Raw genomic sequence first — 55581 nt, 5'->3', positions numbered from 1 at the left:
CTTGAGGTCACCCCAGAACCTCTCACAGAAGGGAATCTCACAGATTCCCACAGAGGAAGTCACCTCTTCTATCATGTGTCCATAGTCTGCGTATATGACACCTCAAAACCTGCCCCCACAGTCACACACTTCCCCCAACTTGGCCATACCTACTCCAACGAAGTCACACCTCCTAATAGTGCCACTCCCTATGAGCTTATGGGGCCAATTACATTCAAACCACCACATGGAGACTCATGCTAGTGATCTCCCGACTAGGGAGGCTGAGAAAGGAGGATTGTGAGTTCAAGACTAGGCTGGGCTATAGAACAAGACCTTGTTTCTAAACAAAACAATGAAAACACAAAAATGTGTCCTAACCAGATGGAACAAATTGGAACTGAGTAAAACTTTATTTTGAAGTGTAACTTAATTCAAATCAGCTTTTTGTTGTCTAGGTATTGATAGATATTTAAAGAACTTCAGTTGGTGTGTGTGTGTGAGAGAGACAGTCTTACTATGTAGCTCTGCCTAGCCTGGAACCTGTTACACATACCAAGCTGAACTCACAGTGATCTGCCCACTGGCCTCTTGAGTACCGGGATTAAAGGTGTGAGCCACCACACCTGGAAAATTCCATTAAAAAAAAAAAAAAAAAAACAGAAAGTCACTCTAGTCATAAATGTTGGGCCCAGTACTGTGACTTTTTATGACATCACAAAGCAGTCACTCTCCTACTGGATGTCTGCTGCCGTTGGTGACTCTTCCCATTGCTGAACACTTTTCCTGCATTTTTTTCTCTTTATGTGCTGTTTCTGTTCATTACAGATCTTGCCAAAGGGAAGATTCATTATAGGAGGATTCAAATGACTTCTCCTAGAATTACAATACATTATACTTCACATGAACTTGGGGCTGGAGAGATGGTTCACCTGTTAAGAGCACACCGGTTGCTCTTCCAGAAGACCCAGTTCCAGGGATCCAGTGCCCTCTTCTGGCCTCCGAAGGCACCAGAATCACAGGTGGTGCCCTGATGTCCAGGCAGGCAAAACACCCACACATATAAAATAAAATCGTCTTGTAATAAAACAAAAAACTGAAAAAATAATGAATATGAATTTGTGAAATCTATTTCCATTAAAAATATTTTGCTACCTACCTTGTACAAGTCCTATTTGAGAGAGGGGGTATGGTAGTTACCTTTCTTTTTGCTGTTACTGAAAGGTTTTTGCACCCCAATAGGCCTCTCTGGCGATGCAGCAATCCAAATCAAACCAAATCAGACTGAATTAGAAAAAGCCCGGTTTAATGGGTAAAGGGTTCCTGGGTGATTTCCCCATCCCTGCAGAGAGGAGACCGGAAGCAGAGACCAGAAAACCACGTGTCTGTTTTCTGGGATGAAGCTTAAATACCCTGTGGGAGTGGCCTTGAGCATCTCTGGGGGAGGAGCCCTGTTTGGGGAAAGAGATGAGAGAGGGGAGTTGAGGTGGATCTTCCACCAGAACATCCCATACTCTTTGGGTATACGGATGCCAGGATGCCAGGGGCTGAGGTGGAGCACCAGAGCAGTTACCAAATACCCAACAACAAGCAACCTAAGGAAGAAGGGTTTATTTGTGCTTACATTTGGAGGGGACACAGTCCATCCTAGGGCGAAGGCTTGATGCTCACTCTATGTCCATAGTCACAAAACAGAAACAAGTCCTAGCACTCGGTGTACTGTCTCCCTCTTACTCGGTCTTGGACACTGAGCGTGCCCTTCCTATCTAGTTAAACCTTCCTAGAAAGACCTCATAGCCACACCCGGAGGTGTGTTTCTGTCCCCACTGCTCAGGTGTGCAGTTCCCTCCCCATAGTGTGCTGCTGGCTGGCCCAGCGTGTCCCGCATCCAGCAAAGCACAATGTGAGCAAAGCCCCTGGAAGTGACTGCCGTGGGGTTCCGCAGCCCCCTCGCCTTTCTTGTGACTCAGTTCCCAGGCCTGTTCATAGTCAAATATAGTCAAGTTGACAAGGAAGATTCGCAGTCACAAGGGACAAATTCTTTCTCAAGAGAAGATAATGGGGTTGAATGGGTGGTTCAGTGGTGCAGCTTTTCAGTGTCCAGAGGGCTGCTCACAACCATCTATAACTCCAGTCCTAGAGGATCTGATGCCCGCTTTGGATTCTTCTGGCACCACACACTTGTGCTGCACAGATACATGCAAGCAAAGCATCCATACACTTCAAATAGGAAAATATTTAACTTTAAAAAAAATTAAGAGAGAGATGAGCTGGGGACATAGCTCAGTGGCAGAGCACTCACCTCCAATGTCCAAGGTCTTGAGTTCCAGACCCAGCTCCATAAGAGAGAGATGAGTAACAGGACTCACCACATTGTAAATGTAGGGGTACAGCATTGTCTCTGAACCCTAAGGGATGTGGAGTCTGGATGTCCACCTACTCAGATGTTTTATATTGGAGCTTGAGGCATGTCCAGTGAGCTCAAGGCATGTCCAGTACACCTTGAGGCAAGGGAGTGGGCATGGAGGCCTGAGGGCACCCCAGAACCTCTCACACAGAAGTTCTCACTCGAGGAAGCACCTCTTCTGCCATTTCTTCATAACCTCTTTAATTAAGCCAAAGTGCAAGCTCTGTTCACCAACTTCCCTTGGGCAGCAGGTTTGCAGAGCTTCCAGGGCCATTGTTTGCTCTGAGTTCAGGCTTCTACGCACCTACATTGTCTCTGGATTGCTGGGTCCTGGCCGGCAGCCAAGCTATTGTTTTCTTCCATAGCCTGCAGGGACTGCCTACAGACTTGTCTGTCTCAAGGACCCCATCTTTGGATAATGACTGTACCCTCCTCACACTAATAGAGGCAGGGCAGTTTACATATTCTCCATCACTCTGAGTATGTGGTTCCCACATCCTTAAGGACACACACACACACACACACACACACACACACACGCACGCACACACACACACCACTGCCACCCAGTTTCAAGCAGCAAGCATTCATTCATGTGCCAGGCACTGGTAGATACAAAGGAGGGAAGGTGGATCAAGTTCAGTTCTCGCCAGGGAAGCTCCCAGGCTGTCAAGAAGCCAAGCTGCAGCACACACAGGTGAGGAGTCACCCTGTTTCAGAGGGAGTCTAAGGGGCTGCCAGAGATGGAGAGGCCACCACAGGGAGGAACATGAACAGGCCTGGGAACTGAGTCACAAGAAAGGCGAGGGGGCTGCAGGACCCCACGGCAGTCACTTCCAGGGGTTTTGCTCACATTGTGCTTTGCTGGATGTGGGACACACTGGGCCAGCCAGCAGCACACTATGGGGAAGGAACTGCACACCTGAGCAGTGGGGACTTTAGAGATAGGATTTACTTCCATACAGAACTGACCTAGAAAACATTTTATTCCCAGAGCCAAAATGCAGCAGCATTAAAGAATGATTCAGTGGGTGGAGAGATGCTCAGTGGTTAAGAGCACTCGCTGCTCTTACAGAGGATCCAGGTTTGGTTTTTGATTTTTTTTTTTTCTTTTTTCTTTTTTTTTTTTTTTTGTGACAGGATAGCTCTGGCTGTCCTGGAACTTGCTCTGTAGAACAGGCTGGCCTTGAACTCACAGAGATCTGCCTGCTGACACAAGCAAGCATTTTTACTGAGCTGCTCTCCATGCATCATCCCTCTTCTGATCATACCTGTCAACCATCCACAGAGAATTCTGCTTTGCTTTTTCTCTTTTTAAGTTCATTTGATGAGGTTCCTCCATTTCATAACCAAGTTGAGTGATAGCACATGAGTATACCCTTGTGTGCTACCTCACAAACAAAGCCTCCCTCCTTACACGGCGCTCACTCCCCTTGAGCACTGCCCCCATGCCTACAATCAGGCTGAGCCCGGCAGGAAGCCTTTTCATCCCCGCTGGGCACTTGCTGGGCTGCTGGTGCAGGCGCCAGGGACTCACTGGACCTGAAAAAATCAAGGTGCCTTGGCTTTAGAACTCCTTAGCTTTGGGTCACACCTAAGGAAAGCATTTGACATGAGAGAGAAGTCCAGCTGTTCTGTTCTCCTGTCTCCTTGATGCCTTCCCAACCCAAGAGCGGTGAAGAAAGTCTAGAGTGAAGTTCCAGAATTTAGGAGCCCTCGCCTGGCTCATTCAGCTTGTTAAAATAGCAGAGACTCCCGAGCTCCTAGGTGACTCAAGTCCCCTGAGGTATTTTGTCATAGTGGCTAAGCTCTAGCCAACACCCTGCTATTGCCGACTCTCAGTGTGTACCTCTAGTCTGCTCCTGCCTCCCAAATCTCAAACTCACAGAGCAATTATGTTTCCACCTGAGTGTTTGACAGCCTCTCCAACAGCAAGCTACATACCTGGAGTCCTCTCCCTCTAATTATCCACGCAAGTCCTGCATGCCCCTTCAAAAGGATGTCTCAACTGATGCAAGATGTAGTGTGGAGGAAACACTAAAGCATGCTTACGTAAGGGCTGGTGAGATGATTCAGCCAGTAACGACCCCCACTGCCACCCTGACGATATGAATTCGATCACTAAAGCCCCCACAAAAATGTAATGAAACATTCTTAGTTATGTGCTTTTTAAACCCTGTACAGTTGTGTGTATGTGGTGGTGGTGGGGGGGGCAGAGAGGGATGGTGGCCTCTTCTCGGTCTCTCGGCCACCAGGGCAAGAGGCAGTAATGGCGACAGAAAGCTTTGTACATGGCCGATGAGCATGAACAGAGACAACTCTCCAGCAGACAGACTTTGGGGAATCAGTTCAACTTAATTCCAGAGTATAAGGAATATATAGGATTGGGGAGCCTGGGGACAAACCCTAATTTGCTTTAAGTGGCAAGCTCCTATCACAAGGCTTTGTATGTGGCAGTAGGGTCCTATCAAAATGGCTAGGGCACTTGCCTAATTACCATGTGGGTCACCAAGGGAAGAACATTTGCAGGTAACTGTGTCAGGGTTACCCTTGAGATAAGTCAGGCATCCTGGACCTAGAGACATCCTCCAGACAAGGGCAGGTAGAGAGCAGGAAGCTTTGCTGGGGAGTTTCCATATTGCCGAGCTTAGAGAAAGCTGCCAGGCTATGGTAGACTGCGACCTCCACCAGCCATCAATGTCTTCTAGTGTGTGTGTGTGTGTGTGTGTGTGTGTGTGTGTGTGTGTGTGTGTACCACAGCACTCATGTGGAGATCACAGGACAACTTGGACAACTTGTGGGAGTTAGTTCTCCCTTCCTCCATGTGTTCTCTGGAGCTTGAACTCTGGTTGTCAGGGTTGGTGGCCTTTGCCTGCTGAACCTCTCCAGGGCCTGAGTTATGCACTTTAAAAGGGCAACTATTAGGAATAAGGGGTAAGAAGGCAGAGAGGAAAAGTATAAGTGACTATGGGCTGGGGAGATAGGTCTCAGTCTAGAGACAGTTTGCCTGGCAGACATGAGGACCTGATGTAAAAGGTTGGAACCTAGAGCCCATGTAAAAAGCTGGAACCTAGAACCCATGTAAAAAGCTAGAACCTAGAACCCATGTAAAAAGCTGGAACCTAGAACCCATGTAAAAAGCTAGAACCTAGAACCCATGTAAAAAGCTGGAACCTAGAACCCATGTAAAAAGCTGGAACCTAGAGTCCATATAAAAAGCTGGAACCTAGAGCCCATGTAAAAAGCTGGAACCTAGAGTCCATGTAAAAAGCTGGAACCTAGAGCCCATGTAAAAAGCTGGAACCTAGAACCCATGTAAAAAGCTGGAACCTAGAACCCATGTAAAAAGCTGGAACCTAGAGCCCATGTAAAAAGCTGGCTGCGGTGGTTCGCACCTGTAATGTCAGCGTTGGGAAGGCAGAGATTGATGCCCGGGGCCCATGTAAAAAGCTGGAACCTAGAGCCCATGTAAAAAGCTGGAACCTAGAGCCCATGTAGAAAGCTGGAACCTAGAGCCCATGTGAAAAGCTGGAACCTAGAACCCATGTAAAAAGCTGGAACCTAGAGCCCATGTAAAAAGCTAGAACCTAGAGCCCATGTAAAAAGCTGGCTGCGGTGGTTCGCACCTGTAATGTCAGCGTTGGGAAGGCAGAGATTGATGCCCGGGGCCCACTGGCCAGCCAGCCTGGCCTACTTGACTACTCCAGGCCAGTGACTCTACCTCAAAAAAATGGGGTGAATGGCATCTAAGAATGATACTCAACCCCACACAGGAACACATAGACACTTGCACATATATGCCTGCATGTATACACACACACAAAGAAAAGTGTGAGTAACCCATCAGCATTCCTAGCCACTCCTCCAGCTACATAACCTCGAACGCGCTGTCCAGTAGCCAGACAAGATGCTTAGTCATCCTAGGTAGGGCCTTCTGTCCTACGTAATCCGTGTGCTTCGTGATCACGTAATTTATGCACAAGCTTGGCGTAGCTATGTAAGCCCACATGCACATGTGTGGGAGGCGGGGGGAGTTACCTCTAAAAGCAGGTTCCACCTATTCATTCCCTCCCCTTCTGCACGGTCATTCTATAGGCTTATGCACACCCCCTCTCTATTCCCTTAATAAACTCCTATATGGGTTTCGTTGTACCTCTTGGCTTTTCTCGAACGGTAAACAGCACGCTTAATAAATATCCCCCCTCCCGCCCCCCAAACAAGAGTACAGGTAATTATTTCAAGAAGTTACCCTGGCTCTGTAGCAAGAATCTTATTATTTGATGCCAAAGAAAATAACAAGAGGGTACCTGAAAAAAAAATAGTCTAGGCCTGAGGACAAAACTACAGCTTCACTCTGCACAGGGAAGGGGCAGTCAGCAAACGTTCATTGACAACGGCTTTGCCCGGCACCCAATACGGAGAGGATCTGCAGCCAGGACAAGATGCTGTGGCCAGCTCGGGAACTCGGAGCTTTCATCCCACCTCACACCACTCTGCTCACTGTCTCTCACCCCCAGGAGGCGGCTGGCTCTGTGAAGGCCCCCTGCTGCTCCCCGGCCAACGTCTGGAGCAGAGGCTCCACAGGTTTCCCGTTGTTATTTCTGAGGCAGCATGTCCTCCATGGGCAGAGACAAAGGGGTTGTAGCATTCTTCATCCTCATGACTGATGACACAGACAGCTTCCTCCCCTTTTTCATTGCTTCCTCCCTCTCCTTCCCGCTGTTTTCATTCCTAGCCACTTCCCAGCTCCCTGACCATGCATGCCCTGTCCAGCAGTCAGGCCAAAGCTTAGTCACTTCAGGGCCCTAGGTCCTATGGTCACGTAATCTCTGCGCATGCGTGGCATAGCTACCTGAGTCCATATATGCGTGCGCGAGGTGACCAATAAAAGCAGGCTCCACTCCACGTTTGCTCCCTTTTTTCCCTCCCTAATAAAACGCTTAGAGTGGGTTCTGTTGTACCTCGCGTTTTCTCTCACCTGGTAAATAGCGCCGCAAATAAATAACACCCGCCCCTCTGATTATATTTCATGTAGCCAATGCTGGCCTTCAACTCCCTGTGTAGTCCAGGATGACTCTCCACTACTAATCCTGGTCCTCCTGCCTCGTCTCGCAAGTGCTGGGGTTTCAGGAATGGGCCACCACACTGCCTGAGAATTGCTCCCTGTGTGTACTGTGTATTAGTCTGCCAGCAGTGATGTAATAGGATACCATAGACTGGATGGCTTACAAGACAGAACTAATGTGCTCACAGTTCTGGAGGCTGGAAACCCAGGATCGAGGTGGTGGCAAGCTGGCTTCTGACAGGGTCATCTACTTCACTTGCAAAGGACCACCTTCTCACTGTGTTCTCACCTGCTCCTTCCTCTCTGCTCACTGCCCCCTGGAAACACTTCCTCTTCTTGTAAGGACATTAGCCATCAGGCTCTGCCCTTATGAGACTTTATTTAATCTTAATTAACTCCTTAAACAGCTTCAACATTTAAATTAGTGGTGGGTTGGGACACATAATTCAGTAGTTATCTTTGTTGGATTCTCCTTGCTTTATGATGAAGTATACCCCAAATAAATGAAATATAAATAAAATTATAAATTGTAAATTGAACATATGGTAAGTAAAAATGGGATGGGTTCAATACTCCTTATCTACCCAACATCCTAGCTAAACACGTGCACCACAGAGGACTGGTTTTTCCTCAGGATTGTCAGCCGACTGGGAAAGTCTATGGCCACTACCCAGAACCAGGGAAAATATTATATACCACATATTTCTATCCTGATGGGGGGAAAATCAAAATTCAAAATCTGAGTTCCAGTTTCTACTGAATGTGTATTATATTCAGCCCATTGGGATATGAACCATCCATTATAGCTGAGGACCACCTGCCTAGTTCTTCTTGAAAATGCCTAGAAATCCCTTTCCTCTTTTTAAAAACTTATTGATTTGGGGCTGGAGAGATGACTCTGTGGTTAAGAGCACTTGTTCTTGCTAAGGACCAAGGTTCAATTCCCAGCACCTACATGGTGGCTAACAACTGTCTGTAACTCCAGTTCCAGGGAATCTGATGCCCTCTTCTGGCCTCTAAAAGCACTTCATGCATGTGATGGTACACAGACATACCTGCAGATAGAATACCCACACATACTAATTTTTTTTTAAATGTTGATTTGTATAGGAGTTCTCTGTATGTTATGATAATTCTGCATGTTATATGTTCTAAAGGTTTATTTTCACCTTTTCCAAGTTTGTTGTATGATGTTTCATGTTTTTTATTAGGTCTTTTAATGATTTAACATTTTTTATTTCTTTTGAGACAGGGTATCACTATGTAGACCAGTGGGCCCCAAGCCCTCAATCTTCCTGCCTCAGCTTCCCAGGCTAAGTAGAGAACATTTTATTTACTAAAGTTGGTTTTTTTCTTTTCACTTGAATGTTTATGGTCTTGTTTAGTAGATTCTATTGTCCTGAAGCCACAAAAATATTCTGTATATTCTTGTAAATTTTAAAGTTGATCTGTGTCTTATCCAGTGTTCTATTGCTGTGAGGGACATCATCACCATGGCAACTCCTATAAAGGAAATATTTAATAGGACTGGCTTACTGTGCAGAGGTTTAGTGCACTGTCATCACGGTGGGGAGCATGGAGGCTTGCAGGCAGACATGGTGCTGGAGAAGTAGCTGAGAGTTCTAAATCTGGATCTGCAGGCAGCAGGAAGAGAGAGCCAAGCCCACCCCCAATGGCGCACTTCTTCCAATAAGGCCACACCTCCCAATGCTTTCAAACAGTGCCCCTCCCCAGTGACCAAGTATTCAAATCTAAGAGCTTATGGGGGCCATTCTTATTCAAACCACCATATCTGCTACATTTGAGTCCTTGATTCTGTCCGAAACTGTTTTGTGCATGCTGCGTGGTCAGGATCCTTCCCTCTGCTGAGACTTGGGCACTGTCTGTTGAATGGCTCTTCTTACTGCCCTACAGGGTCACTGCTGTCAGAATCATACTCATGGACCTCTGTCTCAGTCTCTTCGGGCTTTTCTCTCCCTTTCCCACTACCACACAGTCTGGGAATTCCTTGTGTGTATTTTCCAGCTCATTGGTTCTCTCTCTAGCTGTGGCCAGTGTGCTGCTAAACCCTGGTGAAACACTAAAACAAATTATGCAAAAAGTAACTAACATACAAAATCTGAGAACTGGATGTTTTGGTAGAAAAAAAAATGACTGCTAATTACTTTATATGTGATGAGATAATTGTATTGCGTGTTTTCTTAAAAGGTCTTATTTTTGTAAATAATGCGTCTCATCTGGGCATGGCGGCGTGGACTCAGCCCAAGGAGCTGAGGCAGGAGGATCACTTGAGCTCAGGAGTTCTCAGGTCAGGGCCAAATAGACTGAAATATGTTTGAGTAAAATGATGTAACTTCTGGGATTTTTTTTAGAAATTAAAGTGGTTGGCTCGGTAGGTAAATGTACTCTCCAAGCAAGCCTGGCAACCTAGGGTTGATTTCTGGAACTAAAGGAAGAAGAACAGAACCAATCCATGACATTGCCTCTGACCTCCACACATGCGCCATATTGCATGTGTGCCCTCCAGTCTCACACACACACACACACACACAATAAATTTAATAAAATAAATCAAAATGACTGAAGAGATCAATTAGATAAGGTTGACCATGAATTGAATAATGATTTGAAGCTACACTGTGTTAACATTGTGAGGGGTTTTTTTTTTGTTTGTTTGTTTTGTTTTTGGTTTGTAATTTTAAATCTTCCAGTGTAAAACTAAAATTCAAACACAAATTAAAATAAAACCAAAACAGCAGCCACAGAAAACTGATTACTGTTTCTAACCTTTAGTATCATGGTTTTGGTCTCAGAAAGCTTCTAGGTGGAAGGTCCATTAAGACAAAGTTGGTTCTCTTGTATTGCTTTAGCGATCTGTCAGCTTCCTCTTCCGAAATGTATGAGACAGGCTCAACTTTTTCAAATTCTAATGCTTGCTATATTACCCAGGCTGGCCCTGACCTGAGAACTCCTGAGCTCAAGTGATCCTCCTGCCTCAGCTCCTTGGGCTGAGTCCACGCCGCCATGCCCAGATGAGACGCATTTACTTATGTTTAGTATCTGCAGTAGTTGCCAATCTGTTTCTCTTGGCTCATTCAGACAGGATTATTTGTACATGTGTTCAGTGAGTTGCTTTTAATTGCGATTCCATGTTCTTGAGGTTTTATCTGTGGCTTGGCATTCCTGCAGAGAAAGTTCACACAGTTTCTGCCAGGCAGACAGAAGCATCCAGAACCACTTTTAAACATGTTTAGCTTTTACTTTTTGTGTTAACTTGAGTTCTTTAAAAAAGATTTATTTGTATTTCCATGTCTGTATAAATGTCTGACACGTATGTGTGGGTCCCCTGGAGCTGGAGTTACAGGCGATTGTGAACTGCCTGACATGGGAACTGAACTTGGGTCCCCTGGAGGGACAGTCAGAACTCGACGCCTGCACCCCCTCTCTAGGCCCTGTAAACTCTTGTTCTGAGCATACACACAGAGGCTCCTGGTTAGGAATTTTGATCTCTTCAGCCTCCAGGGACAGCACACGAACCCCCATCCGCTTTAGGTCTGTGCTCTTTGTCAGTGTTCGGTTTCACTCCAGGTTGCTACTAAGTATCCAGCTCTGTGCAGGAGAGTCATACATGGCAGTGGGGTGGAGGATGTGTCTTCCACTCTGTCCAGGCTTCCTCAGTTGCTGATCTTCAACCCAAAGACTGTCTTTTTTTTTGAGATTTTTATTTTTATGTGTGTGTTTGTTTTGCCTGATTGTACATCTGTGCACCATGTGTGCTGTTCCCACAGAGGCCAGAAGAGGATATTGGCCCCCTCTGGGACTGGAGTTACAGACAGTTGTGAGCTGCCATGTGGGTGCTGGGAATTGAACCCGGTTCCTCTGGGAGAGCAGTCAGTGCTCCTAACCACTATGCCATCTCTGCAGCCCCAAAGACTGAGTCCTGATGCCCACACTTTAGGCTTCTGAACTCTGCCTCCCGCTGGTTTTCTCCTGTTGGGTAGCGTTGTCTTTTGGGGGTGGGGGGGGGGGTCTCTTGTCAACTCAATCATGTGTTAAAAGACGGTGTGACTCCCTATTCCAGTCTCCGGACAGGATCCTCAGGTGCTGTTTCTTGTCGAAGGCCTGTATGACATCCCGACACAACAATTCACCAGCAAGGTAGTCCAGTTTTCCCCAGACAGCACAGCATATCATCATCATTCAGATTCGTGTGACAGATTGCTCAGGAACTAATGATTAAGAAAATGGCATCTTGGGGGCTGGAGTGGTGACTGCTCTTGCAGAAGAACCAGTTTGGTTCCCAGCACCCATGTCAGGCAGTTGACGCTGCCTGTAACTCTAGCTCTCTAGGGAGCTGATGCCCTCTTCTGGTCTCTGAGGGTCCCCCTCTTACACAGGTATAAATAAAAATAAATCTAAAAACGAGAAAAAAATGACATGTACTTGAAATTCTCTGGATAGTTCTTGTTTTCCTAACACAGTTCAGATCTGAGAACCACCCTAGGTCACAGAGGGGCAAGCTCTCTGTAAAGGGTCAGACAGTGAATATCCTTAGGTGTTGAAGGCCCTCTCATCTGCCCTCAGAACCACACAGCTGTGCTGCTGAAGGAGAAGCAGCAGCAGATGAGCACCGAGGCATACCTATTTGGAGGTGTAGGGAGGCAGATAGGAAAAGATCTCAGATCCCCTGAGCCCATGAGTTTAAGGCTAGCCCAGGTAACACAGTGAGGTCTTATCTGGAGGAGGAGGGAGAGAAAAAGGAGAGGGAAGGGGAGAAGGAAGAAGGGGAGGAGGGAGGGGAAGAAGAAGAGAAGAAAGGGGAGGAGGGGAGGAGGAGAGAGAGAATAGTAAATCTTTACTATGGTTACTGAACTCTGCATTTCACATAATTGTTCTCCATCATCCTGACACTCTGTTTCCTCTCCTTGCCTCCTCTGCCTCCTTTTTCTTTCTGTGCTGGGAAGGAACCACACAGCCGACCTCGACTCTCCATTTTCTCCCCTAACCATTTACAAGTATAAAAACTATACTTTGCTTATGGGCAGGAGGGTGGCTTTGGCAGGGAAACTGGAATCTGCCTGATGTAGAAGAGCCTCTTGGAGTCCCTGTGGAGAAAGTTAACTGTCTTCACTTTCCACAATAGAGCATCAGAACCTAGGTGGCCTCCTCCGCCTCCGCCTCCTCCTCCTCCTCCTCTACCTCCTCCTCCTCCTCCTCCTCCTCCTCCTCCTCCTCTACCTCCTCCTCTACCTCCTCCTCCTCCTCTCCTCCATTTGATAGATGGGGGCAGAGATGGAGGGACAGACTTCTGTGTCCCTTGCTAGTGACAATATGAAGTCAGGCTGGAGCACAGGCCTCTCCATGCCAGCCCTATCTACTTTCTGGCTCTCATTCAATTCCAAGCCAGATTTTACAATTATCTCCACAGCCACAGAACCCTCCTGCACATGCTCATCAACAGATCCTCTCTTTTAAGGAGAGCAGAATTTATTTCATACAAACATTCAATGTAAGGACTCATTCAGCTCAAGTTCTGATGTTCGTGCTGTTCACATCTGTGCAGCTGTACTGAACAGTGCCGACGCACTGTGAGTGTAAGATTAGTCCAGTGATGGGAGACGCTCAGGGAAGTTAGGCACGGACCAAGAGTTGACTAAGTACTAAAACCACGTAAGTTCCAAAGGGCCTGTCTTAGTTACTGTTCTACTGCTGTGAAGAGACACCATGACCATGGCATCTCTCATAAAAGAAAGCATTTAATTGGAGCCTTGATTGCAGTTTCAGAGGGTTAGTTCATGATCACCATGGCAGGAAGCATGGCAGCGGGGAAGCATGGGGCCGAGAGCTTACATCTGATCCACAGGCAGACAGGCAAAAAGAGTGAGGTTGGGCCTGGCATTGACCCCTCCCCCATGACACACCTCCTCCAAGGCCACACCTCCTCCAAGGCCACACCTCTCCAAGGCCACACCTCCTCCAAGGCCACACCTCCTCCAAGGCCACACCTCCTCCAAGGCCACACCTCCTATTCTTTTCCAAACAGTTCCACCAACTGGGGACCAAGCATTTAGATATATGAGCCTATGAGGACCATTCTCATTCAAGCTACCACAGGCCCATGGAAGAGCTCTAAGGCAATTTTCATTCTAGAATCTTGAGAATAAAGGGATGGCTACTGGTGTATAAACAGAAGTTGCCCTTGCAGGTGAAGCAAAGGCCAGTAAATCTGGCCAGGCCCCAGGTCAGTGAAGTCAGATTGCCTGCCCAGTGACATACTATGCTGCCCAGTGACATTCTATACTGGTCTGGATCTAAGCTCCACAAACTCAGTCCCTGTATCTCTTATCATTTCTTTCTTCTCTCCTTGACACAAAGTCACCCTAGCATTTAATAAAAGATGATTAAGTGATCAAAATCAGTCTTTAAGGGGTGATCCTTAACAACAACAATAAAACCCTTCAAAAGATTACCCTCCCCTCCCCGCAACCAGGGTCCAACCCCAAGGAGGTCACCTTCATCCTCTGGATGACTGTCCATTCATCTGCTCTTGGTCACTTGAGGTTAAGAGTTTTGTGCATTCTGGATTTGACGAGTACTTTGAATGCACCCTGCAAACATCATGGAAATTGAACCCCAGGAAACCAATATTTATGAATGACTCAGAGGTGATCAGGATGTAGACATTTATAAAAGCCCTAGGAATAAGAGATTCCTGGAATAATTTGCTACCTACACACTCACTTTCCTCAGGAAGTTCCAATTCTCAGCCAACATCAATTATGCCATCCCACTGTCTCTTAGGCTGTTTTCTCCATCTGGCAGAGGATGCCCTTAGAAGTTAAATGACTTCTCGTCAGGATCACTTGGAAGACAGAAAGTGACGCAATCTACAGTTCCAGACCTCTTTCCTGCTATTCGTTAGATTAAAATTTGGTTAAATGGAGCTAGATAAAGGCGCAGACCTGTGGCCTTGGTGACGGTTATGAATTTGCTGTTCTCTGCTGCCCCCTGTTGATGGAGAAAGAGAGAGCAGATCCAAGCCTAATCTTGATTGCGTCCCAGAACCAGCAGGGTAAAGATCCTCAGCTGACTTCTTAGAAATCCAAATCATAGGGTCCCACCTTCACAAGACTGCCTTAGAAGTCCTGGGGCGTGTGGAGGGTGGCTCGGCAGTGTATCGATTCTGCCGCAACCTGAAATTGCTGTTCTGTTTTAGCTACTAATGATCCTGGCTCTTTAGTCATTTAAAAAAAAAAAAAAAAAAAAAAAGCCTCTCCCCACTGCTTCTGTCCTCGGGCTCAACATGCAGTAGGTAACATTAGGCTGTATCAAGAGTGCCTTTACCTTCATATTTTTTCCGTTGGTGGGAGTTAAGCCTAGGGCCACCTGCATGCTAGGCAACTGCCCCACAACCACCCACGCCTCTCACCTGCTCTGTCTGCATTCATTCTTGTCGATGGCTCTGTAGCAGCCCTGGGAGGTAAGTTCGAGAGGGACAGCATACCCATTCGACAGCTGAGACAGGGGTGGGGAAGGCTCCTAGAGTGTCATGGCACTAGGTCACTTGGCTTTAAGTGCCAGGGTTGGGTTCAGAGCCAAGGCTTCTGCATGGATGTCCATGCCCAGGGCTTCTTCAAGTGCTCTGCAGCAAGGTTCCTTTGTTGTGGGGCTGTCCTGCAGGTTTCAGGGTGTCCAGCAGCATCTCTGGGCTCTCCCCACTAGATGCCAGTAGCACCCCACCCTAGTTGTGACAACCACAAATCTCTCCAAACACTGCCAAGCACTCCCCGGCTGAGAGTCCCCGCCTTACAGCCATCACATAACTGGGTGGCCAGCAGTCTTTGCATTCTTTGGAGGCAATTTCCAAACAAAATGCTGCTTTTTGCTTCTAAGCCATCTAGGGTCCAAAATACCAGACTGAATGTTGGTTCCCTACAATGTCTCAAAATTAACGGTTATTCTATAATACCATCTAGTATTTGGCGGTGTATCCAGATTTATCCAGTTGTCCCTAAACTATTGTTCGTGGCCATTTCCCACCCCCATTAAGGTAGATCCAATCTGGACTCTTGGATCGTACTTCTTGCTGTTAAGTCTCTGCTGGTGTAGCAGAGACAATGTCTCGTGGGTCAAATGTGGCCCATCATGTGCTTTTGAAACAGGCTTCTGCTGGAAGATAGCTGTGCTCATTCAATGGTGCACCATCCCTGGTTCCTTTTTTTAAAAAAAGATTTATTATATATGTATGCCTGCAGGCCAGAAAAGGGCACCAGATCTCATTACAAATGGTTGTGAGCCACCATGTGGTTGCTGGGAATTGAACTCAGATCCTCTGGAAGAGCAGCCAGTGCTCTTAACCTCTGAGCCATCTCTCTAGTCCCCCATCCCTGGTTCTTATGCTACTGGTAACTTCTCATGCTAGCTGAGTAACTTTGAAAGAAACTAAAGCTCCACAAAGGCTAAAATATTTACAAACTTCATAGAAAAAGTTCATCAGCTTGTAAACTAGACCTTTCTCATTATTTTTATTTTAATTTAGAAATTTTTATTTATTTTTTTATTTTTTATTTATTTATTTATTTATTTATTTATTTATTTATTTATTTATTTATTTGGTTTTTCGAGACAGGGTTTCTCTGTGTAACTTTGTGCCTTTCCTGGAACTCACTCTGTAGCCCAGGCTGGCCTTGAACTTACAGAGATCCGCCTGCCTCTGCCTCCCAAGTGCTGGGATTAAAGGCGTGAGCCACAACCGCCCAGCTTTCATTATTTTTTAATATGATGTTGGCTGTTCAGAATCAAAGACAAAAAACCTCTTCTTCATCAGAAAAACCTCCCTTATTTAATTGAATTTCTTTTTCTGTGTTGGAAATCGAACCCAGGGCCTTTGTGCATGCCAGGCAACCATTCTGCTGCTGCCCTGCATTCCGGCCCCAAACTCTTATATTTTGATTATAAACACTTATACATTAAGTTTTTAAATTAAAACTTCATGATACACACACAGTTTTTGAGACAGGGTTCCATGTAGCTCTGGCTAGCCTCAAACTCACTATGTGGGTGAGGCTGGCTTTGAGCTCCTGGTCCTCCTGCTCCTCTCAAGTGCTGGGATTAAAGACACGAATCATGATACCCAGCTCTTAAAACAGAAAATATTGGGGCTGGAGACATGACTCGGAGATTAAGAGCCTTGATTGTTCTTGCAGAGGACCTGGTTCAGATCCCAGCACATACATGGTGGCTCAGAACCATCCTTAACTCCAGTTCCACACCCTCCTCCTCTGACTTTCATAAACACCAGGCACACATGTACACATACATGCATGAAGGCAAACACTCATACACAGAAAATAAATCTTAAAAAATTATGAGATTATTGCATCTTGGGTGGCATGAAAGGACTTTTTATGTGTTAAAATCATAAATGTAATTGAAAAGCGCTTCCCATATTTTATTTTTTCAGGAAGGAGAAAAAAGACTGTTATGTCTAACATATGGCACAGGATTTTATTTACAAATAGAGGTGAGATCCTGGATTATTTCCTGTACGATTTTTCATACAGAAACTGGTAGGAAAAGAAGTGACCTCCCTTAGAAAGCCATAGCACACGATTCCACATGTAGCACAGGACTCCCCATCCGTGGACCAGCATGTACCAAGAGCCAGATGTGCACAAAAGAGCATCAACTCTCATCTAAGACCAAGTCCCAGCATCATGGTTGGTGTACAGAAACACTAAATAAATGTTCTCGGCTAAATGAATGGATGAGTATGTCACTCAACTAGACAGGAAAAGTTTTCACCCTGATAGAATAATCACGTCAGCTTATTAAACTGTCTTTTTAATGAGTGTAACAGGCACACACACCATACAAAAAGCTTGTTTATCGTTCTGTTAGGAGCTCAGGCGGTTCCATGAGCTGGGATACAGTTAGATGGAGCCTGGGTTCATGCACATGGTTATGTGGAAGGTGGAGAAGCATGTAGTCTCCTCTCCCAGTTAACCTAGGACCTTCAGGAGTCTTCCCTGACTTCTCCCTTACTCTTCAGACACAATGTATCCATCCTGTTAACAGTATAAAAGCCATGACACAAATGGGAGGAAACACTAAGTCATTTCATCCCTTCTCTAAAATGCCATATTAACTAACCTCCGTAAACCACGATACATATTTTACAATAATCCCCGGACACGCGTTACCAGTCATGTGCTTCTGCGCAGCTCACGCACACACACTGGAGTAGGCTTCCGGTCAGAAACCAGGCTGAAGACTTAGGGCATGCCCGGCTTGTTCTGGAGCAGTGGGTCCTTCTCTCGGTTCCCCCGGAAGAACGGGGCTTTTGCATGGCTGAGGAACACACTCCGGCTTTTGCCTTTGCCCATCTTCCCGGGGCAGTTTCCTATAGACTGGTATGCCTTGTGTTTTCTGAAAACAAATGTGTTGGACAGGATTTTTAAAAACATCTTCAGCTGAACTAAATTCCTTTCTACAGTGTTTTTCATGCCAGGTGCAAAAGGGCTAACCATCCAACTCAGGCTGTCCCTCACAGAGCCCCAGCATCTCAGGGAGCACAGCTATTTTCTCTTCAAGCAAGAAGTGCCCACTTTGAGATTTTGTTAAATGTTAAGTGGACACAATTTTGTCAAGTTACTGACATCTGGCAGCACCTTCAGGATCAAAACAAACAAATCCAAAACCACAGTAAAATTAATAGGTCCCAGTTTGGTATTCATGGTTCAATGGATGAGTTTCTTCTCATACACAAAATATTTAAATTGGAAAAAAGAAAATGGCATGTTCGTATGGAAGAATGCTACTCGCGTTTGACTATCTGCTACAGAGATGTACAGTGTTAAAATCAGACACTTACTTGTAGAGCAGGATGGTAACCATGGTGACAAACACGGCCAGGCAGCCGACGGAGATCAAGGTACCATTCACCATTCTCAGAGCGGAAGCTGGGTCTTAAGGCAGAAGGAAAACCACGTGAGTCGCATTCCGTTGGAGGCCAAATGCTTGTGAGGCCGTTGAATATAGAAGGGAGCTATTTCAGAAGACACCACCGCATCTGGGCATTGGGTTCCCTTTCCCATTAAACGATACACAGACTGTGGTCGAGAGTAAGTGGACAGGCATGGATAAACGTCACAGTCTGGGGACACCCCCTCAGACACTGCCGAGCTGTTGGCATCTGGGTGCTGAGAGGCTCTTATGCTCCACTGTGCTGGCCCCCGGCCTCATCTCATGCTACGGGCCTCCCCCTGTGCTAAAAACCCTGGAATTCTGTGAAACCACCACGGCCCCTGCTGGGACCTCCCTTCCCTGTTCACCTCAGGTTTCCTCAATTCTGGTGCTATCCCAGCATTCCTGAGGGCACCAGTCAGCCCTTCTCTGTCACTAGCCTGCCTGCCTCTGCCTCGGCCTGGATCACATTGCGTCATGATTTCTTCCCATCTCTCTCCTGTAAGGACCACAAAGGCAGGGACTTCGTCTTCTCTCTCCTCTGTAACCAGCAAACCAGCCAGTTTTGTCTCCACCCCAAGCATATCCACTTGCTCTGTTGCCATCCCACCCACCAGGCCCACCTGGGAGTTCTCTTCATTGACTAACCCTACTCTTACAATGTCTCTCCACCATGTGCACGACGTCTGGTGGAATACTGCCTTAACTAGGCAAAGATGTGTTACATTTGTTTATGCTGTGAAATAGTGCTGTAACTGTGTAAAGGTGTGTTACATTTGTTTATGCTGCATTTGTTTAATTATGTAAAGATGTGTTGCTGTTTCTCCTTGCCTGCCTAAGGCACCTGATTCGTCTAATAAAAGGCTGAATGGCCAGTAGCTAGGCAGGCAAGGGATAGGCAGGGCTGGTGTGCAAACAGAATAAACAGGAGGAGAAATCTAGGCTTGAGAAGAATAAGAGAAAGAAAAGAGAAAGAGGGAGAAAAAGAGGGAGACACCTGGGGCCAGAAAGCAGGCATCCGAGAGCCAGCCAGTCACTGGAGGAAGCAGGAAAGTAAAACATGCAGAAAGAAAGGTAAAAAGCCCCGAGGCAAAGGTAGATAAGGAGAAACTGGTTAATTTAAGTTAAAGAAAAAAAAAAAAGCTAGCCATAAAAGAGCCTAGGCCAGGTCGAACATTTATAACTAATAAAAAGTCTCCATGTCATGATTTGGAAGCTGGTTGGTGGCCCAAAAGAAAAATGGTACATGCACGTGAGATCTTCTTACCTGCCAAGGTCTCACCCTTGTTTACAGAATGAAGCTTCCATGACCCTAACGGTGGCCTACATGTGCTCTCACTGTTTAAATTTAGGTCTTAGTCAAGGAGGTCCTTCACACGATGGCACCACTGAACAGCAAGACTTGCCCCCACACCTGACCTAGGCTGCTAACCACTGCTGTACCTCCCACTCAAGCCCACTCCTCTCCCTCCTCTGACCTGGTTTGTTTTCCTCCAAATGCCATCTTGTTCATTTGTTTACTGCCTGTGTTAATTTAGGGCTGATAGGTGTTCTGAGTTCTGACCTAACTGATAAGTGCATAGGTGAGTAAATGACCACCTCTTATGAGAATATTTTGTAAAAAACAAAACAAAACAACAACAACAAAAAAACAAAACACAAAAAACAAGGGGGCTGGAGAGATGGCCCAATGCTTAAGAGCACTAACTGCTCTTCCAGAGGACCCGGGTTCAATACCCAGCACCTACAAGGCTACTAACAGTAACTCCAGTTTCCAAGGGGATCTGCTGCCCTCTTCTGGACTTTGCAGGCACTGCACCAGTGTGGTACACAGAGGCATAGATAGGCAAAACAAACACACACAACACAAACACACATACACACACGAGATAAATCTTTAAAACAAAACGGCTGAGTTTCAGCCAATCACAAGCAGCCTAATTTACTGACTCCGGGCCTCAATGAGGAAGCAGTCCACAATGGCTGTCCCTAGGGTCTTGACAGCCTGTGCAGGGTGCTGTTCAACGGGGGCCTCCTTTGGGCTCTTCTGACTCCGGTGCTGCTCAGTTTGTGAAACTGAAATGGTCTAAATATTTTCTTATGACATGTTACTACTGCTCAGGAAACAATGGGTCTTCCTTGTTTTGTTCTTTAGTGTAGACTTCTATCCTGTGCAGAGATCTGCGCTGGACATTGAAGAGCACAGCTGAATGACTATCAATAAAAAGAATTTCAGCTAAATATCAGTGGGGTTTCTTTTGAACTATGAGTATTTCTGAAATTCTGGATTACAGTTTTTTTCTTCTGACTTTCTTATGTGTGTGTGTGTGTATGTGTGTGTGTGTATGTGTGTGTGTGTGTGCGCGCGCGCGCGCGCATGTGCATGTACATGGTTGTATGTGTGGGTGCAGTTGGGTACATGTGGAGATGAAGGACAACTGCAGATGTTATTCCTCTTTTTGAGACTGGCTTTCTCTTTGGCTTGGAATTTGGCCAAGCATGTTAGACTAGATGGCCCCAGAGCTTCCAGGAGTCCGCCGTCTCCACCTCCAACTGTACCTTTGTTGGGATTGTAGGTGAATGTCACCACTCCTGGCTTTTTATGGGGGTTCTGGTGATCTGAACTCTGGTCCTCTTGCTAGCAAGGTAAGCATTTTACCAACTGAAATATCCCCCTAACTCACTCACTATTTCTCTTTCTCTCTCTCTCTCTCTCTCTCTCTCTCTCTCTCTCTCTCTCTCTCTCTCTCTCTCTCTCTCTCAGATTTTGCAATGGGGCTATTCCCAAGCGGTCCTTGAACTTGCAACCCTCCTGTATCAACTTCCTGAGTGTTGGGAGTAGGCATGTCCTACCATACGCCCTCAAATTTCTCTCTCTCTTTTTTTTTCTTATGATGCTAGGGGTGGAACCCAGAGCTTCACAGCCTTACCCATGCCAGGGAAGTGCCCTACCACTGTGCTCCACCTCAGTTCCCTTTATTTGATTTTTGATAATGGGTTTAAGTCATATCTAAATTGATTACTCATTAGAACAAAAACCACAGGATACTAACAGTTAAACCCATAAACCTCACAGGAGCTCAGCGGTTTGCCAGCACAAGGAAACAAAATGGAATAAGCCAAGATTCTTTTCTTCTTTTTGGTTTTTCAAGACAGGGTTTCTCTGTGTATCCCTGGCTGTCCTGGAACTCACTCTGTAGACCAGGCTGGCCTTGAACTCACAAAGATCCGCCTGCCTCTGCCTCCTGAGTGCTTGGGTTAAAGGTGTGTACCATCACCGCCAGCAAGCTAAGTTTCTAACGGTAATTCTGAAAGACAGAACTGGGGCAGCTGAGACTCTACAGCTCCTGGAGGTCAGGACATTGAAACAAGAAGGCCACTGTATCGCTCACTCTCTTCCCCAGCTCCCTGGCAGGCTCCAGTGTACCCTGTCCTTAAGAGGCAGGATGCTTTTGCAACCTTGCAACTTTGTTCTTAGGCAGGTTTTAGTTATTGTTGTTTTCAGACAAAGTCTCACTTACTCTGTAGATTGAATCTCACTCTGTAGATCAGGCTACCTGTGTAGATCTGCCTGCCCCTGCCTCCCAGTGCTAGGATTAAAGATGTGATCCACCACACTCAGCTCTCTCACACTGTAGCCCAGTCTGGCCTTGAACTCATGATTCTCCTGCCGTGGGTGCCTGAATCCTAGGATCAGAGGTAAGAAACACCAAGCCTAACTCAAGGAGCAGTCTTCCGGGTGAGTGGGTGAGTTGGCTGGTACTGTCTCAGGCAACTCTTAGTAGACTTGAGGAAGATTTTAAAAAGGCCACATGGGAATCAGAGAGGGCGAGGTATCAACTAACTTTCTCATTTTTTTTTTTTTTGGCTTAGTCTCCGTGCCCTGGGGGGTTCTCCTGAAACCCTGGTTTCAGCCTCTCCTTTATGATTGCCATTTTGTTTGTTTTAACATTGGGTGTCCTCTGGAAATACAAACCTCTTGGCCAGTGCAGTGATGACATCTCAATCCCATCTCATTATCCCATCTCATTATCACTGGCCTGTGGTCTGGATGATGCCCTTTCACCGACAGGCTTATCTCTGGCTAGTCTTTCATCAAGTCCCTCCCCAGCACTGTGCTAAGTAGATCTGTGGTTAGGTTTTAATGCTAGTTCTTTGTTTTTGAGACAGGGTCTCTCTATGTAGCTCTGGCTGGCTAGAACTCACTCTGTAGACCAGGCTGGCCTGGGACTCATAGGGATGCACCTGTGTCTGCCTCCCGAGTGCTGAGATTAAAGTGATATGCCACCATGTCCAGCTTAATGCCAGTTCCTAAATCCTTATTAACAAGAGTTCAAAGAATCTTGCTGTGAGATAATCATTGCTAGTGAAGCCTTTGAGGGCTTTATTAAGATTGGGTGTATATTTCTGCAGTAGGAAATGCTCATAAATTTATAAACCATTTTATAAATACAAATTATTACCTTTGCCAGGGATAGAGATCAGGGCGCTGGTGAGGGCCAGGCTTGTCTCATCACCCAGAGTGAAGTTCACACAGTACGTGCCAGACCCATTGAAGGCTCTTCTCACAGACAGCAGGCACAGCTTGTCCACAGCCACAGGACTGCAGACCCTGTTCTGAGCCATCTGGCAGGTGGGGTCAGAGATGATGGTACAAACTTCCATGGGAGTGCTGTGATGTGGGAGCAGGGTGAAGGCGCACAGATCACACGAGGGGGAAAAGAAGGCAACGTTTTTGGTGGCATCGAGAGGTTCTGCTGTTTTTGAAACAGGGTTTCACACTGTTGGCCACCCATGGTGATCCTCCTGCCTCAGTGCCTTAACAGCTAGGATTCTAGGCATAGACAAGACACTGTGCATGCCTCTGTAATAACAGTTTTAAATGAGGGCTTTTTGCCGACTGCGCTGCTCCCCCCCCCCCCCCCCCCGCCACCCGCCCGCTTTTTTTTTTTTTTTTTTTTTTTTTTTTTTTTTTTTTGAGACAGGGTTTCTCTGTGTAGCTCTGGCTGTCCTGGAACTCACTCTGTAGACCAGGCTGGCCTCAAACTCATTGAGATCCACTTGCCTCCACCTCCTGAGTGCTGGGGTTAAAGGTGTGCACCATCACCACCACTGCCTGGCTCCCCCTTTTTTAAAGACAGAGTCTCATGTAGCCAGGTTGGCCTCAGACTCACTATATAGTTAAAGATGGCCTTGAACTTCTGATTGTCCAGCCTCCACCATTAGAGTACTGTGATTACAGGCATGTACCCCATGTCCTGTTTTATGCAGTGATGGGGTTCGAACTCAGGGCTTTGTGTGTGTTAGGATGCACTCTGCCCTGCCCCCTCTTTATTCTTTATTTTGAGAGAAAAGCTCACTATACAGCCATGCTCTCCTGCCTTACTTAGCCTCTTCACTGCTGGGATTACAGACATACACCACCTCTCCTACACCCAGTTCCTCTGAGGTTTCTGACATGTAGGATTTTGATGACTAGTGGCCAAGCCCTTTATGCAGGCTTGGGGTCCTCACTTGGCCTTCCTCTGGCACGCTGCTGTACTTACGCCCCTTTGCAGGTCACAGTGAAGTCCATCAGGGGGTTGTCAGGCCGGGGCATGGGCACTGGAACGTCTGCTATCTGGACGACATTGACTTCTAGGATTCCCTCTAGTTAAAACAGCCACCACAGAAAAATGTTAAAATACAACAGAAACCAAGGGAAGCCTCTCCGCCATAGACTCTTTCTGTGTTGAAATCCCAGCCACATTATGGTGTGAGGGGTCAAAGCCTCTGTTGGAAATGTGATCAGCGCCCTTAGGGGAGAACTCAGGAAGCCCCCTTGTCCCCTCTGCCATGTGAGGACATGGCAAGGGGGTGGCCTTCCATGAACCAGGAAGTGCTCCTCACCAGACACCAGATCTGACATCCAGCCTCAGAACAGCAAGCAGTGAACCCCCACTGTTTAAGGCCCTCAAGCCTACATACCTTCTTACAGAAACTTAGACTAAGAGATGCCCCTTAACAAATGAGAAGGAAAAATAGAGACAGCCTTCTTGCTAAACAGAAACCCACCAAACATGGGAATTTATCCCCAGAGTTTTGCATTCATGTCCATACAGTATTTTCATAGTCACATGGACCTGTTCTGCCCACTGAGAGTCTTTTCTCTAGAGTCTGATGTTTGCAGAAAGTAGCACCCCTTCTGGGGGATATTTAGGAAAAGGTGACTGGGCACTGGGCAGATGCTGCCCCCACGCTCACAGAGTGACCACCTCCTGGGTCACAGGTGGCTGATGCTGTCCCCAGAGACATTGCACAGCTGGAGTTTCTAGCTCTGTCTCCAGATACATGGATGTCCAGGCTGGGCTGTGGAACCACCTGTTTTCTCTGCTGGGACCTTGGGGCAGGACCTGAAGTGTGCAGCCCTGTGGCTGGCCTGTTCATTCCCCTTTACAGGTAGACAAGAGTGACTTTGTAAGTCACAGTGGAAGCAGTGGGCACCCCATGCCGGCTCTTTCCCCTCATCCATTGAGATTCCTGGAGGCTCACATGGGATCCAAGCCTAGGCTCTTTGCAAGTGGGCTGTCCAGGGGATGAGTCTCTACCAGAAAGCATGAGGCAGGCAGGTGGATGAGAGGAACACAGAAACTACGAGATGTTGCTTTCTACGTGTGCATCACCTTGGACAAGAGAGGTCACCCTGCCCCTTCAGCTCTACCCTTATAGTGTCAGCAAAGTAAACGGGTGACCTTGCAAACCTCGGCATCCCTCCCCGCTGGTCTTCAGCCTTACCGACAATTGTGATGATGGCTCTGAAGTAACCATATCTGTTTATCTGGCAGTTTTCATTGGAAATGTCATTCAGCTCCATGGAGGTGTAACCTGTAGGCACTGAAAAGTTCAAGTAATAAAAGTTTAAAATAAATAGGGACTAGGAATGTAGTAGAGGTAACATGATATAACACAAAATAAAGACATTTGTCCATATGTTCTTATTTGTTTTGGTGGATTTTGGCATTTATCTTTTTTCCAGACAGGGACTCATGTAGCCTAGGCTGGTCTAAACTCACTGTATAGCCCAGGCTGGCCTTAACTCCAGGTCTTATTGCCCCTATTTCCCAAGTTCTAGGATTTTAAGTGTGAACTATCATGCTCCAGGCTCCATCTGCTCCCAGCTCCACCATCCCTTTAGAAGAAGCCAGGCATGGTGGCACATGCCTTTAATTCCAGCACTCGGGAGGCAGAGACCGGAGGATCTCTGTGAGTTCAAGGCCAGCCTGGTCTACATCCCAAGTTCCAGGACAGCCAGGACTAAAATCCAAAAGCAAAAACCAAGTTAAGACAGGCATCAAGAACTCTAGAGCTTTTAAATTAAGGCAGAAATTTGAAGTAAATGTGTGTAGGTTTCTATAGATTAGGCATTATGGCTATTTAATTCCATACATAAACTGTAGGGAGGGTAGGGAGCAGAGGGAGTCCTGAGTAAAGACCTAAGTGAATGCGTGTGTGCTATTGACATGGGCATGGCCATATCAAGGGCCCCCCAGTCTCTGGTCCATGAGAAATGCCAAGCCTTCCTCAGGGGTCTCTGTGAGTGCTGACAGTGTATGTAGACAATGTCCACCACAGCTGTCTCCCCAGGTGCTTACAGCCTGAAGACTGCTCCCTACAAGACTGCTCCTACTGAGCTGAGCCATTCCCCTTGATCCAGCTGTATGCAATAACCCCGCCTCTCTCTTCACCTGTATATAATAAAGATGCTAAGCTTCTGGGGTGCTGAGGCTTCTCCATCCGAGAGCCCAGACTACCAGATTCCAGGTTTCTGTCTGAGTCTGTGTCTGTCTGTCTTTTCTTCATTCTCTGGACATCGAGTCGGGTCAAGTACCCAGAGGCGGAGCAAGGACTCAGCAGTAAATAGTCTCTCCCTTTCAGGTGGAGCTGGTGATGGGAACGAGGCCTGTGGCCCACACCAGGCAAGCACTGTACTGCTGAGCCACACCCAAGTTCAAAGTACAACCCCAGATTTTTTTTTCAAGACAGGGTTTCTCAATGTAACAATCTTGGCTGTCCTAGAACTCCCTTTATAGACCAGGCTGGCCTCAAACTCACTGAGATCCACTTGCTTCTGCCTCCCAAGTGCTGGGATTAAACGCATGTGCCACCACCGCCCAGTCCCCAGATGTTTTTTAAACTCAGGATGCAAATGAAAAGTGGGAGCCCCGTTAGAACACACGAACAGCCCCAGTAGAGATGTCCCCTTTTCATCTGGATGCAGGTGTTCTGGCCTAACACTAGCACTTCACTTGCTCACACATCACTTAAGTCATCTTTGCCTCTATTTGCTCATCAACAAAATAGAATTAATATTACTGTCCTCCCGGGTTGAGCCATTGAAACCAAAGTGAGATAAGGCATATACAGCCTGCTTCTCTGTCAGGTGTGGTGTTCATGCCCTTGATCCCAGTACTCAGGAGGCTGAGGCAGAGGGACTGCTGTGAGTTTGAGACCAACCTGAGCTATATAGTTAAGTTGGGTTACCATGTGAGACCTTGTTTTAAACAACAAAACCAACTGAGGTGTTTTGAATGAGATGACTCTCCTAGTCATAAGTCACAAGGCATTTGAATGCTTGGTCCCCAGTAGCTGCTTGGAAAGGATTAGGAGGTGTGGCCTTGTTGGAAGAGGTGTGTCACAGGGGACAGAGTGCTTAAGGTTTGAAAAGCTTCCTGCCATCCTCAAAGTGCTCTTTGCTTCCTGTTTGTGAGTTGGAAAGTGAGCTCTCAGCTGCTGCTCCAGTGCCATACCTGCCTGCCTGCTGCCATGCTCCCCATCACCACAGTGATGGGCTCCTACCCCTCTGAAACTGTAATTCCCAAATAAACCCTCTCTTCTATAAATTATCTTGGTCATGGTGTCTAATCACAGCAACAGAAAAGTAACTAAGACACCAACCAAGCAACCAACCTACAAACAACAACCAAAAAAAATATTCTAAATCAATCACACAGAATTCTGCTTTTCATACGGCTGCCACATACAAAGTACTTATCAGTTACTTGTTCAGCAATTCAGGAAAAGGTAATTCTTTCCCTATTTGGATAAGCAGATGTATGAGAAGAATGAGATTTTTATGTAAGACATAGATAAGGGGGTTAGGGAGAAATCACATTTGGTAAAGCATTGGTCATCCAAGTGTGAAGACCTGAGTTCAGATCCCCAGCTCCCACATAAAGCTGGCTGCAAGCTTGTAATTCCAGTGCTGGGGAGGCAGAGACAGGAGGACCTCTGGGGTTGCTAGCCAGCAAGTCTAGCTGAATTGGAAAGCTGTAGGTTAAGTGAGAAACAAAGGTGGCAGACAATTGAGGAAGACACTTGTCACTGACCTCTGGCTGCTATGTGCACAAAGACATGACCAAATCAGTTGTGAATATAACTGAGCATAGAATCCAGTGCTTTACCCATTACAGTTTAAAACTTGTTGGTGTAGCATCAGATTTAAAGTCTAAAGGAGCCAGGCAGCAGTACCACACACCTTTAATCCCAGCACTCCAGAGGCAGAGGCAGGTGGATCTCTGTGAGTTCGAGGCCAGCCTGGTCTACAGAGTGAGTTCTAGGACAGTCAGGGTTACACAGAAGAACCCTGTCTTGAAACAACAACAACAACAACTCAACAAAAAAGTCTAAAAGGAAAATATGATGATGTTCATCTTTATCTTCTCTTTAATCCCACAAGGCATTGAAATGGATAAGGGAAGGAGTTAAAGTTTAAAAGATCCTCATCTTAATAAATAGAGCTGAAGAGATGGCTCAGTGGTTGAGAGCACTGGCTGCTCTTCCAGAGGACCCGGGTTCATTCCCAGCACCCACATGGTGGTTCACAACTACGTGTAACTCCAGTGCCAGGGGATTCAATGCCCTCTTCCAGCCTACTTGGGACCCAGGCATGTATGTGGTATGCTGACACACGGGCAGACAAGTGACCATACACACAAAAGAAGTAATTTACAAAGTTTAGAAGCCAGAAAAAGAGTAGACGTGGTGCACACTTGCAATCCAGAGGCGGAGGCAGAAGGATTGCAAGGTCCTGGAGCTACAGAGTAAGACCCTCTCAAAACAACAGAAGAAAGAAAAAGAAGATCCCGGCCCACAGTTTCAGAAGAATACTCCTCTACTGGAGACCATGCTGGTACTAGGAGCTCAAGGCTGGACAGCCCAGAGACCTAGGACAGAATCAAACAGGACTGGCAAAAAAAAAAAAAAAAAAAAAAAAAAAAAAAAAAAAAAAGCCTGTGAAATGATTCCTAATGATATTATGATATTCTGCTAGACTCATAAATGGGTGCCTGGATCAGAGAGCCTTCATTCAGCAACTGAAAGAAACAGACACTGAGACCAACAGTCAAACTTTAGGCTGAGCTCCGGGAATCCTGGGGAAGATGGGGAGGAAGAATTGTAGGAGCCAGAGGGGTCAAGGACACCACAAGAAAACTCACAGAATCAACTAACCTGGGCTCACAGAGACTGAACTGACAACCAGGGAGCCTGCATGGGACAGACCCAGGCCCCTGCATATGTGTAACAGTTGTGTAGCTTGGTCCTCCTGTGGGACTCCTAACAGAAGGAACAGGGGCTGTCTCTGACTCTTTTACTGGCTTTGGGACCCTTTCCTCACAGTGAATTGTCTCGCACAGCCTTGAGACCAATTGTCTCGCACAGCCTTGAGACCAAGGAAAGTGCCTAGTCTTACTTGGTATTCCATGTTTGGTTAATATCCATGGGAGGACTGCCCTTTTCTGGAGAGAAATGGAAGAGTAGATAGTGGAAGAAGGGAGATGGGGGGAGGGACTGGTAGGAGAGGAAGGAGGAAAACTTGGGGTCTGGATTTAAAGAAAAAAATGAGAGAAGGAAGATAAAGAAGAGGAGGAAGGAAGGAGGGAAGGAAGAAAAAGTGTTCTGAGTTCAAGTTCATAATATGTAAGGAGGAAGCCAGCTGGGAGATCTCTACAGCTTCTCAGAGCCTCCTGAGGGTGACATGCCCACACCTGGTGCCTTTCTGAGAACCTTCCCTTGCCACACCGGAGAATGCTGTTCCACGAAGCCCAGAGAGATACTGACCCTGTTGGATTCTCATGCAGTGGTGCTGTGTGTTTATTTTATAAGTGGGCTGTCGGACTGCTGGGGCTTGGCAGACCCGGAGAGAAAACTCTCCAGCTACAAATGGCGCCCAATGTGTTGGCAAGAGTTTCCACCTAAACCTGAGAAAAAAGATTCTAAAACGGAGCTAAAAACAGTTCCTAGTCGTCTCTCTCAAGTTAGTGGGAGCCTGAGTGTTTGAGCTACTATGGCGGGTTCCCAGCTTACGTGCTCGACCTGCAGTATGGCAGGAATGAGGCCTCTGCAAGTGGCACATTAAGCTGGGCCTCTGCAAGTGGCACATTAAGCTGGGCCTCTGCAAGTGGCACATTAAGCTGCGTGGTGGATTTAGCCTTTGCTAGTACAAAACAAAAAAAGAGGTTTCTGGGCTACACGCTGCTTTGATAGAAGCATAGACCCACTATTTCTGAGAGTTGATGGCTCCCAGAGCTGGCCAAAAATGTACCACCGCCATGTTGGGAAGCTGAAGTGGGCGGAGCCAGCAGCCACAGCACCGATTCAGTCTTGGAATGCTGCAGTATAAAGCAATAGGTTCAAGGTAATATAAAAAATAAGCCATGTAAAGATGGCTACCACACAGAGAATCTGGATTATGTTCTCTTTGATATTTCTAACTGAAGAAAAACGTTTGATTGCAAAAGCTGTTGAGTTATGCCAAAATGTATATTTTAAAGGTACCTTGACTTCAAAATTTGGATGTAAGGATATGTTGCTTTGGAAAGGAGGCTCTGCTTTTGTTTCCACAGAAAGCCAGAGGCTATGGATTTGTTCCAGATTAAGATACATCAGGTTTGACCAGCCAAGACCCCCTGAAAGGTCTCCGATGACACCAAGGCCCAGATGATTCAACATCCAGAACCATTTCAAGGCAACTGGCTCAGACGATACACCCTCACGGACTACTCCTAATCCTAAAATTTTCTTTGTGTCCCATAAGATACAGCAGGAAGTAGTAAGAGAAACTACGCCCAAATTCCCAAATATACCAAGCTGGCTTTGAAGATGTGTAAAAGTTAAAACCTTCCTTAAAAAAAAAAAGGGCAAGTGCTGTGGGATGGTCTGTATGTCAAATGTGTTGCTCTGATTGGTCAATAAATAAGACACTGATTGGCCAGTAGCCAGGCAGGAAGTATAGGCAGGACTAACAGAGAGGAGAACTGAGAGAACAGGAAGGCGGAGGGAGACACTGCCATCCACCGCCATGACAAGCAGCATGTGAAGACGCCGGTAAGATTTATAGAAATGGATTAATTTAAGATGTAAGAACTAGATAGCTAGAAGCCTGAGCCATTAGGCCAAACAGTTTAAATAATATAAGCGTCTGTGTGTTTATTTTATAAGTGGGCTGTTGGACTGCCGGGGTTTGGCAGACCCGGAGAGAAAACTCTCCAGCTACACAGTGGTTCATCAGCAGGACAGGACAGGGAACATCCCTGACTTTCCCGTGGCCCTGTGGAGATGTCTGCAGACATCCACTCAGTCTTTCCTGATGGGCTCTAGAGCAGGAGGCTGGTTTGTGCAAGGTTTTGAAGAATCCTAGTTCTTCCCCAAGAGCTGTAGGATCCCCTTTAAAGTTCAGGGTGAGCAGAATTTAGCTACCAATTTGAGTATAGAACCATGATTCTATTGTATTTTAAAATAAAACTTCCTTAGGCAAAAGACCATGAAAGTCAGTGGTCCTGCTTTAAGTGGATAATGCTTATACAGATGCATGTGGAGTTTGTAGATGTTGGATCTGTAAAGTCACATTTATGAAAGGATCACTGGAGAGAAAAGAAGACCTTAAAGGGTGGGTGAGAAAAACTCAGTTCCATCTTACCCAGAGGTCAATGTGAGAGATGTTGACTATGAAACCACATGACACAATAGGATGTGAGTGTATGTGTGAGTGTGTGCATGTTTGTGTGTGTGTGTGTGTGCACATGGTGATGTTTAATGTAATACACATGGCATTACACTGACCAGCATCTGTCTTACAAAGGTTGTCCTGTTCCTCAGATTTATTCACAAAAGTCTAAAAAATGAACAAGAGCAATCAGATAAAGAAAAAGTTCTTTAGTAGAAAAATAGGACACACGTCCCACTCTCATGATTCAGTCAGCTGCCTAGTGCCCTCTTCAACTTGGCTACAGTTTTTCAGGTCTGGGGTTGCACTTGGTTATTTATTTTTGAGACAGGGCTTCAAGCTGGTTCTTGTTTATTTATTGTTGTGCTGGGACTGGAGCCAGGCCTGCATTCTGCTTCTCATTCAGCTACATTCCTGGAGCCTTTGGCTTCTGAGTTTAGCTGGACTTTATCCTGAAGCTCCTTGCAAAAACACAGGGCACATGCTTCACTGACAAATAATAATGTCCAATGATACAAGCTGGGCCAATGAGATGGCCCAGTGGAGAAAGAAGATTGTTGTGTGAGCCTGACAAACTGAGTCTGATCCCTGGGTCCTGTGTGGAAGGGGAAAACCAATGCCCTATGTCTACACACACACACACACACACACTCCACTACCACCACCGCCAATAATAATAATAATAATAATAATAATAATAATAATAATAACAAATAAAATTTTGTAAAAAGAATACAAACTCATTTATAGGATCTGCATAGCTGGAAATGTTCTCTAGGGGAAAAAATCCATTTAAAAGTCACGATTAGCCACCTGGTGGCACACACCTGTAACCCCAGCTCTGGGCTGGGTGCAGACAGGTAGATCCCAGGTGGCTCCCTGGCCAGCCAGCCTAGCTGGCACAGCAGAACCCAGGTTCAGCAAGGGCTCATGTATCAAAACATAAGGTTAAAAGCCATAGTGGAAGACTCTTGGCGTCAACCTCTGGCCTTCATATGTAGATTGGTGTGAAGTGAGGTGACCCACACATGTATGTATACATCACACACACACACACACACACACACACACACACACACACACACACAAATGACTAAAAATGTAAAAAGTCATGGTTAACTTCTGTAATCACTTCAGGCCCTGTTTCTTAGCCCTCCCCCACCCCAGCTGCATTAAGGCGTTCTGAGTTGATTATGGTTGAGTTGGCTCCTTTGCATAAAAAACGGGCCTCTTCCCTTCTCAGTAACACTGAGCACATAAGGGTGCTGGCTTTTGTTTTACAACACAGCATGGGAAAACGGCAGCACAAATCAAAACACCCTTTAAAATTGCCTTCAGAAATATTTTGATACATGCTATGACACAGCTTCTAAGGAAAACAGGCTGATTTTATAAAAATGCAGCTCTAAAAAGCCAAAATTAAGTGACTTAACCAGATTTTTAGACACTAAAGGCATCTGTAATTTATTTAGAATTTTACAGCTGTCTTATTTGTAAGGAAGATGACCCACACTTGCAGATAAAGAAATTGGTTCTTGGGATTAGAGATGTACTTGGCTGGGAGAGGACTTGCCCAGCATTCGAAAAGCCCTGTGTCTGGTGTGGTGGAGCACACCTGTAATCTAGCAACTGTAAGGTGAAGGCAGGAGGAGCAGCTCTGGTTCATCACCCGGAGTTTGAAGCTAGCCTGGGCTATGCGAGACCTTGGGGGAAGGGAAGGGGAGGGCTAGAAGGAGAATAAGCAAGAAAGAAGGAAGGACGTTTTTCCTAGAGACATACTAAGATGAAGCTGTCTGTCTGGACGTGCCCAGTCCTGCTACATTTGCAGCTGGACCCGGGAATCCCTTAGCCGCTCACCAACAGGCATGCGGAGTGTTTGTTGGCACAGCCTGTGAACACTTGCTGCCGCCCAAACAGGTGGGACAGATTTCTGCACAACAATAACCGAAAGCTGTCAGTGCTTCTTTAGTGAAGAGAGGATTGCAGAACAAAGCATGTGGCGTGAACCGTTTACATAAAGTCCCAAAGGACCAAACCTATGTGTCCATGTAGGATGTCTGTAAACAAGTAGAAAATGATCTGGACAGAAACATGGCCAGCAACGTCAGGGTGAACTCGGGAAGAGAACGCATGGGCCTTTCCTTTATGCTAGGCTTCTTCGTGGTTTCCTTGAATTTTTACTAAGAAATGTGGGTTAATTTTACAACGTAAAACATTCTATAAAGGAATAAAAATGGACGATGGCAACCTAACAGCTGTAGGGAAATTGCTCCAAGTTTGAGGCCAGCCTAGCTTAAATATCAAGGTCAAGGCCAGCAGGGCTACACAGTGCCTCAAGCTGATTGACTGAGTTATTTAATAACTAACGAAAATCCACCACACCACCACCACCATCCCACCCCCCACCCCGACTCCATTACCCAGAGAGTACTCACTTAAAGAGGGGCTGGGTGTCGGCGGCGGTGTGGGTGAAGAAGGTGAAGGTGAAGGTGAAGGTGAAGGTGAAGGTGAAGGGCACGACCCAGACACTGCGGCTTTCACAGTGAGGTTAAGACTGAAGGTTCCATTGAGCACATACGTGTGATTCAAAGTGTGATTGCTGGAGACAAACAGGCCAGTGTTGTCTCCGAAGTTCCACTTGTAGGAAATGGCAGAGTCGTTGAGGAAGTGGCTGGGATCATGGATGAGGACATCAAACACAATGGGGAGGTCCCTGAGGAAGGTCTCATCAGATGCGTTCCGGTCATTCTTCTGGGACATGGTCACAAATATAGGGATCTGATCTGGAAGATGTAACACAAGGAAGGAAGAAAATACATTGTTTCATGACTCTGTGTGTGTGTGTGTGTGTGTGTGTGTGTGTGTGTGTGTGTGTGTGTCCGGGGGGGGGGGGGAGGCTACAGTGATGCCTTCTGGCTGAAGATTAAAATGAGATCGTCTCATACTAAACTTTAGCGTGTCCCAGCTGGGAAACAGGTGGGGTACCACAGAATTCCGTATTTCAGCTCTGCTCAGAGGCCAGAGAAGTCTTACCCTCACCCAGACACTACATGCTGACTCTCCTTGTCTGCTGATGTCAAAAGGACTAAATGCTGTGAGTTCTCACCACACACCTGTTATCACATACACGTCTTTCACCTGCGCGATGGGAATGTATGCTCGGCCATATCTTCGAAAGACAGTCACTTCCATGACCTGATGGCCAAGTGTCATATTGACTGTGTTTACAGAAACCCGTGCTGAACACCGACCCAGTTTTTGGAAATACTGACCTGTGGAAGATGGATATTTATTGGTTATTAGTTATTAGTGACATGACATGGTCATTAGACAAAGCTGTTTCTGAAAGGCTAGTGAAAGGCTGCCTTGAGGAGAGAACAGGCTGGAAGCTCCAGAAAGGGGGGCTGGGCTGGGCTCTATGCAAAACCCGACCAAGCGACTCTACAGTTGCGTGCAGGTAATTGCACACAGCTGGTTATGGCTAAGGAGCTCCTTGGTGGGACAATAAAATTTGTTCCTAATTTGCAGATGAACGTTTTATTAAGTTTCAATGACAAGCATTTAATGCCATGGTGAGGTATCTGGGAAAAATGCTCTTTATTCACAAATCTACCTTATTTTTGTTAGCATTTAAAAAGCAATTATGTAAGTAAATGGGCATGGCTGTTCAGATTTTTCCGGGATGCTAGACCTCCACTTTCTAGAAGTACTTGTACCTAAAACAAGCAAGACTTGAGAGAGCAACTGTGGGTCACGGATAAAAAGGGAGTGCCTCCACAAACACATTTGACTCATTCCATTTCCCGCTGCAGCCATCCCTGAAACCCATGGTTGCTGGCAGGTCAGTGAGTGACAGGCTTGGGGACATGACCAACGGGGCTCTGATGGCACCGGGAAAAGCCAGTTTCAGACCGGTGTGATGTCTGACCTATTCTGTTGCTGTTCAAATGGCATGCTTTGTTAATGCTGAGGTAAAAGGATGCTCTCAGAGAAAGGACAAAACCTTTAGAAGTTGGAGCAGATTCCAAATATTCAGCCTCAGGTGTGTGTGTGTGTGTGTGTGTGTGTGTGTGTGTGTGTGTGTTGCCAACTTTGTAACTAGGGACTTTGTACGTGCTGGGCATGCATTCTACCACCGATCCATACACTTGGCACCCTAGTGATGCACTAGAATTCAGTAGTCTTGTTAATAATGCTTTGGTTCCTCTTAAAGCAACACTTTCCTAGTAATGCAGCAAAGTGAATGAATGCCTTTTATGTTTTTGGAAACCAGAGAATAGACTATGCCAGAGAAAAACAGTGTTTAGATTGTACTAGACTCACACAGCCATTGAAACAATGTAAGGAAGTTTAAATAATATAGTCAAATGCTATGATAGCAAAATAAAAATGTGTATCCATTATGATCTTAAACAAGAAATATCAATACTGAAAACATCATCATGTAATAGCAATCATTTCTGATGTTATTTGTAGATGATTTTTATATTTTGTAAGGGTTCTGTTTCCAAATTTCCCATAAAGCGTAAGCTTCTTTAACGTTCACTATTCACTTAGAACACTAACAAATTAGTGAATGAACAACCGTGTACTGTTCAAATAAATATTTTACATAGTACTATGTTAGATTAGTCTTCTGCTGTTGTGTAAGAGAGTCAGATTCACTTGCTTCTCATTCTCATTTTATTCTGTGGTGTCCTGTAGACTTGGAGAGGTGAACCAGGATTTCATTTCCCTCACTGTCACCCGAGTGAGGAGAGCCAACAGAGGGGTGGGTGTTGTCATTTGTTAGAGAATGTGGAAAGACAACATTAAAGTGTGACCGAAATGCAAAGAGCTAAGAGAGTTTGTAAAAACCAAACCAAGTGTGTGAAAGACGTAGACAAAGCTCCATTTCTTCCACCCGTGGGGGCGAGGGAAGGGCTTCCTGTCAGGGAATGCGAGGTGCTGGCTTTGGCTGGTGCCGCCTTCCCAGTCACCGTCCTCTGCCCCTGCTGTCCAGTTGTAAACATATCGGTCAGGAGTGAACCCCAAATCTAATCGAGAAACAAACAGGTCGAGTTAGTTTTCTGGCCTCCAAATGCCCAATGCTCAGCACTCAAACACTTGGTTTTCCCAGAACCACCGTCAAAGCCGCTACAGAGCTAACATCTTAATGTTCAGAATCCATCCATAGCATATTGATGATTGGTGCACTTTCCTGTCCATGTGCAAAAGTATTATATTATCAATTTCCAGGAAACTTCCATCTGGAGATTTTATTTAGAACATGTATCTTCCTGTTGAGTCTCCAAATCTCGGTGCTATTCAAACCAAACAACAGGGTGCATCATCTTCTAGTGTGGCACACTGTCCCTCAGCTTCTTTTCCTCACTCATTTGATACCACAGCTAAGTCCTGAGTCACAGTTCTAAGAGGACCACACTAAGGAGAGTGTGTTCCCTCACAGCATGGCAGTGCCACGCCCACGCCACGCCCACCCCAGCGAGATCCTCACAAGCTCCACCCACCACAGCAGTTAGATAAAAAGAATCTCCGTCCATGCACAACAGCCTGTTTGTTCTCCACCTCCGGGGAATCCTCCCCCCCCCCCCCCCCCCCCCCCCCGGCCTCTGAGGACACTTGCACACACACACAGACACATCTACACATCAGCAAATAATAAAAGTGAATCCTACTCTGTGTGGTGGTGGCGCACGCCTTTGATCCTAGCGCTTGGGAGGCAGAAGCAGGTAGATCTCTGAGTTAGGGGCCAGCCTGGTCTACAAAGCATCCAGGACAGCCAGAACTACACAGAGAAACCCTGTCCCCCAAACCCCCAAATAATAAATAAATATTAAAATAAAAATAATCCTAAAAAGAGAATCTCCCGTCTTTGCAGACACCGGGACTGCAAAATGGCGTCACTCGTACCACTGAAGGAGGAGTTTATGGAGGTTAAACCTGGAGAGCTGCCAAGCTGGATACTGATGTGGAATTTCAGAGCCTTTCAGAGAGGTTACGACGGTATTACATCAATGTGCAGAAAGGCAGCATCGTGGGGCTTAACATGGTGCTGGCAGCCTACCTGGTTTTCAGCTACCACATTTTTGTTGTTTTTCAAGACAGGGCTACTCTGTGTAGTCCTGGCTATCCTGGAACTCACTCTATAGTCCAAGCTGGCCTCGAACTCACAGAGATCCGCCTGCCTCTGCCTCCCAAGCGCTGGGATTAAAGACGTGAGCCACCATACCCAGCAGCTACTTACAAGGAAGTTAGATATGAGTGAGCAGGGCACAAGTATCTCTGAAGTGGGGTCAGTGTGGCCGGCACTGCATGCCTGAGCATAGTCTCTCCAAATGTGTGATAGTTCCCATTCTAAGCAAGACCTGGTCATCATCTGTCATCTAGAACATCCCTTTGTGTCCTTCAAGAGCTCCTTTATCTGGCTACTAGCTGTTATTCCTTTTTATTCTTAAATGGTCCCAAATACGGCCAAGAGAACCCCCTTTGAGCTGGCTCCTGTGTCCTTTTGACATAACTCCATCGGCCTTTGAGTACTTCCTAGTTTTCGGTTACAATTAAGGTGCCTCAAGTCAGGTGTGATGGCACACGCTTTTATTTTTTCTTTGTTTGGTTTTTTGAGACAGGGTTTCTCTGTGTAGCTTTGCTCCTTTCCTGGATCTCACTCTGTAGACCAGGCTGGCCTTGAACTCACAAAGATCCGCCTGCCTCTGCCTCCTGAGTGCTGGGATTAAAGGAGTGCGCCACCACCGCCTGGCGGCACAAGCTTTTAAACGCAGCATTTGGGGGGCAGAGGCAGGAAGATCTCTGAGTTCAAGGCCAGCCTGGTCTACAAAGCAAGTTGCAAGACAGCCAGGGCTCCACAGAGAAACTCTGGTTCTTGCTATGTAGTCCTGGCTGGCCTCAGACTTGAGATTTCCCCTGGTCAACTTCCCAAGTGTAGGAATTACCAGCATGTGTTATCATCATGGTCAGAATCAGCTTTTTTTTTCTTTAAAAATAAAAAGTTGGGTATAGTAATACACACCTGTAATCCCAACACTCTGGAGACTGAGGCAGGAGAATCACGAGTTTAAGGCTAGCTTGGGCTATATAGGAAGATGAGAGAGAGAGAGAGAGAGAGAGAGAGAGAGAGAGAGAGAGAGAGAGAGAGAGACAGAAAGGAGGGAGTGAGAGAGAATATTAAATACCACTAGATAAATAATTAACCCCTGTCCATACAGAATTTAGTGTTTTCCTCAAAGGGAGATAAAAAATTAATGGGAATGGATACATCAACACATTTACAAAAGCCCTAAATAATACAGCCAGCTCCCAGTGCAGAAGCATCTTCACTGTTTGAGCAATCTCAGTGATTATCTGAGTTCTTGAGGGTGAGCAATCCTCACGAGATAATTTTCCTTGATGTATTTATGCTGTTTTAACATGGGCAATGAACTTATTTCTTCAAGAGCAAAACAAAATCAGAGCATGTGCATTTAGCATCTGTACCAGCAGAACATCATTTGCTTAAAAAATATTAGTCAACAGAAATAACCCTGTTAAATGGGGCCCTGGGTGGTGTTTCTTTTGTGGTCACAATCAGGTAATAACATGAGACTCTGAGCATAGACAAGGCGTTCTCTGTCCAGTGGACAGGAAAAGCAAGCTGAGCATGATAATGGAGGAAATATACATTTAGAGTTTTGAATGTGTGTGTAGTCCTGGGGATGGAACCCAGGGCCCTGCACTTTCCAGGCAAGTGCTAGTTCTCTGAGTTCATCCCATCTCAATGGTAGAGCTTAAAGGGGAGTATTTGGGAAGAGCTAGAACCAGTGAGGGCAAGAGGGACAAGATGGGGAATTGGAGGTGGACATGATCAAAGTCCATGGTGTACATATAGGAAAAGTATTTTGTACAGTGAACACAGGCTAATTTGAAAAGGAAATGAGACACCCCACCACCACTGCCACAAAAGCAGGTTCCAAGGAGCAGAGAGCCACCAATTTGCTAAGGAGGGTTGGCTAATGTTGGTGTTGATGAAGGAACCAGACAGCTTGAGGAGGAGGTGGCAAGGTGTGGTGACAGCACCTACGAGCATTAGGATCACGAGGAGTGTCATGGGTGGGGCTCCAGGAGGAGAGCTGGTCTTCTTACCACTTCTGCAGTTCTTTTCATAGACGATGTTGCCGTTAGCATCTTCTTTCTGGCATCTGGGGAACACCAGGTTCACCACAAATGTGATATTGGAACCCACCAGAGCTGGTGAGTCACTGGTCAGGACGGCTTGCACACGGCCTCCTAGGGCAGCAAGGAAGGGAGCTCATTCCCCCAGAAGGCCTTTCCCCCCAAGTGTTTAAAACAAAGGAATATCTATTGGTAAGGACCGTGTTGTCCATATGCCTTTTTACAGTGGGCTAAATTTATTTCCTGGACGCCAACTTTAGCTTTCACAGTACAATATTATAGAAAAAAAAATGAGCCAGAGTAGTTAAAGGATTTTCTAATCATGGAAAAAATTCACTGAAGATGAGAACAAACGGGGCTGGAGAGATGGCTCCGTGGTTAGGAGTACTGGCTGTTTTTACAGAGGACCCTGGTTTAACCCCTGAACCCACAGGGCAGCTCACAAGCATCTGTAACTCCAGTTCCAAGGGACCTGATGCCCTTTAATGGCCTCCTTGCGCACCAGGCACACATGTGGTGCACAGATATACATGCAGACAAAACACCAATACACACACGAACACACACACACACACATACACACACACACAAACACACACACACACACACACACACACACACACACACACTAGCAAAGAAAAAGTCTGTGTTTTGGATTGAGGAGGCATATGTTAAAGATGGTAGACGTTCACCTTAAAACCAAATGACTGTCACTCACGGAAGCCTGAGCCCTGGCGTCTAAGGCTCTTGCTAAGGTAGCCCAGCTGTGGCGTCGGGAGTGGAGTTTCCGACTTACCTTCCCAGGAGTTCTTCCACTTGCCATCTCCCCTCTTCCACACTGGGTACAAGTTCTCATTCCACTCATTTTCATCAGAAGACCAGCCATGTAATTGGCTGTGCATCCTCATGTGACCTGGATACTGCTCATGGCCCAGCACCTCACGAAATCCTATGTTAGTGTTTGGAAAACAAAAGATTTGGTCTGTTCCATCCATTTCTCTTTTCGTACTTCTATGAGAATGGTCAATGAAGCTTTTCATTTTAGAACACTGGGAAGCATGTGTATAGTATAGCCAATATACCAAGTAAATAAAGGTGCTTCAAAGATGTCTGGCTGGGTGCAGTGGAACTCACTATTCCTAGCACCCAGGCTGCAGAGGAGGGCAGACCTTTGGGAAGTTGAGGCTAGCCTGGTGTACACAGTGATTTCCAGGCCAGTCAGAACTACATAATGAAACGCTGTGTCTAAAAAACAAAAAGTGTCTGGTGAGATATCTTAGCAGGTGAGGTCAACTGGCCACCAAGACTGATAACCTGAGTTCTCACGTGGTAGAAGCAGGGGTTCCAAGGCTTGTCCACTGACCTCCACACAGGCCCCGCCCCAGCACAAATAAACAAGTAAATGTAAAAATAATAAGTCTGCTGGAGCTGTTTTTAGAGAACTAAAGAAAAAAAAATGTTATTTGTTCAGATAGCATCTCACTACATGGTCCTGGATGTCCCAAAACTCACTATGTAGACCAATCAGGCTTCAGTCTCACGCAGATCCACTTGCCTCTGCTTCCTGGGTGGCTAGGATTAAAGGCATTGGCCACAAAGCCCAGCTTGTTTTTTGTTTTTGTTTTTGTTTTTGTTTTTGTTTTTTGAGACAGGGTTTCTCTGTGTAGCTTTGCGCCTTTTCCTGGAACTCACTTGGTAGCCCAGGCTGGCCTCGAACTCACAGAGATCCGCCTGGCTCTGCCTCCCGAGTGCTGGGATTAAAGGCGTGCGCCACCACCGCCCGGCAAAGCCCAGCTTTTAAGAAAAAAATTTGACAGCCAGTTTTTCTTGGCTTCACTTAGTTTCTCAATATATCCTCCAAATATTTAAATGTGGAAATAGTATTTCAAGGGAAACTTGGATGCCATTTTCTTCATGCAGATTTGCACCTTTTCCCAGTCTTTTTAGGCTCTTTTACCCTCTTGTCTAAAGGAATGCCAAGCTTGGAGATGCTCTCAGAATGCCAAAAGATATATATGTATATATCTTATAACATGGGAGAGTTCATAGTAAAACTCTATGTATACATTATACATCTTGGTGAATATTCCATGTAAATTTGTGGAGTATGGCATTTGCATCATACCTGTACCCAGGAAGCTGAGACAGGAGAATTGCCATGAACTCAAGGCTAGCCTGGGCTACAGAAAGAGACTTTGTCTCAAAAACAAACATCCCCCATTCAAAGCATATGCATTGTATAGTCTATATTTGCTAAATAGAGTGAATTAAAAAATGTTATTTGGGTTAGGGTTGTACCTTATTTCTTTTTCCAGTTCTGGCTCTTTAAATGCACCTTGAAGCTCAGTTGTTAGGTATATATGCATTTAGAATTATTACTTTCTTGATTGCATTGGCCATTTCCTTATTAGTAATTAATCCTCTTTATTCTTGGTAATATTCATTGCTCTGAAGACTTCTTTGCTAGCGTTTATCTTTTTCCATTGTTTTACTTTTTCAAAAAAGATTGATTTATTTTTATTTTATGTGTGTAGGTATTTTCCATGCATATGTTTGTGATCCATGTTCGTGGAGTGCCCATTGGATTCCAGAAGAGGTCTTTGGACTGGGACTGGAGTTACAGATGGTTGTGAGCTGCCACGTGGGTTTGGGGGAATTGAACTCTGTAGAGAGCCGTGCACGGCCGTGCCTCAAAGATGGCGCAGCATCTGGCTTCTGCCTTCCCGATGGCAGATGCTCCTTATTTGGCTAAGGCTAGGATCCGGCTTTTTTCTGCACACCTGGACCTAATCTGGCTTGCTTGCGTATGTCTGACCCTATCGGCATTGTCCACGTGGCACCACGGGGTTGATTGCCCAGTGGCTATAAAGGGCGTGGGCTGACTTTCCCGAGAGGAGTGACTGTGAGTGAGAATGAGAGAGACAATGGGAGAGTGAGTATGAGTGAGAGAGAGAGTGAGAGAGAGAGAGTGAGAGAGTGAGAGAGAGAGTGAGAGTGGGAGAGAGAGAGAAGAAGAAAATGGCTTTCCCCGGGGTCAGAAGATTGTTCAAGGTTCCTGAATAAACTGCTTAGAGAAGAGCCTGGCGTCGCGTTTTCCTTGCTGGTCAAGGAGGACGCAACAGAACTCAGGACCTCTGGAAGAGCAGTCAGTGCTCTTAACCTCTGAGCCATCTCTCCAGCCTCCATTCTTTTACTTCTAACCTGCACGTATTCTTATTTAATTCTTTTATTTTTTATTTTTATTTTTATTTTTTAATTAATTAATTAATTTATTTTTCTATTATCAGCTTGATACAGTATACATTTTTTTTTTTTTTTGGTTTTTTGAGACAGGGTTTCTTTGTGTAGCTTTGCGCCTTTCCTGGAACTCACTTGGTAGCCCAGTCTGGCCTCGAACTCACAGAGATCCGCCTGGCTCTGCCTCCCAAGTGCTGGGATTAAAGGCGTGCGCCACCACCGCCCGGCCAGTATACATTCTTATCTTAATAGTGAAATGTTTCATTGAGGCTTGCTCAGTAATTTGAGTAAAACCAAAACTTATTATAAACCACAGTTATCCTAGGGTCCCCTATGCTATATATATAGCCTCCATGGTTCTGTGGGTCGCAGTCTGATTGTTCTTTGCTTTATATCTACAATCCACTTATGCGTGAGTACATACCATGTTTGTCCTTCTGGGTTTGGGTTACCTCACTCAGGATGATTTTTCCTAGTTCCATCCATTTGCCTGCAAATTTCATGCTGTCATTGTTTTTCTCTGCTGAGTAGTACTCCATTGTGTATATGTACCACATTTTCTTAATCCATTCTTCAGTTGACGGGCATCTAGGTTATTCTTATTTGAACCTACCATCTTGTTTTCTACCTAGCCCATCTTTCTTTACTTTTTTTTCTTATTTATTTATTTTGATTTTTTTTTGCAACAGAGTCTTATGTGATCCAGGTTGCCCTCAAACTTACTATGCAGCCTAGGATAACCTTGAACTCCTGACTTTTGTGCCTTTACCTCTCAAGGGCTGAGACAATAGGCATGGACCAAGTCTACCTCCTCTTGTAGTATGGGAGATTATAACTGGATTCCATTTTATCTCCACCATTTAATATTAATTGTATCTCTTTGCTTTTTTTTTTTAATGGTTTCTCTAAAGTTTATTGTAATTCTTTGAAAATTCTTCATAATCTTAAATTGATAGATTTTTGGTAGTTGTTGTTTTGATCTTGCCTGAAAACTTTGCTGGTCATGTGGTCTCTATGCACTTTGAATATTGTAGCAGATTGGTTGATTCTTACCCAGCAGCCATTGCCTGCCTACTCTCCTCTTTGAATCCCCTTGGTAACAGATCCTCATCTGTATCAGATCGTAATTGCAAAGGCTCATTTCCCCAGCTTTCCTTGCAGTTTGAGTTGGGGAAGATGATTATGTCCTGGCTTAGGGAAGCTGAGAAGAAGTCTGCTAGAGTTTCTGGGACGTGTTCCTCCTTTACAGAAGAAGACACACGAGAAACAGCCTCAGCCTTCTGTCTTCAGCACTGACTTCAGGGGTGTAGTGACTGGCATGATTCTTGGACATCACAGCCATGTTTAACCATGAAGATGCAGATCTGAGGAAACAGCCAGCACATCGGTGGTGTCAGATTAGAATGCTGAAGGAGGGCTGGAGAGATGGCTCAACGGTTAAGAGCACTGGCTGCTCTTCCAAAGGTCCTGAGTTCAATTCCCAGCAACCACATGGTGGCTCGCAACCATCTGTAATGAGATCTGGCGCCCTCTTCTGGCCTGCAGGCAGAACACTGTATACATAATAAATAAAAAAAAAATAGAATGCTGAAAGAAAGAACCACCGCCTAGATGACACTACTGAGTCATTGCTCTGGTCCTGACTATCTGTGGTAGTTGGAATAAAAATGGCCCCCATAGGCTCACAGGGAGTGGCACTATTAGGAGGTGTGGCCTCGTTGGAGTAGGCTTGGCCTTCTTGGAGAAAGTGTATCACTAGGGCTGGGCTTTGAGGTTTCAGAAGCCCAAGCCAGGCCCAGTGTCTCTTTCTTCCTGCTGTCTGCAGATCCAGATGTAGAACTCTCAGCTCCTCTCCTGCACCATGTCTTCCTGCATGCTGCCAAGCTTCCTGCCATGATGACAATGGACTAAACTTCTGAACTGTAAGCCAGCCCCAATTAAATGTTTCCTTTATAAGAATTGTTGTGGTCATGGTGTCTCTTCACAGCAATAAAACCCCAAGACACTACTTCTGGGCTGAATGTATGAGATAATAAAAAACTTAACCTTTTATATTCCAGCCCAAAGCTTAACTGTGACCAAAGGCATCCTCTAACCACACACTGTCTGCAACTGTTCTCTCATCAATTTATATAATCCTGCATCTTGGCCATGAACTCTTGTAGACCAGAAACTGTCTTCATGTCTTAGATGCTGGAGGAAATACCCTGAAGTGTGGTATTTAGTAGATACTCAGAGAAACCATTTTGAAAGCATGCATGAATCTGTTCCTTCTAGTCAAGATATTACCTCTTATGTGGAGAGTAGAGTGATGGGACAGAATATTTAGAACTCTGGGCCCCTCACATTTAAGGCAAATGCTCACATGTTAGGGAAACTGGGCTACATCTCCTGCCCAGTTTATTTTTAGTGTGTGTGTGTGTGTGTGTGTGTGTGTGTGTGTGTTTGTGTGTGTGTGTGTGTGTGTGTGTACAACTTCAAGTGCCATATTCAGAAATTCTGTCTTCCTCCTTTTGAGACATGGTCTCTCATTGGCTAGAGCTCACCAATTAGGATAGACTGGCTGGCCACAGCCCCATGGACCTGCCTGTCTCTGTCTTCTTTGTACTAACAGGTGGGTGTATGTCCTGTTTTTGTGCATGCTCTGATTTTTTTGTAGGTGCTGCATACGGAGTTCGGGCTTGTGCCTGTGGGGCAGGCAGTGTACCCACTGAGCCATCCCTTAACCTCCTGTTCCTTTCTCAAGAGAGAGGCAGAGGTAGTGGGAAGTAGCGCTGAACTAGGAGCCATGGTGCATGGTCTCTGTCATAAATAGACTGTGTGACCTCAGCCTTCAAACCAGACAAACGCCAAATAAGTCTCAGGACCCTTCCCACCTGGCTGTTCCCATTAAGTGAAGAACAGACCGTCTATCAACCAGTGTTTACAACTGGAGGCTCACTCTGGAGTCAAGTGAAGAATTAAGCTGCTTCCATTCAAACTCACTGTAGAGATGAAGACATCTAGGTCTAGAGCGACAGGATTCAGCAGGGTCATCTTCACTCCAGTGCAAAAGGAGAGCCGCCTCCCTTCATGCCCACAAGGCTGTCTCACTGTCTCAGGGTCTTCGCCCTCAGATTCTGAGGAAGTATTTCCAGAGATGCAGTCAAAGCACAGCTCAGGTTAGGGTGTGACCCTGCGGCTCAGTGCTTGACAGGCATGCAAGTACCCTGGCTTTGAACCTCAGCACCACCAGAAAACAAGCAAACAAACAAACAACAACATTGACAAAACCACACAGAGTGCTCCTCTGCTTGGACATTTCAGAAGTCAAAGAAAAACAGCCAGGTGTGCTGGCGCACGCCTTTCAGGCGGATCTCTGAGAGTTGGAGGACAGCCTGGTCTACAGAGCGAGTTCCAGGACAGTCAGGCTACACAGAGAAACTGTCTCAAAAAAAGAAAAAAGAAAAGAAAAATACAGGGAACAGTGGAGGAACAGGGAAGCCAGGCGCAAGCCTGTTCGATCTGCCTTTCCAGAGTTCAGACCAGACATAGGTTCATTAGAGGAGCTGGAGAGAAGACTCGTGGTTAAGGGTGCCAACAGTACTTGCCCAGGAGTTCTGAATCTTAGCAGCCTTGTCAGGCAACTCAAACGCTCCAGCTCACAAACGCTCCAGCTCCAGGAGATCTGGCGCCCTCTAGTGGACCCTGCGGGCATCACCCCCACAAGAAAATACACCTTTTTAAAGGTTTTAACAAGAAAAATAACCCAATAGAGAAAAGACACATTTTAAAAAGCAGTAAGCAGAGATGAAAACATCAGGATTTAGAACTAGACAATAATTCTTAGATTAACACCCAAAGCATAATACATAAAAGGAAAAACTGATGTAAGAGCCCGTGTTCAAGTAAGAAACCTCTGCTCTGTGACATCCTGTGGGAAGAAGCGAAGGAGAGCCACAGTCTAGGAGCACACCACACTTTCACCGACATTAAAAAGCAATTCAAATTTGAAAATGGGAAAAGACACGAGAGCACACTACAGAGGATGTGTAGACATCCAACACTAGAGGGTCATTGATGAGTCACTACCTCCCAAGTAAAAAGGAGTACCAGTGCCTACCAAGTGACAGCAAGGACCTAGGAAAACTGAGTCACTACACACTGCTGGTGAGGACGTGAAAAGGTGAAGCCATCCTGCTAAATTCTAATAAAGTCAACATGCAGTTAACCACTGTCTAACTTGTCTTTTTTTTTTTTTTTTTTTTTTTGTCTTAAGACAGGGTCTCTCTATATAGCTCTGGCTGTCTTAGAATTCACTTTGTAGACCAGGCTGGCCTCAGACTCACAGAGTTCCACCTGCCTCTGCCTCCCGAGTGCTGGAATTAAAGGCATGCACCATTATGCCTGGCATAACTTGTCTTAACTGTATTCTTTGGTATGAATCCCAGAAAAATGATACTTGTGACCACACAAAAATTCACACGTGAGAATTCATACCAGCTTTACTCAGAAAAGTACAAATGGAATAATTCTGATGCCCTTCAGCAGGTGAGGGGTTAAAATGGTACGTCCTTACCATGGACTGCTTACTACTCAGGAAGAAAAAGGGACAGCCTATTGGTACAGCAATGTCAATAAACCCCCAGGAAACTATACTAAGGAGAAACTCCAGCCAGCATCTAAAGTTACATACTGTACAAAATTCCATTGTGTGGCATTCTGGAAATAATAATAATAATAAGTAAGATTAATTAAAGGACAGATTGCCAGTGGCCAGGAACTGGAGCTGGGCAGAGGAAGGTATTGATTATAAAAGGTCATGTGATTGTTGAGGTGACAATGGGCATGTCCTGTACTTTGACTGTCCCGCCTCCCCCACCCCCCATCCCCACCCCGTTAGGATCTTGGCTGTGTTACTTGATTGTGTTTTGTCTAATTTTGCCCTTGGGCAAACCGAGTAAAGGTTATATTGGGACTTGTCTGAATTATTTCTTTCCATTTCGCATGCGTGCACAATTGTCCTAAAACACCGAAGTTCAACTGCAAACCAGAGACGCCTGATAGCAGGGCAAACTTTAGCGGAGGGGTGGGGAGCGGGCAGAGTAGAAGTTAAGGAGTTCTGCTCTTCGCTCTGGCTCCCCGATACCTGGACAGCACTTCTGCCTCCTCATCCATCGTACCAGAGACAGGACTGCTAACTCCACAGGTATTGCTTTGTGTCTGGAATGTTTAGTCAAGACACAAGTGTAAGCCTGAGAATGGCTGGGGCTTTGAGACATCGGCTGACAGCCCTATTACTCAATTTCTGGCTACTGTTTGGTTGGCTGGTTGGTTTTTTCAAGGCGGCATTTCCCTATGTAGCTCAGGCGGTCCTCGAATTCACTATGTACACTAGACTGTCTCACGGAGATCTACCTCCTCTCCCGATTAAAGGCGTGAGCCATTTAGCCCGCACAGCCGCGGGGTTTTAGTGAGAGGACTTTGACAACTAACTGTCTTTTCCTATTCTTCCTATTCCTCCAGGCCCTTAACCGTCTGTCCGTGGGAGGCACGGTGCGGGGTGGGAGTGGGGAGCGGGGCGGGGCGGGGGGCCCAGATCGTCCTTAAGAACTGTCACTGAATGTGTGTTCTGGCCAAGCGCCTTTGCTAGCTGATCTCCCAAGACACTAGAACCCACTTTTGCAAATGGGGAAAAGGAAACTTAGCGAAGCTAACTTAGAGCTTAGCAGTTGGCACGAACCAACTGTCCTACCCAAAACCCTGGCAGGAAGGACAGCGGGTGAGATGGCATGCTTTCCCTTTCCAGCTGCTCTCTGTGTGACCCAGGGCGAATTCCTGGCCCTCTCTGTGGCTGGGTTCCTTATCTGGAGAAACCAGTCAATCACAACGTCAGATTCTCCTCACTCTGTGAAGGCGCCACACCTAGACACAAGGTGGGACATTCCCCCTGGGACTCTGTGTTTGAAGTCCAAACCCACAGTCACAGCCTCAGGGGACAGAGGCGGAGTCTCGGGCGGGCGGGGCGCCCCAAGTCTGGAGCATCCCGGGCTTTGAGCACTCAGGGCCGGGTTGTGGCGGGACTGGGCCGCCTCCCGGTTTGACGGTCAATCTCCTGGTGCAGGGTCCCCAGCGGTTCCACTCTGCCTGGCCTGGGATCCACCCCAGCCAGGACGACCTAAGACAGGGACTGGCTTGCACTAGAGGAGGCAGGGAGATGAGGTGGCCCGCTCCTCTGGAACTGTCCCAAGCCAAGGTGTCGTTGGGGTTACCTGGGTTAGCTGGGATGCCACACTCAGGCTCAAGGAAGGTGCGGGTCCTGGCCTGGCCCCTGGAAGGGAGGTGGAGTGGCTCTTCTTTTCCCCTTGCTCACTAGCTCTGCCAGGAATGGGACAGCCACACCCCGGCGGGGACAAGTGGGCGTGCTGGAGCATTGCTCCACCCGCGCTGCGCACCAAGGATGCTGGACCAGGACGCCCAACTCCAGAACACACCGCTGCCACTGACCGGGCATTAGCGTTGTTAGTAGGGCCCATGTGGTAGTGCCCACCCAGGGTGGAGCCAGCTCGTCCCTCAGTATCCTCACAGAAGCCACAGCGCGCCCGGCGTGCCCCCCTGTGTGCAGGGGGGTGGGGTGGGGAGTTCTGCTAAGTTAGTGAGAGCCTCATCTTAGAGCTCCGCCCTGTGAGCAGGAAGCAGATGAGGGTGGTTTGGGACACTTGCTTTATTCTGGGGGTACAGGCTCTCCTCCCACTTCCAGCCACAATATGGCCAGGGTGGAAAAGGCTCCCAGTGGCTGCGTGCCTTTTGCTCTACATGAACCCCAAGCAAAGAATGCAGTCCCAGCACTGGGAACAGATCCTGCTTCCTGCAGACCCCTAAACTCTGAGAGCCCGGGTCCATCGCTTAGACTAGCGAATGCAATCGCCCGGAGAGGGTGAGACTCACGTTTGGCCGCCTGGAGCGGCAGTCCTGAAGCCAGCAGCAGAAATCCCAGGACCCCGAAGAGACTTTCCATGCTGAGTCCGAGCGCCCGCAATCAGTCAGGGCTTGACTCTCACTCCCCAGTCCCATCCACCGGGAGTCACCGAGTCAGCCTCCTGTTTTATGAAATACGGGGCTTGGGAAAGATCATGTGATGTTTTAAGCAGTGTGGCTTGATCTCTCGAATTCCATCTCTTAAGAACTCGTGCTCATGACTCACTCGCCCCTGGCGTCTATTTATTGACTTCGGATGCACGGTATTTTCATTTTGTGATCCCACATTTGCTCTTCTCTTCTCTTTTCTCTCCCTCCTCCCCTTTTCCTAGCTTAGAGGGAGTTTCCTAACATCCTGTGCTGACATTCTTCCTGTTGATGAACTTTCTTCACTGATGCTCACACAATGCATCTTTCCAGAATTTGGACAGCAGCACCTAGTTAGCATTCCCTCCCCGCCCAGGACAGACAGATACCAAGGTGTCATTCCAATCAGGTGCCATTGTGCTATACATATATGGGTACAAACACTACATGCTGGGTCAGAAATTATGAGCTCAGGATAGCCCACAGGCTTCAAGCCGTGAAGAAATGTAGCCCAAAGCCGTTTTTGACCTATATACTTGACTCCATAGTATGACTGCTCAGAACAAACTTCGTATTCGGTAACTGCATTAAGTGTAGAAACATAAACTTCATACACTCAAGTCATTTCTGGTTATAGACAACGTGGAAATGTGGCGATGTGAACTTCTCACTGGTGTGATAGTCTCTAAGGTGTGTATCACTATGGCTGCTTTCTGGGCATGGGAAGTCCTGGTTATGGAACACACTGACTTATGGTCCATTGTAACACAGGGACTAGAGCTAGTGTGTAGAAACACATGGATCAGAATGGAGGGAGGATTCCATACAGTCACAAGGAAGCAAAATTTCCAATACAGAGAAGCAAGTGAAAAATGGAAATATTGGTTTTGTATAATGTAAATAATATAGAGCGTTCTATTTGCTTTTTGCAACACATACAACTTTCAATTAAAAACAAGCACTAAGCATTGTGGTGGACTCCTTTAATCCCAGCACTCACAAGGCAGAGGTACCTGGACTTCTGTGAATTCAAGGCCAGCCTGGTCTATGTAGCAAGTTCTAGATCAGCTAAGGCTACACAGTGAGTCCCTGACTCAAAAACAAAAACAGAAAAAGCAAGCTTTGGAGCTGGTGAGATGGTTTAGTAAGTACAGGCAGTCACTGTCAACTGAAGACCCGAGTTCAATCCCTGGAACCTACAGGGCAGGAGAGAAGTGACTTCCTTAGGTTGTCTGATCTTCATATCAGAGCTGTGGCATGTGCCAATCTCTCTACCCCCAAATACATGTAAACAACAACAACAACCAACAAGTTTTCAACTTTTGGCAAGCATCTTATTACCACCTCAGGTGTTAATGCCCTTTGTGGCTGACATAGTTTTGGCTTGCATTTTTTTTGTGAGATGAGCGATCTGTCTTTAAGTAAACCGGATGTTAAACTTTTCTGTAGCGAATCTTATTTTTGTTTAGGAAGCTGTAACAGTCGAATTATCTTTTACTTTTTGCCTTTCCTGCCCTATCAGGAGAGGTGGCAGCCATTAGGGCAGGAGTCCTCCTCCTCCTCCTCCTCCTCCTCCTCCTCCTCCTCCTCCTCCTCCTCTATTCCTCTTTCCTTCTCCTTCCTCTTTATCTTTCTCCTCCTCTGGAGGTATGGGTTCAATTCCCAGCACCAACACGGTTGCTCACAAACATTTGTGAGCCCAGTTCAAGGACTCTCCCAGCTTCTTCTGAGCTTCTCAGGCACCAGGCATGCTTGTGATGCACAGACATTCATGAAGGTAAGTCACTCATACATGTCACAATTTTAAAGGAGGTTTGTGATTCCAAAGAGCTGTAAATGGAAGAACCTGCTTTTCACAATCAGACAATGGCAACTTGAGGTACCCAAGGTCAGGGCTGCTGGGGAGAAGGAATATTCACATCTTGTTTATTAAAAGAAAATCATCCTGTAAAAAGTTAGGAATAATTCACAGAAAGAAAGGAAACAGCTGGACTCTGGAGTTACAATTACTCTGCTTAGAAATGGTGCTGAGGGAGGTGAGCCGTAGTCATCTTCACAGAAATCGCCCCAAGAGCGTCTCAGGACCTTGAATGCTGACCCTCCTTCTGGTGGCCACTGTCTTGGCTTTCAGAGCTGTGCCTAGGACGTGATGCCTGAAGCAGCCACCCAAAGGGGCACACAAAGTATCAGGCTGCAGCTGAGCCTAGGAGTCACTGCTGGACCCCAGGTCTGGCTTCTAACTTGTAAGATGATCCTGTACTTCTGATCTTGCTTCCACCCCCTAAATGCCGAGCTAACAGGTGTGTGCTACCACACCTGTACAGTTCTGGGGAGCTAACCCAGGGCATTATGTGCTCTAGGCGACTCAGCTTCATCTCCAGCGCTTCCTCAAATTAACATCCTCTAATTTTAGAAATTGCTCCGTTCAAACTGGAGTTTTTAAATGAGATTAAAAAACAGCTAGTTAACATCTGGTCCATTAGCCCTTAAAAATGTTCTTTTTATGTATATGGGTGTTTTCACTACTTATATGTTTTTACACCACATGTGTGCCTGATGCCTGTGGAGGCCAGAAGAGGGTGTCAGATCCCCCGGACCTGGAGTTACAAATGCTCCTAAGCCACCATGTGGCAAGTACTCTTAACTGCTGAATCATCTCTCTAGCCCATAGACCCCTGACTCATAAATAGCAACTCTAGAGTTTCCTTTAACAAAATGCCAAAACTCAGAGGCTTAACGCAACTAAAATTTATTAACTCACTGCCTCGGAAATTAGAAGTCTGAAATGGGTCTCAACTGGGCCCAAACAGAAGTGTCAGCATGACTCCAATGAAGAGTCCATTTCTTCCCTCTTCTCTAGTTTCTGGTCCTCACACTTCCAGGTTTGTGGCCTCCTTCCCTCTCAACATCTATCAATGGCACGGGTTCTCCTGACCCTCTGTTGGACTCACAGGCCCCCTTTTATTTCATGGGGCCGACCTGGATGGTCCAGCACCTTTTCCTCTCCAGGTCAGTGGCCAGCCACTTTTGATGTAAACGTGTTTCCCACCTTTTGATATTTGCCATGTCACAGAGTCATAGGTCCTGTGGGTTAGGAGTAGACATCTCTGGGGTCATCATCCTTCCTCACAGTTATCCAGAAGGTGGCTTGCAAAACAAAACAAAAACAAAACCATAAAGGTGGGGTGATGGGAATGGTGTTGGACAGTAACCCCCAAATTTCACATACCTGTTAAAACTTGTGGCAGAGTAGGAAGGCAAGAATAAACTCCAAATAAAGGGATCAGCTCCAAGAGAGAGGCAGCCCACGTGACTGCCAGGCCCCAATGTGGGCTTTTGCAGGTGTTATGAGCAGAGTCACGATTTTTGGATTTAAGCATTAGCGAATGACTCAGAGGCTTCTGCTGTGCCCAGTTCTTGGATCTTTCCATCTCAGTGGCTCTCTGCATGAATGACTAATTAAAGTCCTTGATTCTAAGGTTCACTGAGCTTCGAGCCTACTCTTCCTCCAACATATCTTTTCTGTATCTTCAGGAAAGAGGAGAAAAGGAACACACAGGTCACCACGTCCTTTCAAGAGGTTCCCTCCACTCCTAGCTTGCCTTCTATTACTACATTTTATGTAGTGTATATGCTTGTGTGTGTGTGTGTGTGTGTGTGTGTGTGTGTGTGTGCATCTGTGTGCCACAGTGCATGTATGGAGGTTGATTCTTCTACCTGGTGAGTCCCAGAGACTGGCTCAGGTTGTCAGGTTTGGTGGCAAGCACCTTTATCTGCTGGGCAATCTGGAACCTGTGTCTTTTGCTGAGAACATTATTTCTCTCCCTCCTTCCCCCCCTCCCTCGACAGGGTCTTTCTGTGTAGTCTAGGCTGACCAGAAACTCCCAATCTTTTTGTGTTAGCCTGCTAACTGCTGAGATTCCAGGCACACGCCATCATACCCAGGTGACAGGACTGTTGTCATGGAGATTAGGTGAGGGAGAAGCACGAGGCCTTCCTTGTTTTATTGACACCCTCTCCTCGGACAACTACCTGCTGGATTAGTTTTAAGGCAGTCCTAACCATCGTCAGTGTGTGGATTTAAATGAAGTCATGTAAAAGGAATGACAGGACTTTGAGAGGCTGGAAGAAAGTCAGATGTGTTTCTAGAGAAAGTGCGAGCTGGTTCTTGAATCCCAAGTTGGCTTGACTAAAGCCTAAACACATATGGAAAGACAGCAGCCAGGCTGAGGGGGCCATATGAACACAAGAGAGACTTTGATCTTCTGAGTCTGGGTCTCATGTAGCCACGGCTGGCCTGGAACCTGATATGTAGCTGAGGATGAACTTGAACTCCTGATCCTTCTTTCTCTATTTTCCAAATACTGGGACTACAGGTTTGTACCACCACATCCCATTTTCTCTGGTGCTGGAGATTGAACTTAGGGCTTTCTGTACACTAGGGGAACATTCTACCAACTGAGCTACAGTCCCAGCCCCAAGAAAAATAATTTGAAGGAATAAAATACTAATAACACGCTACAGTGTGATGAATCTCAAAAACATTGTGCCAAGTGAGAGAAATCATACACAAAAGGTTGTATAATTCCATTTGTATCAATACCCACGCTAGATAAATCCACAGAAACAGAAGGAAGGTTGGCGATTGACAGGGACTGTGGGGAGGAGGGAAATGGAGTGACCAAGGGACGGCACCGTTGGGACTGGACAGAGGTGCTGGCTGCAATGTTGTGAAGAAGCCACCGGCTTGCTCAGTTAGTCCATTAATATCTTGTTCTGGGAGAAGGCCTCCTGTAGCCCAGGGTAGTATTGAACTTGCTATGTAGATGGTAGATGAGGCTAGCCCTGAAATCTCCCCTTCTCCATTTCCCAAGTGTTAGGATTACAGGCTTGCCTTACCATGTCTGGGCTTGACTTGTTTACTTCAAAATGGTTAATTAAGGGGGCTGTGGAGATGGTTCGGTAGGTGAGAGCGTTTGCAGACACAAGGACCTGAGTTCAATCCACAGCACCTACATAAAAAGCTGGGTGTGACCACACACCTATAACTCGAGAGCGGTGGTGGTGGTGGTGGTGGTGGTGGTGGTGGTGGTGGTGGTGGTGAAGATGTGGAGACAGATGGAGCCCCTTGCTAGCCTGCCAGTCTAGTCAAAATGGCCAACCCTCGGTTCATTGAGAGACTTTGATTCAAGGGATTAAGGGAGTAATAGAGTAGGACACTAGTATCCATCTCTAGAGCAAGTGCATGTGCACATACACACACACACACACACACACACACACACACACACACACACACACACGGTTAAAATAGTTAATATTGTCATGGGAATCTCACATCGATAAAAATAATGGATTTTTATAGGCAGAGGAGATGTTTCAGTCAGTGAAGTACTTGCCTCATCAACACGAGGAGGACCTGAGTTTGATCTGCAGACCTGTGTTAATACAGCAAGGAGTGATGGCGTGCTTGGAATCCTGCGCTGGGGAGTCAGAGACAGGGCAACCAACCTACCTACACAGCAACTCCAGGTCAGTGAGAGACCCTGTCTCAAAAAAGAGGGGATGCCAGCTGAAGAATGGTATCCAAGAGGGTCCTCTGGCCTCCATGCATGTGTGCATGAACACATGCAATGTCCTCCCCCCACACATGCTCCTACACACACGTGCACATATGCACACACATGTACACCAAAGAGTGAACATGAATTATTACTCCAGTAACAGCCTTGA

At 46.3% G+C, this 55581-nt stretch overlaps 1 protein-coding gene across 1 annotated transcript; it reads right to left on the bottom strand.

Moving 5' to 3' along the window:
• Positions 1-17400: 17400 nt before the first annotated feature.
• Positions 17401-49970, bottom strand: Gpnmb (glycoprotein nmb). The gene is made up of 11 exons (XM_059256657.1): positions 49732-49970; positions 40364-40516; positions 39538-39681; positions 36261-36434; positions 34512-34670; positions 33834-34181; positions 25191-25289; positions 23963-24065; positions 22880-23088; positions 18325-18418; positions 17401-17879 (listed from the first exon to the last, which is right to left on the bottom strand). Exons 1-11 carry the CDS (start codon positions 49799-49801, stop codon positions 17726-17728), a joined length of 1707 nt encoding a protein of 568 aa, XP_059112640.1. The 5' UTR covers positions 49802-49970; the 3' UTR covers positions 17401-17725.
• Positions 49971-55581: the final 5611 nt, after the last annotated feature.

Source organism: Peromyscus eremicus, chromosome 3 (genome assembly GCF_949786415.1).
Source record: "Peromyscus eremicus chromosome 3, PerEre_H2_v1, whole genome shotgun sequence".
Lineage (NCBI taxonomy): Eukaryota > Metazoa > Chordata > Mammalia > Rodentia > Cricetidae > Peromyscus > Peromyscus eremicus.
Note: the sequence above shows the minus strand (reverse complement) of the source record. Positions and strands in the feature narration are given on the sequence as shown.

Bases quoted from the DNA above. Each gene is read 5' to 3' on its own strand.
- Gpnmb (XM_059256657.1), bottom strand. From the start codon at position 49,801: ATGGAAAGTCTCTTCGGGGTCCTGGGATTTCTGCTGCTGGCTTCAGGA. The intron at 34,671-36,260 runs GTTTGGTTTTTA...CATCTTCCACAG, and splicing joins CTACGTCTTTCACACACTTG to GTCAGTATTTCCAAAAACTG. The intron at 17,880-18,324 runs GTAAGTGTCTGA...ATTTGTTTTCAG, and splicing joins GTTACCATCCTGCTCTACAA to AAAACACAAGGCATACCAGT.